General features: G+C 35.6%; 1 long non-coding RNA gene across 1 annotated transcript; it reads right to left on the bottom strand.

Moving 5' to 3' along the window:
• Positions 1-14,692: 14,692 nt before the first annotated feature.
• On the bottom strand, positions 14,693-55,300 carry LOC112610594. The gene is made up of 6 exons (XR_003116435.1): positions 55,171-55,300; positions 51,904-51,959; positions 35,078-35,162; positions 21,250-21,347; positions 17,211-17,255; positions 14,693-15,280 (listed from the first exon to the last, which is right to left on the bottom strand). It is a non-coding gene; the product is annotated as an uncharacterized LOC112610594 (long non-coding RNA).
• Between the last annotated feature and the right edge of the window lie 16,789 nt (positions 55,301-72,089).

The raw sequence follows: 72,089 nt of genomic DNA, 5'->3' as shown, positions 1-72,089 counted from the left end.
AATCTGTTTCACCCTCTGCAGCCATTCTTAGAGCCAAAGTATCTTTTAACTTCAAACCATATTTCTAGATAAGCACAGATTTTATGTCTGTGACTATCAACTCTATTGCCTCAATAGTCCCCTTTCCTTTTTTATTTCTTTTATGTTTTAAAATGTGGGCAATTAGATGCTTTCACTTGTTTCCCACCACCCCATCCCAACCTACATACACAAAAGAACCATGAGTGTTAAATTTGTCTGCAAAACGTTTTTAAAATAAATTTTGAATTTGAAAAGAAAGTTTAATGTCAGAGATTCTCTCATAAAGTCTTCACTACCAACATCTCTTTAGATATCTGTGGACTGGTTACTCTAGGTTTGTCTCCAGATAAGCTGGTAAAATCTGCTGTTGTTTTGCTGGGATGTGTGCTTGTTTGTTGCCTCAGTCTCCATCACTCTATACTTGGCTGCTCTACCCATTTTCTTTGTTAGCTTCTCCCTGGAGGCATTTCATGTTGTATTCTTGTAATGAACACTGTTTTAAATAAGCTGTAAATGGACATATGACTTACTATTCAATGAATAAATACTCTCTGTGGGTGATTGTGGCAGAAATCTAGTTGTTTACAAATACCTGTGAGTTGTCTGCTTTGACAATGATATGATTTGTCTGTGTCCCCACCCAAATCTCAACTTGAATTGTAATAATCCCCATGTGTCAAGGATGGGGCCAGCTGGAAATAAGTGAATCATGGTGGTGGTTCCCCCATACTGTTCTTGTGGTAGCAAATAAATCTCATGAGATCTGAGAGTTTTGTATTTAGGCCTGTTCCCCTGCACAAACTCTCTCTCTTGTTTGTTGCCATGTAAGACATGACTTTGCTCCTCATTCACCTTCTGCCATGATTATGAGGCTTCCCAAGCCATGTGGAACTTTGACTCGATTAACTATCTTTCCTTTATAAACTACCCAGTCTTGGGTATGTCTTCATCAGCAGCATGAGAAAAGACAGTCAACTGTTACCAGTAGAGTGAGGTGTTCTCTAAAAATTCCCAAAAATGTGGAAGTGACTTTGGAACTGTGTAACAGGCGGAGATTGGAACAGTTTGGAGGGCTCAGAAGAAGATAGGAAAATGTGGGAAATTTTGGAGCTTCCTAGAGACTTGGAGGGCCCAGAGGACAAGAAGATGTGGGAAGGGTTGGAACTTCCTAGAAACTTGTTGAGTGGCTTTCCAACATGCTGATAGTGATATGAACAATAAAGTCTAGCCTAAGGTAGTCTCAGATGAAAATGACAAACTGGTTGGGAACTGGAATTAAGGTCACTCTTGCTATACAAAGACTGGTGGAATTTTGCCCCTGACATAGAGATCTATGGAACTTTGAACTTGAGAGAAACGATTAGGCCTATCTGGTGGAAGAAATTTCTAAGTGGCAGAGTTCAAGAGGAAGCAGAGCATAAAAGTTTGAAAAATTTTCAGCCTTATGATGCAGTGGAAAAGAAAAACTCATTTTCTGGGGAGAAATTCAAGCTGACTGCAGAAATTTGTTTAAGTAATGAGGAGCCAAATGCTAATCATTGAGACAATGGAGAAAATGTCTCCAGGGAATGACAGAGACCTTTGTGGCAGCCCCTCCCAGCATAGGCCCAAAGGCCTAGGAGGGAAAAATGGTTTCCTGGGCTGGATCTAGGGCCCACCTGCTGTGTGCAGCCTCAGAACTTGATGCCCTGCATCCCAGCTGCTCTAGCTGTAGCTAAATGGAGCCAATGTACAGCTTGGGCTATTGTTTCAGAGGGTGCAAGCCCCAAGCTTTGGCAGCTTCCATGTGGTGTTGAGCCTGAAGGTGCACAAAAGTCAAGAATTGAGGTTTGGGAACCTCTGCCTAGATGTCAGAAGATGTATGGAAATGCCTGGATATCCAAGCAGAAGTCTGCTGCAGGGGTGGAGTCCTCATGGAGAAGCTCTGCTAGGGCAGTGCAGAAGGAAAATGTGGGGTTGAAGTCCCACATGAGTTCGCACTAGGGCACTGCTCAGTGGTGTTGTGAAAAAAGGGCTGCCATCCTCCAGACCCCAGAATGGTTCATCCAGTCTGCCGATAGCTTCTATCATGCACCTGGAAGAGCTGCAGACACTTAGTGCCAGTCACGGAAGCAGCTGGGGCAGGGGGCTGTATCCTGCAAAGTCACAGGGCAGAGCTGCCCAAGGCTATGGGAACTCACCTCTTGCATCTGCATGACCCGGATATGAGACATGGAGTCAAAAGAGATTCTTTTGGAGCTTTAAGATTTGACTGCCCCACTGGATTTCAGACTTACATGTGGCTTGTAGCCCCTTTGTTTTGTCCAATTTCTCCCATTTGAAATGAATATATTTACCAAATGCCTGTAACCTCATTGTATCTAGGAAGTAACTATCTTGCTTTTGATTTTACAGGTGCAAAATCATAGGTGGAGGGGACTTGCCTTGTCTCAGATGAGACTTTGGACTGTGAACTTTTCAGTTAATGTTGAAATGATTTAAGACTTGGGGGGACTGTGGGAAGGCATGACTGTTTTTGAAATGTGAGGACATGAGATTTGGAGGGGAGGTCAGGTTGAAATTATATAGTTTGGCCGTATCCCCACCCAAATCTCAACTTGAAATGAATAATACACATGGTGAGGGTGGGACCAGGTATAGATAATTCAGTCATGGGGGTAGTTTTTCCCATACTGTTCTCATGGTAGTGAATAAGTCTCAAAAGGTCTGATGGTTTTATAAATTGGAGTTCTCCTGCACAAGCTCTCCCTCTTGCCTAACACCATGTAAAATGTGACTTTCTTCCTCAGTCACCTTCCACCATGATTGTGAGTCCTCCTCAGCCATGTTGAACTTTGAGTCAATTAAACCTCATTTCTTTATAAACTACCCAGTCTCAGGTATGTCTTTATTAGCAGTATGAGAACAGACTATAAAGACAACTTCTAGTCTGCATTTTCAAGTCCCTTTGCAGTTAGGCAGAGCCATGCCTTCAGTTCTGGTCAGTGTTTTCAAGGGAAATTATGGACTTTTTCCTGGCTTGGCCGCTACAAAGTCTCCCCAAGCTCCTTCAAGCTCTTTTTCTTACCTAAATGCCTACAATTAAGTGGAGGATTCTGAGACCCTAAATATTGCAGATGTAGAAGATGGAGTTGACTTGTCTCCCTGACAGCACAAAACACAGGCCACTGCTTACCTGCATTGTAACATTACACAAGAGACACACAAACTTTATTGTGTTAAGCCATGAATATTTGCCTAATATTTGTAATAGAAGTTAGATTATCCTGATTAGTACAACAGATGGGGACAAGCAGCAGAGAAATTCTAGGTATAAAAGGGCAGGTGCCTAGTGAAGACCCACCCTCAAGCTGAAAAGCCTGAAACAGCAGCCCAAAGTGAGAATTTATATCTCTGTTTTTCTGCTCAAATATTGCCTTTTCCTAAACCATCCATGGTCCCACCCCATCCCATCCTGTGCCTGTAAAGACCCCAGACTCAGCTGACAGAGAGGAGAAGCAGCTGGACATGAGGGACTATGGCTGGATATTAGAGAGATGCAGCTTGACTTCAGAAGGACAGCTTCCCTGTGTAATTAACTTCAGAGAAGTATCTGGCCAGAGATAGCTGGACTTCAGGGGAAGATTACCTTCCCACCCAGTTCCCTTTTCAGCTCCCCTTCCTCCTGAGACCCACTTTCATTGGCAATAAAATCCCCCACATTTATTATCTTTCAATTTTGTGCATGACTTCATTTTCCCTGGATGCTGGCCAAGAGCTCAGGAGCCATGAGTGTGGATACAAAAGGCTACCACACTAGCTCTTTGCCCTTGGTGGTGGAAGGCAGGTGCCTCATCAAAGAGGCAGAGGGCCCACTTATCTGTTAACACTTCAGCCATCTGCAGATGGCAGAGCTAAAAGACCACTGTAACATGCTTTCTGGGGCTTCAAGGATTGGGGGCACCCCCAAAATGCTGCTGCAGGGCCTGCACAGAGTTTACTCCTTCCAGTGCCCAAATGCAATCACCTCAGCTCCTGGACCCACTCACCTGTGTGCTCCCTCCCACAAGGGGTGGAGCACAGCAGGTCTGAGTGAGTGGAGTACGCTCCTGCTGGTGCTGAAATAGCGAGTTGGTTTCCAGTGCCTCATGTACTATACAGTTCCTGCCTTGTTCACTCATGTACTGCCTCCTATGAGGAGTTGAGCCTGCAGGCTGGGTAAACAAGTTGCGAGTCCTGCAAAGGGGTCAGGGGAATATCCTGCTTCACAATCCCACTATCTACAAATTGTTACTTGTTAATAATTGCCATAGTGTTAGATAAATAATACTTTCTTATAATTACTGTTTTCTTTTATCAAAAATTACCAGCATGTGTATCTTTAAGAAGATTGTTTGGGAGGCCGAGGCAGGCGGATCACAAGGTCAGGAGATCGAGACCACAGTGAAACCCCGTCTCTACTAAAAATACAAAATATTAGCCGGGCGCGGTGGCGGGGGCCTGTAGTCCCAGCTACTCAGGAGGCTGAGGCAGGAGAATGGCATGAACCCGGGAGGCGGAGCTTGCAGTGAGCCGAGATCGCGCCACTGCACTCCAGCCTGGGCAACAGAGTGAGACTCCGTCTCAAAAAAAAAAAGAAAAACAAGATTCTTTGAGGTCTTTTGGAGACCACATTCTCTCTGATTTCTCTTTTTTCTGAGTCTTTTCAAATTAAAAAATGGAATTTTTATGTGTTGCTACAGCATTTGCTAAATTAAAATGAAAGAGATTTTTATGTGTTAGCAATAAGTTGATTATACAATTTATTGTCTAGACCAGGACACTTTTGAAAGCAAAATATTTTGCTGAAAATAATTGAAATTATATAATTTCTGAAATATTTTACTAACAAATTTGTTTAATAAGTTGAGACATAAAAAATTCTCAAAATAAATTTGTTTTTTAAAATAAAAATTTTCAAAATACGTTTTTAAAAACAATTATTTTCAAAAATGCAACTTAAAATATATTACAGCAAAAATTTAAAAATACTGTTAATTTTTACTTAAACATTAAAATATAAGCCATTTAAATTATTTTTGTGACATTTTATATATTTTAATCAATTTCTCATTATATGTATCACTAATACCAAGTAATTTGTGCATTTATAAAGAAAAATTGTTTTCAACATTCAATATTCAATTTTTATATTTTATCATAAATATGTTCATAATCTTCATCACAGTCTAATTGTGTGCTTAATTAATTAAAATGTTTGATGCTTTCAATTGACTCAATCTTACAGCAGATTTTTAATTGGGGAATGTTCAGAAAAATACACTGGTAGAGAAAGAATAGTATCAATCCTGCTTCTTTTCTGTTTAAATGTGAAAATATCACAGCCCAAATATATTCAGAGCTACTGTTTTTTTACCTGTGGACTTCAGAGTATCTTTCTTTGATAAATATTCATACAAGAAAAACAGAAAATTAGTTTTTACATTTTAAACTTGTTTTATTATTTTTTAATTTTTTTAACATTTATTTTAGGTTCAGGGGTACATGCAGGTTTCTTAGTAGGCAATTTGCATGTCATGGAGATTTGGTGTACAATTTATTTTAGCACTTGGATAATGAGCATAGTACCCAAGAGGTAGTTTTCTATCTTCACCATCCTCCTACCATCCAACCTCAAATAGGCTCCAGTGGCTATAGGTTTTTAATTTGAGTCCAAACTCAATGTTTAGTTCCCACTTAAAGTGAGAATGTCTGAAATTTGGTTTTCTGTTCTTCTGTTAGTCTGCTTGCGGCAAAGGCCATTATCTCATTTTTTAATGGCTGTACAGCATTCCATTGTATATATTTTCCACATTTTTAAAACCCAGTCTACCATTGATGGGCACTTACCTTGATTCCATGTCTTTGCTATTGTGAACAGTGTTGCCATGAACATACATGTGCATGTGTGTTTAGGGTAGAATGATTTATATTCCTTTGGTTATATACCCAACGGTGGGATTGCTGGGTCAAATGGTAACTCTGTTTTGAGTTCCTTGAGAGATCACCAGCTGCGTTCCACAATAACTGAACTAATTTACATCCTCTCCTCACCAGCAGTGTATAAGTGTTCCCTTTTCTCCACAAACTTGCCGGCATCTGTTATTTTTTGACTTTTTGATAATAGTCATTCTGACCTGTGTGAGATGCTATCTCATTGTGATTTTGATTTGCATTTCTCTAATAATTACAGATGTTAAGCATTTTTTTCACATGCTTTTTGGCTGTGTGTATGTCTTCTTTTAAATAGTGTCTGCTTTTGTCATTTGCCCACTTTTTAACTTTTTTGCTGTTTAGGAATACAGCTCGCTGCCAGCACTCATCTAATTTTACATAAACATGCACTTTGAGGCTGAAGCAAATCTGACTGATTTTCAATGTGAAAAGAAAACATAAAAGTTCTTGGAATTATTTCTAAACAGAAGCAAAAACAGAACTGTCTGAATCATCAGAATCATCCATTTTGGAAAAATTGAATTTATCAAATGAATCTTAGGCCAAAAATTGTTCAAGAACAATGTTAACATCACACGCAGGAATGCTACATTTTCTCAGATTGGACATTTTCAGTGATCAAGAATTACTATATTTTGTGAGTGGAAATACATCTACTAAAACCAGAATGCTATAAATACAATGTTGTCTTTTGTTTCCAAAGCTGATACACTAGAGTGATGCAATAATAATAATAAGAGTGAGATATTTTGTGGCAAACTTATTTAGGGTAAATGTCGCAGCCACAAGCACCACTGACAAGTATTCCTGGGTAAAATGGGAAAAGAGTTAATGGGGTTGTTTGTTTTGTGCTTGCAAATTTGTTTAAGTTTCTAATAGGTTTTGGATATTTAATATTTGTTGGATGCATTGTTTGCAAATATTTCTCCCATTCTGTGGGTTATCTGTTTACTCTGTTGATAGTTTCTTTTGTTATGTAGAAGCTCCTTAGTTTAATTAAGTCCTGCTTGTCAATTTTGTTTTTGTTGTAATTGCTTTTGGTATCTTTATCATGAAATCTTTGCCAGGTCCCATGTCCAGAATGGTATTTCCTAGGTTATCTTACAGAGTTTTTATAGTTTTAGGCTTTACAATTTAAGTCTTTAATACATCTTGAGTTAATTTTTTATATGGTATAAGAAAGGGGTTTGGGCTCAATCTTCTGCATATGGCTAGCCAGTTTTCCCAGCACCATATTTTGAATAGGGAGTTCTTTTCCTATTGCTTATGGGAAATTTGTCATTTTCTCTGAAGGTAAGATGATTATAGGTGTACAGCATTATTTCTGGGCTCTCTATTCTGTTCCATTGGTCTATGTGACTGTTTTTGCACCATTACCATGCTGTTTGAGTTACTGTAGCCTCATAGTACAGTTTGAAGTAGGATAATGTGATGCCTCCAGTTTTATTCTTTTTGCTTAGTATTGCCTTGGCAATTCAGTCACTTTTTTGGTTCCATATAAATTTTAAAATAGCTTTTCCTAATTCTGTGAAGAATGTCATTGGTACTTTGATAGGAATAGCATTAAATCAGTAATTGTTTTGGGCAGTTTGGCCATTTTAGCAATATTGATTCATCTTATCCATGAGCATGGAACATTTTTCTATTTGTTGGTGTCATCTCTGATTTTTTTGAGAAGTGTTTTGTAATTCTTATTGTAAAGGTCTTTCACCTCCTTAGTTAGCTGTATTCCTGGGTATTTTATTCTTTTTGTGGCTATTGTGAATGACATTGCATTCTTGATTTGGCTCTCAGCTTGGATGCTCTTTGTGTATAGGAGTGCTGCTAATTTTTTACATTGACTTTATGTTATAAAACTTTGCTGAAGGCCAGGTACGGTGGCTCACTCCTGTATTCCCAGCACTTTGGGAAGCCAAGGTGGGCGGATCATGAGGTCAGGAGATCCAGACCATTCTGGCTAACATTGTGAAACCACGTCTGTACTAAAAATACAAAATATTAGCTGGGCGTGGTGGCCAGCGCCTGTAGTCCCAGCTACCGGGAGACTGAAGCAGGAGAATGGCATGAAGCTGGGAGGCGGAGCCTGCAGTGAGCCGAGATCATGCCACTGCACTCCAGCCTGGTCATCAGAACCAGACTGTGTCTCAAAAACAAACAAAACAAACAAACAAACAAACTTCGCTGAAGTTGTTTATCAGCTCAAAGAGTTTTTGTGGAGAGACTGTGGAGTTTTCTAGGTATATAATCATATCATCTGCAAACAGGGGTAATTTGACTTCTTCTCTTTCTATTTGTATACCTTTTGTTTTTTTTTTTTCCCTTGCCTGATTGCTCTCACTACGAGTTTCAGTACTATGATGAACAGGAGAGGTAAGAGAGGGTATCCTTGTCTTGTGCCAGTTTTACAGGGGAAAGTTTCCAGCTTTTGCCCATTCAGCATTATGTTGGCTATGGGATTTTCATAGGTGGTTCTTGATATTTTGAGGAATATTTGTTCCATGCCTATTTTGTTGAGGGTTTTAACATGAAGGGATGTTGAATTTTATGACAGCCCCTTCTTCATCCATTGAGATGCTCCTGTGGTTTTTGTTTTTCATTCTGTTTATGTGGTGAATCACATTTATTGATTTATGTTTGGTGAACCAACCTTGCGTCTGAAGTTTTCTTTTTCTGTTGTGTCTCTGCCAGGTTTTGGTATTAGGATGATGCTGATCTCATTGAATGAGTTAAGAAAGAGTTCATACTACTTAATTTTGGGGAATAGTTTCTGTAGGAATGGTACCAGCTCTTCTTTATGCATCTGGTAGAATTTGTAAATATGTCTGGTCCTAGGCTTTTTCTGGTTTTTGTAGCCTTTTAATTAATGATTAGATTTTGGGACTAATTATTGATTTGTTCAGGGATTCAATTTCTTCCTGGTTCAATCTTGGGAGGTTGTGTTTGTTTCCAGGAATTTATCCATGTTTTCTAGATTTTCTACAGCTTGTATGCATAGAGGTTTTCCTAGCAGTCTGTGAAGATTTATGTATTTCTACAGGGTCAGTGGTAATGTCCTTTTTCTCATTTCTGATTGTGTTTATTTGGATATTCTCTGTTTTTTTATTAGTCTACCAAATGTTTTATCTATCTTATTCATTCTTTCAAATAACCAGCTCCTGGATTAATTGATATTTTGTATGTTTATTTCACGTCTCAATTTTCTTCAGTTTACCTCTGATTTTGGTTATTTCTTAACTTCTGCTAGCCTTGGGCTTGGTTTGCTCTTGTTTCTCTAGTTCCTCGAATTGTGATGTCAGGTTGTTAATTTGAGAGCTTTCTAACTTTTTGATATGGGCATTTAGTGCTATAAACTTTCCTCTTTACAGGGCCCTGAATATGTCCTAGAGATTCTGTTATGTTGTATCTTTGTTCTCATTAGGTTCCAATAATTCCTTAATCTCTGTCTTAGTTTCATTATTTGCCCAGAGCACATTCAGGAAGAGATTGTTTATTTCCATGTAATTGTATGGTTTTGAGTAATTTTCTTAGTATTGATTTTTTTTTATTGCACTGTGGTCTGGGCAAGGTTGGTCTGATTTCAGGTTTTTTTTTTTTTTTAATTTGCTCCAGATTGCTTTATGCCTGATTGTGTGCTTGATTTTATAGTATGTGCCATATGCAGATAAGAAGACTGTATATTCTGCTCTTTTAAGGTAGAGAGGTCTATAGATGTTTATCAGGTCCATTTCTTCAAATATCCAGTTCAGTTCCTGAATATATTTGTTTAGTTTTCTGCCTCAATGGTCAGTCTATTTCTCTCAGTGTGGTGTTGAAGTCTCCCACTATTATTGGGTGGTTATCTAAGTCCCCTTGTCGGTCTCTAAGAGCTTGCTTTATAAATCTGGGTGCTTGTGTTGAGTGCGTATGTATTTAGGACAATTAGGTCTTTTTGTTTAGAATAACTCTTTGCTATTATGTGACATTATGTGATGCTTCACTTTGTCTTTTTTGATCTTTTGGTTTTGTTTTATTTAAAGTCTGTTTTGTCTGAAATTAGAATAGCCGCCCCTGCCTTTTTATGATTTCCATTAACTTGACAGATTTTTCTCCATCCCTTTACTTTGAGCCTATGGGTGTCATTGCATGTGACATGGATCTCTTGAATACAGTATACCATTGGGTTTTGCTTCTTATATCAACTTGCCATTCTGTGGCCTTAATTTGGGGAGTTTAGCCCATTTATATTCAAAATTACTATTGATATGTCTGGATTTGATCCTGTCATCACTTTGTTAGCTGGTTATTATGCAGACTTGTTTGTGTGGCTGCTTTATGCTGTCACTGTTCTATGTTACTGTGTTTTTGTAGTGGCCAGTAATGGTCTTTACTTTCCATATTTAGCACTCATTTTAGGACTGCTTGTAAGGCAGGTCTGGTGTTAACAATCCTCCTTAGCATTTTCTTGTCTGAGAAGAATTTGATTTCTCCTTTGCTTATGAAGCTTAGTTTGGCTGGATATGAAATTCTTGGTTGAAAATTCTTTCCCTTAGGAATTCTGAATATAGGCCCCCAGTCTCTTCTGGATTGCAGTGTCTGCCATTGGTCTGCTGTTAGCCTGATGGGGTTTTGTTTGTAAGTGACCTGCCTCTTCTCTCTAGTTGTCTTTAACATTTTTTTTTCTTTCATTTCAACATTAAGAATTTGATGATTATGTGTCTTGGGGGTAGTCTTCTTCTGTAGTATCTGACAAGGTTTCTCTGCATTTCCTGAATTTGGGTGTTGGCCTCTCTACCCAAGTTGGGGAAATTTTCATGGCTGATATCTTGAAATATATTTTCCAAGGTGCTTGGTTTTTCTCCCTCTCTTTCAGGGACACCAATGAGTTATAGATTTACCTGAGTACATATTTCTCAGGGGTTTTGTTCATTCTTCTCTGTTGATTTTTAAAACTTTTTTTCTGACAAAGTTATTTCATACAGCCACTCTTCAAGTTCTGAAATTCTTTCCTCTGCTTGGTCAATTCTACTGTCAATACTTGCAATTGGATTAAGATACTCTTCTAGTTTGTTTTTCAGCTCTGTCTGGTCATTTTGCTTCTTTCTTACAATAGCCATTTTGTCTATCAGCTTCTGTATTTTAAAATTTGAATCCTTACATAACACAGAGAGGGTCTGATTATCTCCTGCATCTCAATGATCTTCATTCCTATCAATATTCTGCATTCTATTTCTGTCGTATCAGTCATTTCAGCCTGGGTAAGAAACATTTCTGGTGAGCTTATGCAATTATTTGGAGGTAAGGAGATACTCTTGCTTTTTGAGTTGTCAGAGTTCTTACAGTGGTTCTTTCTCATTTGTGTGGACTGCTGTTCCTTTAATCTTTGAAGTTGCTGTCCTTCGGAAATATTATGCTTTTTTCTTTCTTCATGCCCTTGGGAATTTGATTATGGTATAAGGTGGGTGTGGTTCACTGACTTCTATTCTAGTCTGCTCCTGGGTCTTAGAGAAGCCCCCTCTGATTACTGTCTCCATGCTCATGTTTCTATTGTAGGGTATTCTGGTCAATGAGGCTCCCTCAGGTAGGGGCTGCCGTTGGCATACAAATGGCATCCTTGCCAGGTCAGCCCCAATGTGCTGTTTGTGTTCTTCATAGGGAAACAAGGTCTGTGCCTGCCCACAGAGTTCAGGTTGAAACAGGACTGCTGAGGTAGAAGCCATAGCAGGTATGGCCCATCTGGGTATGAGAGGTGGGATGGCTGGAGTTGCCCCCACACCATCTGGGTATTTTTAGGGAAACAGAAGGTTTCACCCCTTGGCAAATGTAGGCAGAAGTAGCACCACTGGGCTAGAAACTCTAGCAGGTGTAGCTTGCCTGGCTACCAGTGGTGGGATGGGTGGGGAGACCCACGCTACCATCTGGGTGCTTCCTGGGAAAACAGGAAGCTCTAAGTCTTGTTTTAAATAACTACACATACTAAAAGCTACTAAGGATTAAATTTTAGCTTCCTATTCAGTGAATATTTTGAATAAAATTTTCAACTTTAAATAAATTTCAACTGAAATATAGGTGTTGCCTTACATAATGTTAAATACCGCACGTGGTTCTTTAGGTTGATTTATAAAATAGTTTTTCCAAGGACAGACATTTCTAAAATATAACTGATAATGGGCATCAGAGTGCAAAATATCATAATATGCAGAATTTTGTTTTGTTTTGTACAAGAGCCACATAACTAAAATTTTGTATTTTAATTATATTCTGTCTGTATGTGTATGCATAAGTAAACTCAGATAACTACAAGTTCTATTTCAATTGGCAAAATATAACAGCTAATAATAACCTTACGGTAGCATTCAGAGTAATGGCTAGGGTTTAGCCTTTGACAGAATGAATTTTTAATGACTTCACTTTGATTTCACAAATTGGATTTTAAAAATTAACCTATATCAGGATTCCACTGACTTTGTATTTGAAGTTATCTGATGACATAGATATATACTGGGATCATTTTATTATCTATGGAGTTCTGTTAGCATAGCCACACATTCATGGTTATTTCATTTTTTGTAGTGCATAGGAAGTGCATAGGAAAACTTGAAGATGAGTATAGTGAAAACAATTTTGGAAAGAAATCTTTGAATGCAAATTTGGCTTTCATAGGGAGGTGTGTAAACACACTTTCAGCAGTTACTCTTGCTAAATTATTATATTTGGGCACACATTTTTTTCACATATCAACTAGCTTTATACTGATTGTTCAACAAATTCAAGTCCCAGAGTTCTCTTGTGCTTCATTGTGTTACCAATGTGGATGGCAAACGTGCAACATGAACATTTTGTGTGATTACGTTTTTGATATCAACTATCCTAAACAATAGAAACTCAGAACTTATTTTTCCATTGTACATGTACTTGTTTGGGCTTATTGCTGCTGAATGTTGTTGTTTTTTTTTTTTTTTTAAATACAGAGCAACAAAGGCAAAAGCATGACAATATAACAAATATAGAATTGTAGTTTTGAACCACAGATGAATGACAAAAATAATCATTATAACAACACATCTGGACTACTATGTGTTCTACTGCAGGATTACTCTTTGTATAATACATATATTTAAAATATAGCCAATAAAAATTGACAGAATTTCTCATTAACCCTGGTAGCTTTTGGTATCTTCTAACTTCAGCAAGGGTCATGGCACCCTAGCTATTTTAAAGTGGCCAGCAAGGATAGCCACGTAGAAGAGTGTACCTCATTTTATTAGTTAGCGTGCTGTCCTTAAATATGTTGGCTCTTTTGCTTCTGGAAAAGGTCCAGAAATTAAAATTGGGTTTTTGGTTGTCTTTCAGACTGAAATGTGTTAGAATTCAATTCTCTACCCATGAGTGTCTCACACAATACAATAGAGACAATATCAGAAGATGAAAGTAAAAATTAGAGATATGCCAAACCAATCCTAAATCAATCCATCCTAAATTAATGCAACTATTGATAATGATTTTAAACAAAAAAAAAAATCAGGAACAACTGCTAAATGCACCATAAGGGTCTCGGGAACAATAAATACAACCTGGATATCTCCCAGGGAAACCAACATTTGGTCACACACAATATTGGGAAGTTCTTTACCATGGAACCACAACTAAAATGGTCACCTCTTTAGAGTTCTGTTGATTATTCCCATTAGTTTGGGCAAGTTCCTTTATTTCTATAAACTCATAAAGTTGATATGAAGATTGAGTTCTAGGACAGAGAAAAGCTCAAAGTCTGATAGCTAGAAATATTAAGAGTAAGTATCTAGATGGATTTTCAGTGACCATAAAAGTTAAATAATCTCATTTTTAGTCCAGTTACATTTAGGTACTTTGAGTGTATTTTAATAAATTTAATCTGAAATCACAACTAAAATTCTTATATCACAATGAATACACTTAAAAATTTTGAATGTATTTAAAAATAGAAAACACATTGAATTAAAGATTACTTGGATATTCAGTTGCTTGCTTAGTGATTGAGGTGTGAAAATGGAAAACTATGAGCAGTAACAGAGAGGTCCCTTTACCATTAACATCTGTTACAGCCACAATTATTAATATTGTTACCATTTTTCACAGCAGGAATGGTTTCCATCTCCATTTTATATTACAACCAATAATTTGGGAAATGATTAATGAGCTTTTTAATTATAGATTGAGTTTATCTTAAAACAATCTGTGCCACTACAGCTGGAAAGGATCAGCCTTTAAGTACAACCAGGAAAAACTCCACAGTGAAACCAAGCATGTCCATTTTAGGGTACACAGACCTTCTCCATGCCTGCCTCACCTTCACACTTGACTGCTTAGCTCCATTTGTTAACACATGGTGCTAATGAGGCCATGGCCATGTTTTCACTGCCCATATGTGCCAGTTAGCTTCACTGTTCCAGTGCTACAGATTGTTTTCGTAAACTTGGGCTGCCAACTCAACAATTTCTCCACTCATTCATCAGGGGCTCTGGCAAAAAAAAAAAGAAAAACAAAAGCATGGGTTATCTGTTGTAAAGTTCAAACAACAGCTGATTGCTTGGGGATAAGGTTAAGAAGGCTTATCTTGAAAATCATAGTCTTCAAAATGTCATGTTAATTCAGAGGCTTCCTGTGACTTGATTACTTTTAGTTTAACTTTAAGAAATAACTATTTAAGGAAGGCAGCATAAAAATAACACTAGATCAGGAATTTGAAATCTGGATTTTATTCTGATCTCTTTTTCAAAGAGATGCATGACCTTGAAATGCCATCAAATTAGCCTACGCTCATTATCTTTTGGAAAGTGTGAGGGTGGCCTCACATAATTGCCCACCAAGCAAGCTCTAATAGTTTATGATTCTATAATTCAAGATGCCAAGCATTGGAAGCATTGTTTGATGATAAGGCTTCAGGCTGGAAAGGGGAACTGATGCATCTTAAAAACTCGAACTGTGTCTCAGGCAGATGGTTGTTAGTTGTTAGTTGTCAGAATCTCTTGTTGAGCAAAGATGTGCTCCCACGGACTTACAGGTGCTTCTGTTTTGTAGCACTGGTTTTGCAGTTTTATTGCTTACAGGAGGAGTGCAAATCAGCCATCGGGCCAGGGGGAGAAATACATGATATTGGTCTTGATGAATTTGCTCACTAACTATCTTTCTTCTGTTGATCTCAGCAGACTTCTGCCCGGGGTGTGGAATGAGTACATTCTTCCCTGTCAAGTCCTGGCAATTATTTTCCACCATGAGCACAGTGCTCTTTTTAGCTTTGCATCACTGAGTAACAGTAAGGAGACAAACGCTATGACAAGAAATGTCCATCCTTAAAACCATCTATTTATTTGTACCCAAAGATGTGTTGTTGAGGGTAGAGGTTGGTGTAAAATCTTGTGATATGTATGTGCATATACACCCATACACACACACACACACAGACATACAGACACGCACACAATCTAGTAAAGTTCCTGTTTACTAACTTAACGAGAACTATAACTGTATTTACAATAGGGTCTAACATAGGGACTTATTTCTTTTAACAAATATAGGCTGGATAAGAATTAGAACTAAGTTGGTAAAGCAACTCTTCTTGAGGGAATTAAATTATTATACTTAATAAGAGGCACAGGATCCATTTTTACTTTATCCATAGTAACTACAATGGGAGGGATAGAGTGGGAATGTTTTTATTTATGAATGAATAAAGTTGCATGGATTACAAGTTGAGAAATAACTCAAACTTGATGTTAAATATCAATGCAAACAACCATACAGGCTTCAAAAAAAGTGTGCTAGAATTAATGAACGTGAAAAATAATTCAGTTAATCAGCAGTTTGATGGGTTTAGAGCAAAAATTAGAGAAATGGAAGAAAGGGTAAAAGTATTGGAAAAACACAGTAAGGAATGTAAGTAGAGTGTGAAAACTGCTGCGGAACAGATTGCTGTTATAATTAGAGACAACATTTCACTCTCCTTTAAATACAAGTCCCTGGAAATTGCTCTGAGTGAAAGAGGGGGAGGCACAGCTGTTTGAGTGTACAGCTGGTGGGAAAGACAAAGACTAGAGTCAGTTAGACATAAACCAGTTAAAAAGAAACTAGCTAAGTAACAGTAACACCTGGCTTGAGCATAACCACAAATATGCATTATTCTTAAGGAAATAAAACATAGAGGGTTTTTATGGAGAATAAGAAAATTTTCTTGCATATAAGAATCTCTCCAACTAGTGGCTCATGCTTATAATCCCAGCACTTTGGGAGGCCAAGGCGGGTGGATCACCTGAGGTCAGGAGTTTGAGACCAGCCTGGCCAACATGGCAAAACTCTGTCTCTACTAAAAATACAAAAAATTAGCCTGGAGTGGTGGCACGTGCCTGTAATTCCAGCTACTCAGAAGGCTGAGGCAGGAGAATCGCTTGAACCCGGGAGGTGGAGGTTGCAATGAGCAGAGATTGCACCGTTGCACTTCAGGCTGGGCAACAAGAGCGAGACACCATCTCCAAAATATATATATTTGGAGAATCTCTCCAACTATTCATTGTACAAAGAGGTAAAATACCTAAATCTGAAAGAACAATATATATTGAAATATTATGAGACTAATAGCATTAATTGTAACGCTGACATTCAATTGTGTCCTTTGTTTTACATAAATATTGAGAATAAGTGATCAAATACTTAGTGATTAATAAAAACTCTTCTCACTGTAATAGGCAAAAGAACATTCAGTAGGTGTCCTGGAAGGATACTCCACACACCCAATTACTAGTCTCACCCTTCCTCTGTGCGTTCTTCAGAAACGTGCACAGACTCAACCTACTCACTTATTTTGTCTTGCCATAAAAGTGCAAGACAAATGAGAAAAATGAATATGTACACTTTTGGTTTACAGCTGACCAAAATCTCAGAAACACCAGGATTGGACAGCTTGTTCTCTCATCTTTTAATGTTATCAAATATTAACATCTACATCAGATTTTTTTTCATAGTACACAGCAAACAATTCCTACCAGTGCCTTAGCTGTACAACTGTACAAGCAGACCCATCCTGTAGATATTCTTAAAGAGGCTGCTATGATATTTGCCAAGAACACATTATCCTGTGAGTGAGGGTATTGTCTGAGATGAGATAGCAACTTTGTGAACCGACGCATAAGAATTCACAGACCATCTCTGTTTCACCTTCTCCTGATTATATTCACATGAAACTGAAGACATTTGATGATTCTTACCTCTTCAATACAGACAATTTTCCCTTTTCTAGTCTTCACCTCATTCTGCTAGGAAAAAAAAGGGATGTACAGAGGGGCAAATTGTCTGATGAGAGTCCAAATAGCCAAGATATCTTTCGTGTGTACCCCTTCCTCTCTAGTTAGTGCTCCGTGGAATATTTATACCTTATCATCATGAGGAAAGGAGCCAAATCTTTTCTGGTAAGTTAGAGATATTTTTAGTCAGAGTTTACACTGTGTTTTACTAGCTCTGGTTTAATCAGTAGTTGTTGATAAATTTAGTGTGTAAAAGTAAGAGATGTAACAACCCTCATTGCATCACCCCTTTGCTTGTATATAAAACAAGTATTTGTTGTATCTAACTTTATATTTAAATAGTCAATAATTTGTAAGGGTGTCTTGACTACCTATGCCAATCAATAAAGTGATTCTATTTTTATTTTGGAGGATATGGGTCACACGAGAAAGAATGAGACCAAATTTCTGATAACAAAGATTAAGTATAATCTGAATACTGTTATTTGGTCAACAAACAAGGTGACTCAAACAGTGTTTGCAAACAAAAAGCTTTTTGCTCATATTTCTTAGAAATTTTTTTTTTACTCATTCATCAGAACAAAATTTTAGCTCAATTTCGTAGTGGAACTTCTCTGAAGCCCTGGATTTGATATCATTATCTCCTATAATTTCCCATAATATTTCATATTTATTGATGACATTTAAGCATTTATTTAATAGCTATATTTCACATTAGAATATTTATGTATAAACAGAGAAAATATCTAGAATGTCTGAAAGGACATGGCACATATTAAAAGCAAATAAATATTTACAGAGTATTAATTATTTCTTTATCCACCCATCATCTCCACAGATACTGCCTGAGCATCTGCCCTTGCGCAACTTTCATTCTACGAGAAGGAGTGACAATAAAACGTTTAAGTAAAATATCCAGTTTGTAAGAAGAAAAGAAATGTTAAAGAAAAAAGAAAAAAAATAGAACAGGGTGAGAAGGATTAGGAGTGTTGGCATGGAGGGTGGGGTGGCCTAAGATAGGTTTATTGAGAGCATGTGATTAGAATAAGTCTGAAGGAGGTAAAGGAAATTTCCCTTGAATTTCAAACTGAAAACTGCTCCATGCAGAGAAGAGTCAGGAAAATGCCTAGTATGTTCAAGAGACAGAAATTACTTTTGTTGAAACAGTACCAAGGATCCAGGTGCATTCTTATTTTATTTTCCCTTCCTAAGGAGTCATTGTATTTTTATTTTTTCAGAATGGCTTTTTCTGATTACCCATGAATTATTTTCACTGTTCTGAAGACAAGAATCCAAATACTGTCTTTTGACACCACAGATCTGTTTTCCAACAGAGACATCCCTTCCTTCCCTCTGAAATAACCATGGAGAAAATAGAGTTGAGATGTAATAGAGCTTAAAATCAACTTTATTAAATTGAATTTCTCCAGAATTGAGAAGACATCTCACTTTTCCTATAGCCTTCAGGTAAACACTTACAAAGAGGTATTTTAATAACCACTTAGGCACACAAGGACAGCTCTTCAGGTGGTCTCAGAGAGGATAAAAAATTGCATATGTCATCTGCCAGAACAGATACTAAATTACCTTGGCCTACAGAAACTTTCTATTTGCCTAGAAGTTATTTATTTTCCCACTTGAGGTGTTGGGAAAACAATAGCCTAAACTTCCTATGACAGAAAATACATCAGTGAAAACTCAGTATCTCTTTAATCTTTTATTACATACTCTGTTACTGGTGGCCTAAACTTTTTGTGACAGAACATACATCAGTGAAAACTCAGCATCACTTTAATCTTTTACTGTGTTGTCTGCTACTGTGTCTCTGATTACTGTTAGCATATCATGATCATTTGTTCATTTTTCTTTGTACGCATGTTTTTTACATTTCACACAGTATATTCAATCAAAATAATACGTAGATCACATAGGTTTAAATTGAATGCTTTCTGAAGCTTATTTAGTCTGTACATTGAATGCTACCTTTATAAGTACCTTATTTTTGGAAACATTTCAATATAATCAATCTATCAATATTTGTTAATATACTAGAAACTATTTGATTAACTGTATTATTTCACAACCATATCTCCCTTTGACTGTGTTTTTGCCTTAGAAAATGTGTTGTAATTTATGCTAAAATAGGAAAAAATGAGCACAACAGTATAAGCATTATCCAACTCCTTTTGAAATTTAATTCTTATGTATAATTTTATGTAAATTTTATTTTACATAAAAATGTTATCTCCTGTAGTGACTTCTTGAATTAAGAGTGAATACAAAAGATTCAATATGCCTCTAAGATTTATATACATTTTTACTGAATTGTGAATGCATTGAGCAATATTTACCATATCAATGTTGGAAATATCTTAACATTATGTTGAAGAATTGATATTCATACATAAAAAGAAAAATGAGAATATGTATAAATATGGTGTGTATACATGTTTGCATGTGTGTAAATTTGACCAAATATATTGTGAAATTAAAAATTATGAATACATTTGAGAAACAATCTGATAAAGAGAAAAAATACAGTCATAAGCCCCTGAACAATTTAAAATATTATGTTGAAATTTTCTTTTTCAGCGGATATAAAAGAGGCATTAAACAAAATGTCTACTCCTATATTGTGTCAAATAAACCAAAGTTCACTTTGGGAGGAAAGGCAAGTGTGGCCAACATCTTATTTAGTATTCAAACTGTGCATTAAACTGTGGTTTATGGACTTGTTTCATGTGATGACTTGTTTTTTTTTCTTGAAACAAAGTCTCACTCTGTCTCCCAAGATGGAGTGCGGTGGCATGACCTTGGCTTACTGTAATGTCTGCCTCCCAGGTTCAAGCAATTCTCCTACCTCAGTCTCCTGAGTAGCTGGGACTACAGGCGTCCACCACCACGCCTGGCTAATTTTTGTATTTTCAGTAGAGACAGGGTTTTACCATGTTGGCCAGGCTGGTCTCAAACTCCTGACCTCAAATGATCCACCCACCTTGGCCTCCCAAAGTACTGGGATTAGAGGCATGAGCCATGGTGGCCAGCCTCATATATGACTTCTAATTAATTAATATGAACAAAATTTCTGTCTACAATTATTACATAAACATGTAATTTATAAATGGAAAGACCTATAAGGGTGTAGCTATTTAAATGGTTTTTAAAAAGGTTTTTTTTTTTTGTCAATTTATGTTATAAAATCTAGGAACTGACAAATTGTATAATTTAGCCCTACAAATCCTGTTTGACTTCTGTCTTCAGCAAAAGTATGTGACTGTCTTCCTTCAGGGCCCATGTTAATAATAATTGAGGAGTGTTTTGTGCAGATCTGATCTGAGCACCATGTATAGGTTCATTTCTTCTACAACACTTGAATTCAAATTTGAGAATTTTCAGAATTAATCAGGTAATATTTATAGAAATATCACTATAAAACCTCATGCAGACATTTATTATATAAAATATATTTTTTCTAAAAAGAATAAACAAACTGAATTTTGACCAATAATCCAGGTGAGTTGCTTTAAGTTGAATATGAACTGAATAAACACATAAAAGTAATTTTTCATATTTTAGCTTCATTGAATTAATGATGTTTCTTATTTGTTCTTGGAAAAATATATGTGTTTATAAAATTTACATAATTAAAAAATCCATCAATATTTGTTAATATATAGAAGATTATTAAATGAAAATATTATTTCATGAATACATCTAACATTGAATATCTGTTTTTAATTTGGGACATTTATAGTCATGTGTGGCAACATAGGAAAAAATAAAACATGTATAACTTATACCTCCTTTCACCTTTGTGTTTTGTCATCTCAATTTCTAACTTCCATAATAAATCAATAAATATCTGCAGTTGTCATATCAATTAGAATTACTTTCAGTTGAATGAACCAGTAATTTGGCTACATCAGGATATTTTTTCTGTTCCATAAGTAGTACTGAAGAATATTGAGAGGAAGTATGGCAGTTCCATTATGTCCTCAGTTACCTTAACTGTTCTTAACCTTCCATTCCACCTTCCTTAGAATGTAGCACTATTCTCATTCTTACAAAATGGCTTTTACATCTCTAGGCATCATACCTGTGCTCCAATTTGGAAGATGAAGCAAAGGAGAAAGGCAATAGGCAGAAGATACAAATGCATGTAATAGTTCTGCCAACTCTAACAAGCTAGAAGTGAGAGACAAAGCAAATTTTATTATATGAAAAGCATATATAAATACATATTTTAAAGTTTTCTCTCTATATATAGGAAGATATTCTTTATACTATATATACCTTCTAGTTTCCTTTTGTGGTTAGAAACTGGAGATTAAATGTGGGTGATTAACAGCTGTTTAAGAGGAAGTGATAGTTTTTGCCAATAAGAGGATTACTGTAAAAATTTATTTTCCTCTTGGCTGGAGCCTTTTAGATTTACAATATTTTCAGATACTTTGTGGCATTCAAGTATATTCAAGTGCACTTTTTAATTTTAGTACTTGCTGTTTTTAGAGAAGTTGTAGATTCACAGCAAAAATAAGAGAGAGGCACAGAGATTTCTTATGTCTTCTCTGTTTTTACACATGTATACCCTCTCCCATTATCAACATTCTGCACCAGAGTGGTACACATGTTATAACTGATAAACCTATACTGACATACGATAATCACCCAAAGTTCATCGTTTGCATTAGGGTTCACCTTTAGGTATTGTACAGTCTATGCAAGTGTACTTTCAAGAAAGCATGGGCTTGCTTACAGGATTCTATTAACATAATGAAGGGATTCCACTTGTGTAAATACAGCAGAGGGATATTACATTAGTCTCATTAACCATTGAACCTCTTGGTGTTTCAACCCAACTGTAACAAGGCTTTTATTGAGTAGGGTAGACTAGAATGTTTGAGTGAAAATTAATTGGCAACACCAAAACATGCCAAGAGATTCTAAGTACATAAAACTAAATGTGTTTTGAAATGATTGTACATATGTCTAACTTTTTTTTGTTTACATGCAATGGCAAACCTGTGAAGATATTTAACTTGTAATTTTATTGTTAATTTTTAGGAACACATACTAGTTGTAAATATTTATAAGGTACATATGATATTTTGATACGAACCTATAAAGTATAATAATCAAATCTGGGTATTTGGAAGATTCATTTTCTCAAACGTTGATCATTTATTTATGATGGGTCGATTGAAATCTTTTCTAGCTATTTAGAAATATAAATACATTACTGTTAACTATATTTCCCTAATTATGCTACCAAACACTAGATCCATATCCTTCTATAAAACTTATTTAAATTCAATAGCTTATTGAAAATTCTAGAAAAGTATCTGCTTTGTAGTAAACCCTTGATAAAACGTAGTCCATTTATGAAACAAATAAATCATTTCCTTTAAACAACAGAATTCATTTATATACAGATTGTTTCTTTATAGTGTGGGTAGAAGCTGCCATTTTATAATTCACTGGTTTTCAAATTTTGGGAGCTCAAAATCCTTTCAAAATAATAATTTTATGCAGACCTCCAATGTAGTAAATGTTCCAAAAACTGCTTTAATTAAAACAGAATTCTCCAGAGCTCTGCTCCCTCTGCTTCCCAGGCCATCCCTTGAGACTTCTGAGGCAACTCCAAATTGCTGTAGAATTCTTAAAAATGTATTGAATCTAGTAAAACAGGCCCTGCAGATAGTTATACTTCTAGCTTAATATAATCTTTTCAATTCAGAATAAATTCATTTATCTATATTGTTGATTGTCAAATGATAATGAATTATGAACAATAGTTACTTTTTGTTATTTTAAAAAGTAATTTTATTAAAGTTGCTCATTGTAATATGTTAAAACTTAGGAAAACTTTAACCTTGTGAGAAATAAGTTATTGAATGAGGCTATTAGTTTGAACCCCTCTGTCTTCTAATTTATTACACTGTGCCACTCCCGACATTCTTTCTTTTGTGGAGTTACCTCTGTTTTCCTCATATACTAATCTGGGAATCAAAATGTCTTTATTTAATTATTTTAATTTGGATTTTTGTCCAACATTTAAAATCTAGATTAAGTGATAGAAACACGTAACTTTGGATAATTTGGAATTTATGTCTGTGGCAATTTCAGCTATCAGAGTGCCAAAACAGCAGTAGTGACTTCATTTGATCATAGTTCCTCTGGTATGCCCTTAGTTCTTATACACTGTCCAAGTTTGGCTTAATATTCCTCCCATTCTATAGGATCCCATTCTATTTTATCCCATTCTATAGGTTGTCTGTTGACTCTGTTGATAATTTCTTTTGTTGTGCAGAAACTCTTTAGTTTAATTAGGCCCTATTTGTCAACTTTGTTTTTGTTGCAATTGCTTTGGGTGTCTTTGTCATTAAATCTTTGTTAGGTCCTATGTCCAGGATTATAGTTCTTAGGTTATTTTTCAGGGTTTACACTTGATCTTAGCCAAAAGGCCAAGAAGCAATCTCCAGGGTTTTTGTAGTTTTAGGTTTTACATTAGTCTTTAATCCATCTTGAGTTGATTTTTTTTAATATGGTATAAGGAGGGGGTCCAGTTGCAATGTTCTGCATATGGCTAGTTGGTTATTCCAGCACCATTTTTAAATAGAGAATCCTTTCCTCTTTGCTTGTTTTTCTTGACTTCATTGAATATTAGATGATTATAGGTGTACAGAATTATTTTTGGGCTCTCTATTCTGTCCCAGTGGTCTATGTGTCTTTTTTTTGTACCACTTCCATGCTGTTTTGGTTACTGCAACCTTGTAACATAGTCTGAAGTTAGGTAATGTGATGTCTCCAGCTTTGTTGGTTTTGCTTAGATTTCTCTTGGCTATTTATGCTCTCTTTTGGTTCCGTATGAATTTTAAAATAGTTTTTTTCTAATTCTGTGAAGAATGTCATTGGTAGTTTGATAAGAGTAGCACTGAATTTGTACATTGCTTTGGGCAGTATGGCCATTTTAACAATATTGATTCTTCCTGTTATTGAGCATGAAATGGTTTACCATTTGTTTGTGTCATCTCTGATTTCTTTGAATAGTGTTTCATAATTCTGAATGTAGAAGACTTTCACCTCGTTGGGTTAGTTGTATTCCTAGGTATTTTATTCCTATTATGGCTATTGTGAATGGCATTGCATTCTTGATTTGGCCATCGGCTTGTAGATTGTTGGTGTATAAAGGTGTTACTAATTTTTGTACATTGATTTTGTGTCCTGAAACTTTGCTGAAATTGTTTACCTGCTTAAGGAACTTTTGGGCAGAGACTGTGACTTTTTCTAGGTATAGAATCATATTGTCTGTAAACAGGGATACTTTGACTTCCTCTCTTCCTGTTTGGATGCCTGTTATTTCTTTCCCTTGCCAGATAGATCTATCAAGAACTTACAGTACTATGATGAATAGGAATGGTGAGAGGTCATTCTTGTCTTGATCTGGTTTTTAAAGAGAATACTTCTTGCTTTTGCCTATTCAGTATGATGGTTATGGGATTGTCATAGATGGTTCTCATTGTTTTGAAATATGTTTCTTCCATGCCTATTTTGTTGTAGGTTTTTAATATGAAGGGATGTCGAATTTTATCAAAAGCCTTTTCTTCATCTATTGAAATAATTATATGGCTCTTGTTTTTAGTTCTCTTTATGTGATGAATCACATTTATTTATTTGTATATGTTGAATCAACTTTGCGTCCCAGGGATAAAGCATACTTGATCATAAGAGATTGTATTTTTGATGTGCAGGTAGATTCAGCTTGCTAGTATTCCGTTGAGGATTTTGCATCTATGTTCATCAAGGATATTGGTCTGACATTTTCTTTTTCTGCCATGTCTTTCCCAGGTTTTGTTATCAGTATGACGTTGATCTCATAGAATGAGGTAGGGATTTTTTGGGATAGTTTCAGAATGGTACCAGCTCTTCTTTATACATCTGGTAGAATTCGGCTATCTGATCCTGGGTTTTTCTGGTTGGTAGGCTTATTATTACTGATTCAATTTCAGGACTCATTTTTAATTTGTTCAGGGATTTAATTTCTTCCAGTTTAATCTTGGTGGTTGCATGTTTCCAGGAATTTATCCATTTCTTCTAGGTTTTGTAACTTGCATGCACTGAAGTGTTCCTAGTAATCTCTGAGGACTTTTTGTATTTCTGTGTGGTCAGTGTTAGTATCCCCTTTGTAATGTCCGATTGTGTTTATTTGAATCTTCTCTCTTTTTTTCTTTATTAGCCTAAATAAATTTTCTTTATTTAGATTCTTTCAAAGAACCAGCTCCTGGATTTGTTAATCTTTTGTGTGGTTTTTCACATCTCAGTTTCCTCCAATTCAGCTCTGATTTTGTTTTTGTTTTTGTTTTCCTTGTCTTCTCCTGGCTTTGGGATTGATTTGCTCTTGTATCTCCAGTTCCTCTCAGTATGAGGTTAGATTGCTGATTTGAGATCTTACTTTTCAATGTGAGTGTTTAGCACTATAAATTTTCCTCTTAACACTGTTTTTGCTGTGTCCCAGAGATTCTAGTATGTTGTATCTTTGTTCTCATTAATTTCAATACATTTCTTGATTTTGGTCTTAATTTTATTGCTTACCCAAAGGTCATTCAGGAGCAGGTTAGTTAATTTCTATGTAATGGTATGGTTTTGTGTGGCTTTCTTAGTATTGATTAGTATTTTTATTATGCTGTGTTCTGAGAGTGTGTTTGGTAAACAAAACTCTGAGAGTTATTTTGCTTTTGCTGAGGATTGTTTTATGTATGATTATGTGATCAATTTTAGAGTATGTGTCATGTGCAGATGAGAAGAATGTATATTTTGTTGTTTTGGGGTGGAGAGTTGTGTAGATGTCTACTAGGTCCATGTGGTCAAATGTCAAGTTCGGATTCTGAATGTCTTTGTTTAGTTTTCTGCCTCAGTGGTCTGTCTAATACTGTCAGTGGGGTGTTGAAGTTTCCTATTATTGTGTGGAAGTCTAAGCTTCTTCATAGGTCTCTAAGAGCTTGTTGTATGAATTGAATGCTCCTATGTTGTGTGTGTGTATATATATATATTCTGGTTTGTTGTCTTCTTGTTGAATCGAACTCTACCATTTTGTAATGCTCAACTTTTTTTTTTTTTTAATATTCATTTAAAGTTTGTTGTGTCTGAAATTAGAATAGTAACCACTTTTTAAAATATTTTCCATTTGGTTGGTAGCTCTTTCTCCATTCTCATACTTTGAGTCTATGGGTATCATTGCAAGTGAGATGGGTCTCCTGAAGACAGCATACCATCAGGTCTTGCTTCTTTATCCAGTCTGCCACTGTTTGCCTTTTAATTGGGGCATTAATTTTGTTTACAGTCAAGGCTAATGTTGATATGTGCATATTTGATCCTGTCATTATATTATCAGCTGGTTATTTTGCAGACATGTTTGATTGTTTTATAGTATGAATGATCTATGTACTTAAGTTTGTTTTTGTAGTGGTTGGTTGTAGTCTATCCATATTTAGCACTTCTTTCAGTGCCTCTCTTATGACAGGTCTGGTAGTAACAAATTCCTCTAACATTTGGTTGTCTAAAATAATATTATTTCTCCTTTGCTTATGAAACTTAGTTTAGTTGTATATGAAATTCTTGCTTGGAGATTCTTTTCTTTAAGAATGCTGAATATAGGCCTTCAATCTCTTCTGGCTTGTCAGGTTTCTTTTGAAACATTTCTTACATGCCATTTCTCTCTAGCTGTCTTTAACATTTCTTCTTTCACTTCAGCCTTGGAGAATCTGATGAGTATGTATTTTGGGGATGGTCTTGTGTAGTATCTCATAGGGATTTTCTGCTATTCCCGAATTTGAATGTTGGCCTCTTCAGTGAGGTTGGGGAAATTTTCATGAACCATAACCTAAAATGTGTTTTCCAAATTTCTTTCTTTCTCCCCCTCTCTTTCAGGGATGCCAATGAGTTGGAGACATGGTCTCTGTATATAATTCCATGTTTCTTGTAGATTTTGTTCTATTCTTTCTTAAAAATTTTTTGCCTGACTGAGTTAGTTTAGATACCCAGTCTTCAAATTCTGAGATTCTTTCTTCAACTTGGTCTATTTTGCTGTTAATGTTTGTGATTGCATCATGAAATTTGTGTAGTGTGTTTTTCAGCTCTATCAGATCAGTTTGTTTGTTTGTTTTTTAAATAATGGTCATTTTGTTTACCAGTTCCCACATTGTTTTGTGTGAACCTTAATTTCCTTGAATTGGGTTTCAATTTACTCCTGAATCTAGATGATCTTTATTCCTGTCCATATTCTGAATTCAATTTCTGTCATTTTTAGCTACTTCACTCTGGTTAAGAACTCTTGCTGGTGAAGTAGTGTGGTCATTTGGAGGTAAGAAGAAACTCTGGCTTTTTGAGTTATGAGAGTTCTTGTGCTGGTTCTTTCTCATCTGTATAGCTTGGTGCTCCTTTAACTGTGGTGTAGTTTGAGTACCATCAGTTGACTTTTTTCCTATATGTTTCCAGAGGGCCAAGGCTTTGTGCAAGTCTTTATCTGTAGCTGAATTCTCGTCCATGGTTTCACAAGAGAGTATGTTAGCATTTTTGGTATTGAAATTTGAACTTTGAGCCAACAGATGGCATGTAAGCAAAGGATGTGTAGATAGACTTTTGCTCAGACACATGACTCCTCTGTATTTCCTCATGATTGCAGCCATGCTACTGCTCAATGCTCTGAAAGTGTATGCTCCTCTCCCATTTAAGTGCTGGCTGCAGTTCTCAGCTTGGCACTCCTGGGCCTCACACTGCAGCACTGGGGCAAGCTGAGGCTTTATGTTCCCTTTCCAGCTAGGAGGCAGCAGGAGAAGGGACCATGGCAGTGCCTGAGGCAGAGGACCTTTTACTTGTCTCTTGGGGCTCCACCCCAGAGAGAGATGCAAAGTGGCTTTCCATTAGTGTGATTGGCCTGTGGTGGGGCAGCTGTGTTCTGGACCAAAACCAGGGCACCTTACCTGATGATGAGCAGCAGCAGGAGCAGACAGACTTTCAGTTGCCTCTGGGATCTCCACCTCAGAAAAACACAGAGCCACTGCTACTGGAAATGGTCAGCAAGAGTCTGGGGCTGGTGCACTGCTGGCTCAGCTGTTGGCCCCACTTGATGAAAAGCTTGTGGTTGAGGGCTCACAGTTAGGAGAGAGTGGGCAACTTTCCAGATGGTGACTGTGTTGTGTTGGAAATGAGTAAAGCCCACAGGCTCTTTGTTTCTTCTCCAGTCTTGGAGCAGCAGGGACAGAACTGCTGCAGGGACAGAGAACCTTTTCTTGCTTCTGGAAGTCACTCTCAGGGAAACACAGAGCCACTGGCAGTGGAAATGCTTGGCTGTGGGTAGGAGACAGCTGTTCTGTGTTCCCAAGCTGGGGGCCCTGACCAGTGAAGAGTGAGGGGTGGGGGCTCACAGGGAAGAGAGACTGAACTCCTTTCTGTATAGTAGCTGTGGTGTCCTGGTGATCTAGTGTAGTGATCAGGCCCTTTGTTCCTGTCCAGTTCTGAGGGCAGTAAGTTCATTACCACTGTAGTTGCAATGGGAGAGGGGCTGTAGGCTGTTTCTAGGATTCCCTCCTCAGAAAAATGCAGAGTTGTCACAGATTGAAGTGTCCAGATGGGGGAAATGTGGTTGCACTGGGGGTCAAGGTGGAGAAACACTGCCCAGTGAAGAGTAGTGGAGGTGAGGACCTGTGTGGAAGACAGTCTGGCCACTTTCCCATAAGGCTGCTGCACTATGTCCAGGATGTTCATCAGTTGCCAATCACTGTGTTCCCTCCCATATCTGAGGGCAACAGGAGCAAGGGCTGCAAAGCAACAAAAACGCTGGCCTGCCTACTTCTTTGGGAGCTCCATCCTAGGGAAATGCAGGGCTGCTGCTGGCCTGAGAGCCAAGGCAGGGGGTGACTGGAGTCCTGGGTCTGGAGGCCGTTCCTAGAGTGGAGTAGCGGGGGTGTGGGCCCACATGGCAAACAGCTGCACTGTGCTGGGGGTCTTGCAGCAGTAGTGGGAGGTGTGGAGCAGCAAAAATGGCCACCTGTCTCTCCTTCTGGGAGCCTCATCCCAGGGAAGTGCAGAGCTGCTATTGGCCTGAGAACTTAGGCAGGTGGTAGCAGTTCACTTTTTACAAATAATGAACTGGCATTGAGACATCATTATCACTAAAAGTCCATCATTTACATTAGAGTCACTCTTGGTGTTGCATGCTTTATGGCTTTTGAGAAATGAATAAGAATATGTATCTACTATTGTAATACCGTACAGAATACCCTCACTGCCCTAAAAATGATCTGTTCCCCACATATTTATTCTTCCCTCCTCCCTTACCCCCTGTTAACTACTGATCTTTTTACTGTTTCCATAGTTATGCCTTTTCCAGAATGCCGAAGTTGGAATCATACAGTGATATTATACTCTTCAGATTTGCTTTGTTCATTTAGTAACATGCATTTAAGGATTTCCCATATCTTTTCTTGGCATGAGAGCTCATTTTTCTTTGGAGTGAATAATAATTAATTCATTGCATGGATGTACCATTGTTTACTTATTCAGTAACCTACTGAAAGATTTCTTGGTTGCTTCTAGGTTTTGGCAATCTTGAATAAAACTGTGAACATCGATGTGCAGGTATTTGTGTGGACATACATTTTTAGCAGATTTGGGTAAATACCAATAAGATCAAGATAAGATTGCTGAGTCATATGGTAAGAGTATGTTTGGTTTTGTACGAAACTGAAAATATCTTCCAAATTAGCTGTTCTGTTTTGCATTCTCAGCAGTAATGAATGAGAGATGCTGATGCAGCATTTGGTATTATTAGTGCTTTGGATTTTAGCCATTCTACTCTTGTCATGTATATTTAATTACGTTGCTTTTCAGATGTCTTGCTGTTATTTTTCTTGATATTTTCATTTGTGCTTCATAAATGTGTGTCCACAGATAATATCTAATCATAAAATAGGTGATATTTTATGAACACATCAAATATTACAGTGATTTGCCCAAAGAATTTCATAGTGATTTATTTTCTTTGGATATTCTGAATCTCCTTATTGCTGCTTCCCCTGAACAGAGCAATAATTATGCTTTTCCTCACATTGTGTTCAATTGCATTATCTTCTTTATTGAAAATACACTCCCATTCCTCCTTTGGGTAATTAGATTTTATCTTTTTCTAAACACTTTAACAATTTTCTTCTTAGCATATATATTTTCCTTATTGCGGCAGACACTGTGTGTCACTTTCCTGTCATTCTCATTTCTTCACCAGTGGATTCCTGATTTTTCTTAGATGTAAAAGTGGTCCCAGAGTAAGAATTTATGTAATTGCAACAATCTGTTTCCATTTTTTCCTCTGACAGGCATAGTAGAACTTGGGCTACTCCGTTCTACTCAACTAGACAGAAAAGATGTCATCTGTGATATCATGGAACAATGTTTAGTTTCTTGACAATAGTAGAGAGAAGTGAAAGGAAATCTCCTTGGCTCTCTTCTTCTCTTCTTAATAAATGTGGGAAGATATAATCACTGCAATTATGGCAGCTATCTTATGATTATAAAGGAAGAAGTACCATGATGAAAATGCAGATGGAAAAACGAAAAGAGCCAATGATTGGGTCTGTGTGATAATTTTCACTCATAAAACCACCTACAGTACCACCTCCCTTAATAAGACACTCAGCTGATATTTCCTTACTTCGGCCAAATGTATCTTGATACCCTCCTAGAAATAGATTTAGTGTCAATGACCATGCCCACATCTTTGAAACATTATCAACAGTATTTATATCGGAAAAAGGTGTCAGCTATTTGTATTTCAGCCTGATTTAGGCCTAAAGATCTCAGGTGCAGGGTATTAATCAGATATTTTGTCTGTTCTCAAAATTCATATTTGAAATATAAGAAATTTAAGGCAATGTTTTAATTGCTTATGTGTGTCTTCACCATATTTCATGACACTTTGGAAAGAAAAATCAATAAATGCGTTGTATTACATATGCCATCTGTCAATATGTAGAAAATATGACCACTAACCTTTATAACAGTTCTGGGTAAAATTTTTAGTATCATTTTTTTTTTCCTTTTTCTTTGTCTTACAATTTTTTTTTTTTTTTTCTTTTGAGACTGGAGTGGAGCTGAATGGGCTGCACAACCCCTTCTTGATGACAAGCAATTTTCTTCCAATTCTACCAAATAACTCTCACACTAAACTTACATTTTACATAATAAAGTTTTCCTGTATTTTGTGTTTCTTTGTTTTTTATTTGATTTTTGGAGATTTGAGAGCATTAACTAACAGTTAAGCCACTCTTTTGATTAAAATTCTCATTTTCTTCCATTAGTACTTGAAATAAAATCCAAACTTATCACTGGAAATGCTGTTAATGCTCTTTCTAGCTGTATCTTTATAAATCTCCCCACCAACAGTGACACAGTTGCTAAAGTTTGCCAAAAGTTTTCCAGACACAGGCCCTAGACCTTTCCAAGCAAGGGCCTGGGATCCTTTTCTAGAGAGCTTTACTTCCCATCATTTAACCTTCACTGTAAATATTACCAACTCAGACAGACTAGCTCTGTTCACCTCTCTTAAGGTTCTGCATTTAGCTGCTCAACTCATGGTTACTTTTATTGATTATTTTATATTGTCTTTCTCATCCTGAGTATATATTTTAATCTATTTTTCTACTTCTTAATCACTGTCAAGCCTTCTCCCCCACCACCATCACAAGTTACAACCGTGACAGTGTGGATCTTTAAAATTTCACCTTTATGCATCGTCATGTTTGGCAAACAATTACTTTGAAACATAATTTGAAATAAATAGGTAGATAAATAAATACATAATTATCTGTAATAATGATAAATAAAAGATGTTTTTAAGACTCATTTTCCTTCCTTCATTCCCTTCCAATAACTTGAGCTTTAGTCCACTCAACAAGTGGGTTCACCTTTTCTCTTCTCTTTCTACTGCCCCTTCTGTAACTTCCTTTGAATTTCTTTTTATTCTGCTGAGAAATTAACTTAGGACATGAGTATCTTCTTCCATCCACAGCGTTGACATGAAAGCTTCTATTCCCCAAAAAGCCTATTTGGTTATTTTTCTAAACAAATACAAACTTTCTTGAAAGCCTACTGGTTAAAATAATATTTTAATGCCACACCAAATCAGGTAACCAGTGTCTCTACTTCATTTAAACAGAGACAAAAGCAATTTTTGCCATTCATCCCATTGAGTTATTATTGTTTTTGTGATATTTTAAAAATTAAAAGTCTAGACATTTTATACTTTTGCATCAAATATTATATTTTTCATATTCTTAATAAATTACCTGTAACGCTGATTGTACTTTTTCTGAAAAAAATCTATTCTTCTTTCATGACCATTAAATTAACAAATAAAATTTGTTTACTAGATTCCGTTTTTCAGAAAGTTTGTATCATTGAGCATAGTCGATTTTAAGAAATATGACAAATACAGAAGTAATACTGTAATAATGTAGAGTCACCCTTTAGTTTTAGAAAAAAGTAGAGTGAACTTTTTTTATGTTCACATATTTCCTTGTTTCCATAAATCTATCATAGATATGGACAGACATACAATCTCATTAGATATGCATTTAAGATAATTCTACATACTTTTTAACATTATGGTCTAAATATTTTAGCTATTTTGGATACTTAACTGAAATAACTGATTAATTTTATTGAACTGATCTACATGGCTAATTAAAATAATTAATTTCCCAGTATTGGAATTAGACCAATATATATATGCAAACATCATTTCTGCAGAATACTAATGTGCTTGTGGAAAAGCTATTTGTTTCTTAGAGCTACAAATTTCTTATTTAAACAAAGAAAATGTCTAAATTTAGGGAAGTCACAGAGATGAAATTAGATAAGCAATATATTACATACACTATATATCATATATGTAATTATTTGTGATGATATATATTATATATTAGTACAATGTAGTCATTTTCAGTTTTTCACGTTGCCTATTACAAAATACCCAATTTATATTCCTGACTGAATTTTATTTAATTATTTTAATGTATTTTATTAAACTATTTTCATATTTTAGGCTACTTGCCTTTTTCTGATTACAAATAAGTGCTTTAGAACCTATTTCTATTAATACATAGTTGTAATATTAAAATCGATTTATAAATGAATGGAGATTAGGACAGAAACTTTCTTCTTAGTTCTCTAATATTAGCCCTGCTTATATTGAGGCACTTTTACATAATGGCTCCCCTTTCTAAGATAGAAAATAGCTTTAGAATGCATGTACTTTAAACTCCTGACCTCGTGATCCACTCGCCTCGGCCTCCCAAAGTGCTGGGATTACAGGCATGAGCCACCGCGCCCGGCCCAAGACCAGCCTGGCCAAGATGGTGTAACCCCGTCTCTACTAAAAATACAAAAATTAGCCGGGCTTAGTGGCGAGCGCCTGTAATCCCAGCTACTCAGGAGACTGAGGCTGAGAATTGCTTGAACCCAGGAGGCAGAGGTTGCAGGGAGTCGGGAGACGGTGAGATTCCGTCTCCAAAAATAAAAATAAAAATAAAAAAGAAGAAGAATGCATGTACTTTAGAAGGCATTTATTGGAGCCACTTAAAACTTTTTGTGAATACAAGATGCATATTATATATTAAAATAATTGTATCATAAAGACGTATGCTCCCTCTGGATCGCTGTTTATCAACAGAGCACGGTAGATCTGTTTTCCTGCCTTCTCCCTCTCCAGTCTGCACAGAAGGTTTGGAAATAGGCAGCAGCTTTCATGAAAGTCTCAGTGATTGAGGGTGGCACGTGCACTTAATTTTGAGTAGGGCAGAACTGATAAACATCCTGAAGTGTTCATGATGTTCTACACAAAGGGAGTTATCCTTTTAAAAATACCAAAAACAACCTTATTTTAAATACTGGAACACAAATTCATGATATCTACATGGTACTAATATTTATGAATTTGGAGTGCTAAATGCTACCACATGCCTTAAAAACAATAGTATCAGCATCCTCTACTTTTAATTAAAAGAAAATTTATCTAACAGGTATATTTAATTTGTTTTCTTAGATTTTCTTGTTATGTCATACTGTCTTATGTAACCATATATAAGTCACAAGACATGATAAATTGATCTAACCCATTCCAAAAATTCTTTTTACCTCTTTCTAATTTTCACATGGCTTGGCTTTAGCCAGAAATTTCAAAACAAAATGACAAACAGAAAATTTTATAGTGATTATTCTCATTTGTCACTTCTGGTAATACTTGTAAAAATTAGAAGTTCTTTATGATAATTTCCGACATTTTTATAAGATTTTACGTGTGTTATGATTTTATTTAAGACTTTATCTTAAAGTCTTTTAAAATTGTTAGCTATAATCTGATTTTTTTTCATAGTTTTAACTAATTTTTATGGTAATTAAAATAGAATACCTTCAGTGTCATATTCCTCAGTTTTGTAAAAATTCAAATAATACATATGACTACATAGATATTATTTTTCAGGTTTTTTAAAGGGAATTATGCTTCTCTTAAAAATTTATCTGGCAATACAAAACCATTTCTTTAAATTATGGTAAACTATCATGATATACATATATTATATATATATATAAAGTATGTTTTATCATTTTTATACATCTTAAATTTCAGTTAAATTGTAGCTGACAGATTCTTTAATTATCTAATCCTCCAATAAGAGAAATTATTGCTGTTCTTATAGGTCTTTTCCCTCTTTTGTTTAGTTAAGCTGCCTTGGTGATCTCTGGTAACTTGTTGGTCTATGTCCTCAAATCTGTATTACTTTCTTTCTCACACTATTTCGAATTTGTTCTCTAATTCCATCTGGTCAATTTAATCAAGTTGAACATTTACCATCTGCATATGCTCTGTTTAATACAACTGAAGGAAGACACGACCCTCCTTAGACATCCCAAACCTCTGACTTCAACCACCCCTATACTAGACAAGTCAAACTCCATATTCTAGAAACACTCACTGGCCGCAAGTTTACTTTCATTTTCATTTCAATCTTCCTCCATAAACATCAATTCTTCATCTTTGTATTTCTTCTTTTTAATATCTAAATTTGGATGATTGCATTTCCAGCCCTTGTGCTGTATTACCTAATTCTCTCAACCTCTGGTCAAATGAGGAAAACTACTTACCTGATGTGATTTAGGAGGATATTAAATAAAACAATTTAAATGAAATCCATAGCACTGTGCCTGTTAAGCAAAGTGTGATCAGTAAATATTAGCAATTCTTATTGTTTAATTATTATAATTACCAAACTTTCTCGAAATGATTTTTCTGTTTTATCAATGACCACTAGTGGTATTGGAAAATCATTTCTATCAAAATATTATTGATACATGAGTAGATTTTTTTTTAAGGAAATATATTCTAATCCCTTAAAACTAAGGTCTAAATAAAATATTTATTACATGTTAAAAATCAAAATCATAGAAGTCAAGATTTGGAAAAGATTTAAGATTTTCTTCATTTTAAGGTCATCATTTAATTGTGAAGCCAGAAAATATATGACTTGCCCAAGGGACTCTCATCAATACCTTCTCAGAAGTAATTAATCTCAGGGGAAATCAATTTTGGTACTTGTTAAAAATCTGTTTTCTTATTTTCAAATAGTAATTATTAATCATGAGATTATCAGAAACAAGACTATCAAACAGTCTTTTATTATTTTCAGTTATCATTTTTAATATTGTCTTAGTATATATTTTAAACTATAACTTCAGTTCTGGATTCACCATCATTGATTTATTAATTTTATTTATATATAAAAGAGTATCTAATGTATATAATCACTATGCTAAGTATTTTACAAGTAATATGTAATGTAAGCCTCATATAACTATGGTGCTTCTATTATTCTCATTATATATAGAAAGATTTGACAGAGTAAATTGTTTCTTTCAGACAAACATTGGTCCCAACATCTTGTATGCTGAGTTTGTTCCTATCTTACAGTTTCCTAGTCAGAGTGTGTTTATTGGGTTGATCAGACCCTCTCCTTCTAAGAGTAATCTGGTGCAATGCGATCAAATGATGTACGTGAGTTGAAAGCTAGTTACCTAACTTTTATCTTTAGGTCTTCCAAAATGATTATCTAAATGTATATATACAAGGTATTTGTCAAGTAATTCTTTTCAAAGTTCCACATCTCTTTTATTTCCAGGTGACATCCTTGAAGGAAACCTCATATACGTCTAATAATTGTAAAAATACATTCAAGAATTCATGAGTCATGGTACATTAAACAGGGATTTCTTGATTAGTCGGATATATTAACGTAATGCAGGTATTGTAGTATCTGCAAACATAATCCTTTCAGTCTCCTGCTAATCTTTTAAGTATTTAAAACTGCCTAATAGCATAGCAGAGTTGAGATATTAATAGCATATGTTTCTAATTCAGACTTTTGGTTCTCTTTCCTAAATTTTTTGTCTCCCTTTCTATTTATTTTCCTTACTAGAAAGTGTGTGCTCAGCTTTTAAAATAGGCAAGAGATTAAATTGGCTCATTCACTGATTCCCATTTTATTGCAGGATATACGAAACATGTATCTTCTTGTTATATACATCCCATATGATAGCTCTGTGCAATACCTAAGTTTTAGATTTGCATTTCAAAAAGAGAATTACAAGCTTTCTTAAGAGTAATGTTACCTATCTGATGCCTTCATTGAAAACAAAGTTTAAATTTCATCTCATTGGCAAGGTCAACTCTAAAGCTTACTACACAAATTTGGAATTTAGAGTGGTTGTATTCAGAGGCTTTTATTTAGTTTATGCTTATCTCTTTTTATCTTACTGATATTATAGAAGTAAGTCGTTAAAATGGTGTATTCAGCAAAGGTTTTGGAAATAGATATCATGAAAAGCATTGTCCTATCTGGGTACATGAATCATATTAGAATTAGTGCAGAACTAAGATATTTAGAAAAGATTGTAAGTAGTAACAAGTTTTTTCTTCCTAGGAATACATGTCATTTACTTTATTGAATTTAGATCATTTAAACCTCTTTTGTATCCTCAGATCTATGATAAGTTCTAAAAATCTGATTTCCAGCTAATTCAGCTTGTTCTAATTTTAGGATAGACCTGTAAGAATATAATGACCAGTTTAACCATAGTGATATATTCATTTCCAAATAATCCTTAATAATATAAATATTTCTAAAGTTTGCAATATAAATATAAATAACATTTTCTGTTCCTATTTAGAGGGAGGGCTATACACGTATTTGTAGTTTAATGTAAGGGTCATAGTGGATATTCCTCATGCAGTAGAATAGTTGATAACAGGGAATCTATCCTATTTAGAAGAAAAAAAATAGCTTTCATAGGAAGTAATGAGCAAGCTGAGAGATAATGAGGAGATTGAGAGTTCCTCACTGGGGCTGGGGCTGGTGAAGAGGGCCTTCCATGGTATGGACATACCGCAGTGTTCTCATCTATTTACTAATTAATGGACATTTGAGTTATTGCTAGTTTTGAGTAATAACAAATAAAGCTATTATGAACATTCATGTACAAGTCATTGTAGAAACATAAATTTCATTTATCTTAAATACATAATAGTGTATCCAGTCAGTATAGTCCATGTATGTTTAAGTTTTTAGGAAACTGCCAACCTGTGACCCAAAATGGTTATGTCATTTTACATTCCCACCATTAGTGTATGAGAATTCCTGTTCTTCCACATGCTTGCCAAAATTTGGTATGGTTAGTCTTTTTGCTTTTAGCCATTCTAATATGTATGCAGTAACAATGAGTTGTGCTTTTAACTTGTATTTTATGAATGACTAATCATAGTGAGCATCTTTTCATGTGCATATTTCACATGCTTATTGGCTATGTCATTCTTGATGAATTACCAGTTCTAATCACCTCTCATTTTGTGAATTGGATTGCTGGTTTCTAAGTTATGGGCCTTGAAAGTTATTTTATATTTTGGATTCAAGTATTTTATCATGTATATGATTTGTAAATGTTTATTTCATACAGTACATATTTTGCATTTGGTCTTAGCAATATATGTCAAAGACTAGAAGCTTTCATTTTGATGAAAGAAGTTTATCATTTTTTTTCTTTGATAGATTTTGGCTTTGGTGTTGTATCTAAGAAATTGTTTCATTTGAAGTGATGAAGGTTTTATCTTACGTTTTCTTCTAGGAGTTTTATAGTTTTATGTTTCACATTCGTGCCTATGATCAATGTTGGGTTAATATTCTAATATGGTATGAAGGATAAAAAATATTCTTAAAAAACGAAAGTGGAAAACAACATATGGATATACAATTGTTCCAACGTAATTTCTGAAAATACTATACTTTCTCCCCTGAATTGCTTTTGCTCCTTTGTCAAAAATCTGTTGTTTATGTAGGTCAACTCTAGTTTCTAATCTAAATTCTATTTTGTTCCAAGGACCTATTTTTATGCCAAAACTTGAAATCAAGTATTGTTAGTTCTTCAACTACAATCATTTTCAAGATTGTTTTGAATGTTGTTTTGAATATTTCTAGGTCATTTGCATTTCCATATGAATTTTATGATCATCTTACAAGTTTCTGAAACATGCTAGGTGGGATTTTGATAGGAATTGTATCCATCTGTAGATAAATTTGAGGAGTATTGCCATTTTAACAGTATTAATTCTCTGATTAATGTTCATGGGATGCTTTTCATTTAGATGGAGCTCCTTTAATTTCTTAGCAAAGTACAGGTCTTTCACGTGTTTCAGATTTATCCTTAAGTATTTCATATATTGATCCTGTGGTAAACATTTTCATTTCAATTTTTAATTGCTCATTGCTAGTGTTCAAAATGCAATTGATTTTGTCCATTGCTCTTTTATTCTGCAACCTTGCTGAACTCATTTATTAGTTCTAGTAGCTCTCTTTATGGATTTCATTAGAATTTCTTTATGAATGATCATGTCATCTGTACATAATGACAGTTTTACTTCCTTGCTTTTCATTTTAGATATCTTTTATTTCTCATGTTTTAGTTTGTTGATATGGCGAATTATACTGACTGCATTTCAAATGTTTAACCAAACTTGCATTTGTAGGATAAGCTGCATTTAGTACAAGAATTATTAATATAGATAGATAGATTGGTTGCACAGATAGATTCAATTTTTATTTAAAACAAATTTCATCTAGATTTATGAGGAATACTTGTTTTTTTTTTTTTTTTTTTTTCAGTGTCTTCGTCTTGCATTGATAGTGCAGTAATGCTAACCTACTATTCTATTCACTCTGTTTTTGTTTTTGTTTTGTTTTCTGATGAGTTTGTGTAGAATTGGTATTGTTTCTTCCTTAAATATTTGGCTGATTCTAGCTGTAAAGCCATGAGAACTGGGAAAATTCCTTGGGGTAACTGTCTTAACTAGTAACTTAATTTCCTTAATATCCTATATTTTTCCTGATGCTTATATCTTTTGTTCTCCCTTTTTTCTTTCTGATGTATCTGGATAGAGGTTTATCAATTTTATTGATCTTCTCAAGGAACTAGCTCTTGGCTTCATTGATTTTTCTATTGTTTTCCAGTTGACTGATTTTCACTCTAATTCTTTTTTTTCTTCTTCTCCTCCTTACATTGAGTTTTGTTTTTCCTTCTTTCTTTAAGGTTTTCTTTTTTTCTGGTGATTGCTGAGGTGAAGATTTTAACAAGACATTTCTGCCTTTCTAAGGTGGAAATTCACCACTATAAGTTAATTACTCCCTAATGTCCATACTGCTTCTGCAGTATCCTACGTATTTTGAAGTGTTTTCACTTCCAAATGTTCCAGTTAAAACTGCTTAACTTATATTTATATTTTCCCTTTTTATTTCTTCTTTGGATAATGGGTTATTTAGAAGTGAATTATTTGGCTGCTAGATATTTTGTGATTTGGTAGATTGTTATTGATGCCATTATTAGTAGAAAAGATATTTTTAAATTGATTGGTATTTGTTTTATGGCTCAGAGTAATTCTATGTCCAAAAGTACTCCACGTATACCTAAATAGTATGGGTTTTCTATTTTTGTTGGATGCAGGCTTCTATAGATATTACTGCAGTCCAGTTGGTCAGTGTATTCTCACTGATCTTTGTATACTTGTTCTATCAATTACTGTGAGTTCCTTTGAAATCTCAAACTGCAATTATGGCATTATCTATATCTCTTGCAGTTTTATTAGTGGTTGCTTCATTTATTTTAAATGTGCAAATATAATTGTTTACATATAAGCATAATTGTAACCATATGTTGCTCTTATGATAAATTAACCCTTTTATTATTTTGATAATATTGGGGTTTTTTGTTTTAAAATTTACTTTGCATTATTGTAATATATTCATATCAGCTTTTTTTTGGTTAGCTTGATATATTTCTCATTTATTCACTTTTAACCGATTTGTTTCTTTATTCAAAGTACATTTCTTTGAGACAGCATATAGTCGGATCTTTTCAAAATCCCTGTCTTTTAATTTGAGTGTCTAAACTATTTACATTTTATATGGTAATTGCTATAACAAAGTTTAGCTCTATTATATTCCTGTTTGCTTTTTTATATAGCCTATTTGTCTCTTTTCCCTGTCTTTCTTTTTTATTTTAGAGTAGTTATATCATTTTATGATTTCATTTTCTCTTAAGTTGCTTATTATTATGTATAATGCTTTGATTTATGATTTCAGTGGTTGCATTAGGTTTAATAGTGTACATCTTTAATGTACATAATTGTATTCCTTATCTTTTACTTAGACTTTCTTTTTATGGTAAATAAGAATAAAACTTCACAGAAAAATTAAGTAAAACATATGAAGTTCTTACACACCTCCTCCCCCTACACACACGTAGCCTCCACCATTGATGTTCCCCTCTATAATAGTACATTTGTTGCAATCAATGGACAAACATTAACCCATCATTATCAACCAAAGTCCATAGTTACTACAGGGTTGACTCTTTATTCTTGCTTCTGTACATTTTGTGGGTTTGGGCAAATGTATAATGACATGTATAATGACTATTCATATACATATTATATGTCTACTATGATGGTATCACATGGAAGCGTTTCCTTGTCCTAAAAATACCCTGTGCTTCACCTATTCATCATCCTCTCCCCCATTACCCCAGCAATCACTGATCATTTTCTTTTTTTCATCATTTTGACTTCTCTAGGATGTCATATACTTGGAATCATATAGTATGTATTTTATTTTAGATTGGCTTATTTCATCTAGTAGTGTGCATTTAAGTTTTCTCTATATGTTTTAATTGCTTGGTAGCTCAGTTCTTTTTAGTAGTGAATAATATTCAATTGTCAGAATGTACCACAGTTTACTTATCAATTCAAATAGTAAAGGGCATCATGGTTTTGTCAATTACGAAGAAAACTGTTGTAAACATCCATGTGCATTTGTGTGTGTGTGGACATAAGTTTCCAGTGAACTTAAGTAAATGGCAAGAAGATTAATTTGTGGGTCATATAGTTGGAGAGTGTTTGGTTTTGTAAGAAACTGCTAGAATGTTTTCCAAAGTGGCAGTGCCATTTTTCATTTTTACCAAAATCTCATTGCCTCAAAATCCTCATCAGAATTTGTTGTTGCTAGTGTTTGAGACTTTAGTCATTCTATTAAATAGCTAGTGGTATCTTATTGCTTCAATTTGCAATTCCTAAATGACATATGATGCTGATCATCTTTGTGTATGCTTATTTACCATATGTATATCTTCTTTGGTGAAGTGTCTGTTCAGATATGTTGACCATTTTTAATTAAGTTTTTATTTTCTTGTTTTATTTACCTTATTTTATTTATTTATTTATTTAATTTTTGGAGGTAGAGTTGTCCAGGCTGGACTTGAATTCCTGGGCTTAAGTAATCCTCCTACCTCAGCTTGCCGAGTAGCTGGGACTGCAGCCACAGCCTGTTCGTTCATTTCCTTATTGTTGAGTTTTAAGAGTTGTTTGAATATTGAAGACAACAGTATTTTATTAAATATTTCTTTCCAAATATTCTTTCTCCATTTGTGGCTTGTCTTATTCTCTAGACAGTGTCTTTCGGAGAGCAAATGTTTTTAATTTGAATGGAATCCAACTTATCATATATCCCAATATACTCCCGAGAAAAACATCAAACAAATTCCTGTAAAGCAAATCCTACAATAGTACTTCTCAAAATGTCAAGATCATCAAAAACAAGGTAAGTCTTAATGACTATCATTGCCAAGAGGAACCTAAAAGGCACGGCAACAAATGTGATTGCATCCTGGGACAGGAAAAGGATATCAGATTAAAACCAAGAGAATATAAATATTCTATGGACTTTAATAACATGAAAGGTATTGGTATGCTCTGAATGTTTGTGTCCCCTAACAATTCACAAATTGAAACCTAACCAACAACATAATGGTATTAGGGGAGGTGATTAGGTCATAGGGCTCAAGCCTCATGAATGCAATAAATGCCCTTAGAAACAAGGCCCCAGAAATACACCTTCCCCTTCTGCTATATGAAAATGCAGCAAGAAGGCACCATCTATGAGGAAGGGCCCTCCCCAGACACCAAATCTGCTGGTGCCTTGATCTTGGACTTTGAAGTTTTCAGAACTGTGAATAATAAATTTCTGTTGTTTATGAATTATCCAGTCTATGGTATTTTGTTACAGAAACCCTGACGAACTAAGATAGGTATCAGTATTCTTTCATTCATTGCAGCAATGGGTCATGCAAATATAAGATAATAATAAGGGAAGGTGGGTGCAGAATGTATGGAGATTTTCTGTACTATCTCAGCAAATTTTCTGTTAAATCTAAACTATTTAAAATTTGTCTATTTTAAAAATGAGGTTTGACCCAAACAGAAAATGTCAGGCACCCTCCAAGTTTTCTGTATTAGTGAGAGTTTAGACTTAGTTGTGCATACAAAGAAATTCCAGTACTATGTGATTTACTTTTCTCTTATGTAAGTTAGAGTCCCACAGATAGGCAGCCAGTCAAATAAATCTGGCAGCTTTTCTTGGGGCCCTCCAGGAACCTAGTCAGATGCTCAATACTAATAGTAACCTAGAAAATGCAAGTTAAAACTCCAGGGTAGAACCACATTGCAAACACAGTATGTTGGCAAAATGTTTAAATGTTTGACAGTATGAAAGTGGCAAAATTTGTAGCAAAGGGGACATTCATACATTATCACTGAGTATAATATTTGGTACAACTACTATATTCTACTAGATCACATCAGGTACAATTTTACTAAAATTGCGTGTTCTACTAGATCACATTAAATACAATTTATATTTGCAAAACAATTTTACTAAAATTGATAATAAATACTAAATACCAAACATTAATCACTAAAATTGGACATATATGGATACAAAGACCAAATCTTAGCCATTGGCATATCTGTTTAAACAAATCATAAATATATGTACCCAGAAAAAATGTTCACAGTAAAATTATTTGTAATAATTTAAACCCCTACACAATCAAAATGTCAATAATGGCATGGAAGATTTTACCTATGAAATTAAATACGATGATAATTTTTTAAAAACTCAAAATGAGTTTTGGAGTAATAGTCATCATAGTATCAGGCTTTACAATTTCAAGAGTCTTGAAACCTTTTAAAATTAAAAATAAAGGACCACACAGAGCTAAATTAACTTTGAAAAAATAAGGGTCACAATGAAGTCCTTTCCCTATTAGGCTTTAGCATGTGTGTTATAAAGACATTATGATAAGGGCAGTATGATAATGGATTAGGAACAGATAATCAGACAAAGACATACACAATTTGGAGACATAAGTGTTTTATGTAGAAAATATATGGTCTCACAAGTCAAAGGGTAAAGAGTTTAACTATTTATAATGTAGTGTTAGGAAAATGGGTTTGTTACATGAAAGAGAGTAAAACTAAAATTATGCTGTTTAAAATGTCTGACCTAGGATTAATGTAAAACTTGTATAAAAGCAAATTTAAAAACATGATGTATAGAAATATGCAAAATATTTTTATGTCTTAGGAATGGTTAAGCACTACACTGAACATGCCAAAATAAATCACAAATCATACGGGAATAAATAATAAGTTTGAATTGATCATACTAAGGTTTCACTGTCTAAGTCTAGAGTTTCTGTTCAATAAAATCCAACTTGTGCAAATTTAACAGAGATTTAACATATTAGAATATATTTGCAAAACATAAAATCAACGGTGAAAGAGTATCTGTGATACAAAAGAAGTCCTAATTAAAATGGACCAAAAAGCAAAAAAAAAAAAATAGAAAAATGGACAAAGTCAATTTGTAGAAAAGCAAAAGTAAATCATTAACAATTAAAGAGACAGTCAACTTCTTTAGTGTGTAGAATAAGTAAAACATTCGTAAGGTGCTGCTCTACATATATCAGTGTGGCAAAAAGTGAGTAAGGTTGAAATTGAGAAGTTTTCTGAAAACAGAAAACTATCTTGCCCTTCCTGCAGGAATGTACACAGGTGCAACCCTACTGGCAGTATTAGATAGTTTAAGTATTAGCATTCATGGCTCAAAAATCTTAGAAAGATTCTTATAAATTTCCCAAACAAGCCAAGAGTGAGATTTTAATTGCAATGGTACGTGGTGGTAAGGAGTAGAAGGCAGTGTAGGGGCACATTATTGAGGGATAGATGAAATACAAACAGTGAAATACTTTCAGGAGTCAAAAGCCAAAAAGGCTACTTGTATGGCAAGCAATGTGAATAGGTCTTTAAACAATGCTGAGTAAAAAATCACGACAGGAAATATCTATAGCAACATGTCATTTACATTAGTCAAATACACGATCTACGTATTTTAAAAGAATAAATACAATTTAAAGATACATTCTATTGGGTACGAGGCTTAATACCTGGGTGACAAAATAATCTGTATAACAAGCCCCCATGACACAAAGTTTACCTATACAACAAACCTGCACAAAAACAAAAGTTATATTAAAATATATGTGTGTGCGTGTATATATATATTCTAAGCACTCAGGACAGCAGGGAACAAAACTAGGGAATAGGCATAAGAGAAAATGAATAGATACATAAATAATTTAATCTGGAAAGTGAAATTAAATCATTTACTGCTATAATGCAAACATTTTAAAAATACAAAAGTTAAAATTTATAAAATCTAAAATTGCACAGAACCAAGCATACATAATATTTTTAAAAAATTTACTGCATTCTATCCGGGAAACAAACCTTTCTTGAACCTGGTATTTGTAAGCCAACATGTGTACCTGTGAGGTTATTGTTTATTGCCTTCTAGAATACACTCATATTAATTAGCACAAACATCAGCTCAGTAAAAATTAATAAAGAAATATGTTTAACTGCCATATGTTTCTATTAATTAATGCATGCCATTGCAATTATCCGTAATTGCTAAGCAAAGATCAGACAATTACTGACCCTAATCAATATCACAAAGTTAGTCTTTCCAATTAATTGAAGTTTATGAGGATTTTGAGCTTGGATTCCAGTCATGTCCACAGAGTTTATAAAATAACCTATGCTAATCATTCACACCCAATACCTCTGAGAAGAAATAAAACTCTGGTAGTAAATCCAAGACTCAAATGCAATGTTGCCTGAACTTGAATTGAACTCTGATAACTATTTGTTGGGTGGATTTGGACATCAAAAACTCAACTAAAGCTTTGTTTGAGGAGCCAAGCAGCCGGAACCACTGACTGTAACTTGGGGATGCCATTCCCATCACAGTCTCGTAGACTTGAGTATTTATTATGACAGTTCTTGGCTAATGGTAGTAAATTATTCATAAAATGGGGTGACATTCTGATTATTTTAGAGGGTGACATTCGGGTCAGCTGAGGTTTTAAGAACAGCATCACTAGTTTCAAAGAGGTGTGAAGGTGATTTCCTCTTTTGCTACTATCTTCCTCAATTCAGCTCATCTTCCTCTATTATTTTATTCGTGATAAAAGAGAGACCTTTTGCCCTGTCTCCTGCTAATCCAATGCCTATGTCATACAGGTTATCTATTACTACTCTTTAAAAGATAGGCTCTACCTCCTCATGCTTAGCCTTTTCTTCATACAACAAAATATTTCGAGTGGGAGTCACCTAGAACCAAATATGAAAACAAGCCCATAAATCATAAATACCAAAAATATAGGAACAATTATGTAAGTAAAATAATTTGTATGCAGTTTACATTGAATTTTATGAATTTTATCTCTTGTTTACCGCAAGCCCTCCAGCACAGAGTCCTAGTTTTGTCTGTGTGTGTGCGTATGCATGTGTAGTGTATTGTTGTATTCTGAATACACTGAGTTATCTCATTGGTTTTGCCAAAAACACTCATGATACATATTTCTGTCACTATGGAGGAACAGTTAGCTTTTTGAGTAATTGTGTCAGGGATGCCCAGGACCATTGTCGGGTTCAGAGATTCACCACAGCGACTCACTGAAATCAGCAAAGCTGTTACATTCATGGTAATCGTTTATTACAGTTAAAAGATACAGCTTAAAAATAGCAAGAGAAAAGACACTTATGGCAGATGGTCCAAGAGAGAACAGGAACAAGCTTCTAGTTGTCCTTTCTCACTGGAATCACTGAAACAGTGCTTAATTCTCCAAGCAACGATGTGTGACAGCACATGTAAAATGGTGACAATCAGAGAAGTTCACCTGAACCATGGTTCCCAGGGTTTTTGACTTATATGACTTACAGGTTTTTTACCTATATGACTTAAAGGTAAATCTATAGGCATGTGGCTCTCATTTGATTCACCTTAGCTACTCCGACCCAGAACCCCCAGAATTCAAACTGGTACAGTGTGACCCAAAGTCTAGGAACAGAAAACAAGCATCTACCATTAATCACATTGTTAGCATAAACTGGCATTCCCAAGGTCTCAAATCTACAAAAGCACTCTTTGTATTTCAAAAGATTCCAGGAGTTCAGAGGTTATCTTTCAGGAACTGATCAAAGGCTGGTCCTGAAGACCTTTGGAATCTGCAGTTTGGGCAAGCTAGACCTGCTGAGTTAACCCTTTGCTGCACAATAATATTGAAGAGTATAGGCATCTGGAATAGCTACTTTTTCTCCATTTTTCTCAGTGGCACCTGTATGAAAGGGTAAAGTAGTGGTAATTGGTAAAAAGGGCTCTCAAGGAAGCTTTCTTTAAAACTACTATTTTTCTTAAGTTGCACATATACTTAGAAGGATGACAACTGCAATCAATCACACTCTATCCAGCTGCCCTTTAGCTACCTCTCTTACCGTAATAACTTCTGAAAAATTCAGTGGAAACTTCCAGAAGAACAGGCACTCTAGAGTATGCTCCTTGCTTTCTCATTGGCCCACTTAGTCTTGAATCTCACGTTACCCAGTGGTCTACATGGCATCATTTTCTCACTGAGTGCCTACTCTTGGCACGATAACTGTGTTTGCTGAATCTGCTTTCACTCCCTGGCACCCCTCCACTAACAATTTGGATGTAATGGTGTAGTGTGCTTTGCTCAATTTGATGGCAAGTTTACAAGTGAGGCTGCTGATTATTGCATCACAGTTCAACAACTCTGGGTGATAGTGCACAAAAGCATAGCCTTTCCATCATGGCCATGGCATCTGGTGGGATACACAGGCACAGACAAGCCATTGACTTATTATTAGTCATGGCTGATCCTGATAATCTAGAGCCCAGAGTGTGGGCAAAGCATTTCTTTCCTTTGCCTTCCTGTCACCTTTCAGTCTACACACAGCCTCCTTTTAGTGGGTTCCTTAAATTCCCTTATTCTTGGACCTCCCCTCCGTTCTTTTACCCTTCTGGGTTCTGCAGAGATCCCAGGCTTCACCCTTATAACTATTTCAGTTGAGATTACTGAGCTAGGTTTGCTCCTTATATCTGAGACCAGGGATATCAAGTGATTGTTCATTGGCTAGATTAGAGACCGATTTATGACTTTATTATTATTTTTTAACCTAATGAAGATCTTTACCTTCAAGAAATTACAAGGAAAGAAACATCTTCAGCTAATGTTGATGATCTCTTAGTGAAGGAGAAAGATAATAGTGCTCTGTTTTGTATGTTTTGTTTCTACTCTTTTATTTGTAAACAAGTATCATGCCAGTGTTTACATATGCACAAATTTGTATGGCTATATATTATACACATAAATTAGAAACTCTGGATGTGGCTCCCAACAATTTGTGTTTTGACATGTCCTTCAGGTGCTTCTGAAGCACACTCAAATTTAAGAACCACTACACATATGAGTTTAAAAATTAGGCATTGTAGATTAATATTATTGTGATGTTTTATGCTTGAGAAATAGATACACAAGTAATAGAGATAACTTGTGATTCTGATACAAGAGATAACTTGTGATTTCTGAATATCTAGAAATCAATGAGTGATAGCTACAGATAATATTGTCCCCGTCTTTCAGTTTAAGCAGAGGAATGTTTCTTGCTCTCACCAAAATTTCTTCCTTGTGTCAAATAAAGCAGTTGATCCATGAATAGTTGGTTTTGATTGGGGAGGGTGACGTTTTCCTTCAGCAGACCTGACGACAGAGCAGCTCTGTCCCCACATTTTTTCTAGATGCAAATTATGTGTAAAAATGTCAATGAAAACATGTTTCTGCTTCAGATATAATAGATTCGATTCTCTAGATAGATGGAAACTAGGCAAGGTCAATGTATCTACTGTTTTATCCCTGCACCAAGTACTAAAAATAACTGGACTCAATATCAAGAGAACATGTATGAGCACAACAGAATATTTTTCAATAAATATCTTTCTAGTCTTAAAAAGTATCAGACAGTAAGCTAAAATTGCTCTTATATATATATTATATCTGATCTGTACATATCCAGTCTATCAACCTGCCTATCTCATCGTCAGTTTATGGGATAGAATGAAAAATATGATCCCCAAGGAAATTCAGGTTTTAATCCTCAAAACCTGTGAATATGTTATGTTACGCCAAAAAGGGGAGAGAAGACTTGGCAAATGTGATTAAGGTTATGAACCTTGAGAGTGGGAGATTATTTTGGATTATCTGTGTGAGCCCAGTCTGATCACATGGCTCCTTTAAAGTGGAGTAACTGTCCTGGCTGTAGTCAGAGAGATCTGTGACTGTGGAAGCAGCCCCAAGAGATGTGATATGAGAACCACATGATGTCAGTTTCTGGTTCTGCCATGTCGGGGCTATGCTCAAGGGCTAGAGAAAGTCCTCTAGAAGTTAAGAGTGTCTCTGAACTGATAACTAGAGCCAACAAGAAAATACAGACCTCAGTCTCTGCATTTGTGTTACTGGACAATTTTCACCAGTGTTACAATATATAATTCTATAGTAAGCCACAATGTTTATTATGTGGAATTTTCACGTCTTTCTTCTTCAAAATTGACACCTTTGTTCTTGGCTTTTCATTTTAATAAACATGATAATATTAATTGTTTACTCATACCGAATGGGTTAAAAATAAAACAGGGGCATTTTGATTGAAAATACATTGCCTTAGCAGGGCATGGTGGCTCACACCTGTAATCCCAGCACTTTGGAAGGCCTAGGCAGATGGATCATGAGGTCAGGAGATCAAGACCATCTTGGCCAACATGGTAAAACCCCATCTCTACTAAAAATACGAAAATCAGTTGGACGTGGTGGTGTACGGCTATACTCCCAGCTACTCGGGAGGCTGAGGCAGGAGAATCCCTTGAACCCGGGAGGCGGAGGTTGCAGTGAGCCAAGCTCGTGTCACCTCACTCCAGCCTGGCAATGGAGCAAGACTCCGTCTCAAAAAAAAAGAAAAAAAAAAAAAAAAGAGAATGCATTGCCTTTGTAGGTTGATGTAGGTATAACTGGCATGCACCTTTTCACAGTGTATCATCCTCAAGAGAAACATGGTGAACTTACTCATTTACCTAGGCCTTTCAAAGATCTTTCAATCAATTTTATATTTTTCTTCATGAATTTTTTTACACATTATTTTTGTTGGATCATGCATTTCTTGAACATTGTTTTTGTAAAATATGAAATTATTATTCATTTTGTTTTATAAAAGCAAGTAAAGCATAAATTTCCTTCTGCATACCATTAAGCTTCCATCGAAATTCAGTATCTGCACCCATTAATTACCCTTGCTTCCCTCTATGGTTGAACATTATCAAAATATTTAAAAAACAATTTAAAAATTATGTAAAAATTATGTGAAATTTGTATTGCAGAGAATTCTTGCCTTGTGATTGTTTGGCTTGGGGGTTTCTGACTTTATGATAGTTTTATCAAGGTGTTAAATGTGTTTTCAGCTTATATTTTTGACTTAAAATGGGTTTATCAGGTCACAACCCCATCATAAGTTGAGGAGCATCTGTATTTTATTATTTTAACTTAACTTCCTTTTTAAATGTGTATTTATAAATTTTAAGTGTATTGAATCTTTTGGTATTTAAAGCGATGAAGTACACTTAAATTTTAAATTAAAAACTGTAAATAGCATAACTGGGAAAATATTCCAACACAACTTATTATTGACATGTAAGAAACATGAGACACCTGAATTTAATAAAAATTGGCAAAGATATGTATGATTACCTATCAAAAGAAGAATTAGTGATCCATATTATTCAATTGGTAATATCAATGCTAAATGAGTATGTATTAATTTGGTTCATTGGAAAGTTTCAGGGAGATACTGGCCAAACAACTTGAAACATCTAATGTTAAATTTTCATTTCAAGTACAAGAAAACTCCTAAAATACTCCATAGAAATATTCTACTGTAGTAAATCAGATGATCTGAATTGATGGAAATGGCAAACTATTGACTAAAATCTATTTCAGGAAAAAACAGCTGTTGAAGTCAGCTGTTCTGGTATAAATAAAACAAGTTAAACCATAAGGGCAGAATCTTAGAAATTTGGAAACATAATTATGCCATCTGGAAATAAATAGACTAACCAGAGAATAGAGATTTGGAGAAAATAAAATTAAAAATAACTTGAAAAACAATAACAAATATGTGTTATCTATACTCGAAGTCCAATTTGCTTACCACTTATAAGATCACTATGTTTCTGTAACTGTATTGTACTGTATCCCCGTTATCTGTTATTTGTCAGTTTATTTATAGTATATATATAGTGGTTTTCTAAGCTATATTTTCCATGCATAAACTAAGTTACATTTTATTACATGACCCAGGTTTATTGTTCATAAATCAAGTCATAGAAATGAAAGATCTCAGAAATTTTTTATGTGGCGATCAGAATGTTGATGTGTGTGTGTGTGTGTAGAGAGAGACATACAGGGAGGGTGAGAGTGTGTGTGTGAGAGAGAGAGAGAGAGAAAAAGAGGGAAAGAGAGGGAGAGAGAGAACAATCTACATTGTTCTCTTACTCCATGCTAAAGTGTTTTTGAAAACATACTTGATCTTCAGGATCAACATTACTAAGCAAGAAAACGACCAAGAAATGATGAAGACAATTATTCCTACTGTGACAAACAAGCATGTCATACAAAAATGAGACTGTGCCTTTAAATTATTTATATATTTCTGTGTGTGTATATTATGTCGTCTTCTCAGAATGGACTGCCCTGATTATCTTACCTAGAGCAGCTGCTGCTATACTGTCCAAACTCCTCAACAACGAATACATTCTATACCTAGGGCACAATTTTGTGTTGTAAGATAAATAATCATAGAATCATATTAGAAGTTGTATAATTGCCTATGTAATAAAATTAATTTGAATGTCATTTATATTTCAGTAACCTATTATTTTTCATTATAAGGTCGGAAAAACATTTCACTTGTAAAAAACATAAGAGATATGAACATAAGAGATATGAGTACAAATCTAAAATTTCTCTGTGTCATACATTTACTTTAATGAATAATCGAATTTCTGTTATATTAATAAGGACAATATTAAATACAACATGCTAAAAAATGTGTGGCAATATTAAACATGATTTCAGTGAATCTAACAGAATTGAAAATGCATAAATTGACATTCTTATGAATACTGATTACACACACACATGACTAGAAATGGGCATGATTTTCAGATCACATAAAAACTTTGAAGTTTCAAATTATATTCTGTGTATATCTAATGATGTTTTCCATTTGCAAGACAGAGAAAGCCAGACAAAGAGAGAGGAAGAAAGAGAAACAGAAGAGAGATAATTTGGTTCAAGTCTCTAACTCATTGATCAAAAATAGGACTGCCATAAACATTCAGAGAGAATTTCTAGTCAGAATTAAACCAATAATGACAGTATTCTATAGTCATTTCAGCTCCTAATAAATCCCTTCTCCATGAATGCTCATAATTCAAGTCTGTTGGTATTAAAATACAGAGCTAAATTTTTTCAAAGAATATTACCATTATTTTTGTTACATTTGAAAAAATGCTGTATTTCAATTTGAAGAATGCAGAAAATAAAGCTCTTAAATGTTGTCTGTCAGATATGTAGCAGATCTGACACAGTCCAGCATTACTAATATTGCTTCACAACTATATTTTAATAATTTCTAAAAGCAATAATTATAAATATATTTTCCCCCAGAAAGGATCTATGTCTGAATATTTTACCCATCTTATAACGTTGAAATACTTTGCTAAATCTAATTCAAGTAAATATTGCTTTAGTAGGCACCAAATTGATACATTTCCTCTTTCTAGCCTAAGTAGATCATACATATTTGAACAACAGCATCCAAAATAAGTTGAAAAGAAAAATCTTTGATCAAGATTGTGAAAGCACTGTTTGTTGTCTAGTGAAGTTACGGAGATTAGCCCACAATTTTACTTTCTATTCTTTAACCATTTTTTTGCCCTTATTGTTCTAGGATAATTTATGTTCAGCTGTTGGGTTAAATTATATACATTTTTTTCCTTTTAAATTTATGATTTGAGATCCCTTGTGCTGTGTTGTCTAATTTTTTATTGTGATTATCAATATACTGTTCAGAAAGGTGACTCCAAAAATAGCAAAATGATGGTATAACAATGTATGTACTTAGGTTACTTCATGCCATGAGAGTAAAAGCTGAGAAATTAACAAGGCCTGATATTTGAAGAAGTTTGCTTCATTACTAGTAGAAAATGTTAGAATTTTATTTATGAAAGTGAGCTACACAAAAAATTAAATTCTAATTAATTATTTATTGAACATTTACTAAATATTATGTGTTGTGTAAAATGCTTTTCATGCTTACTTTAATTTCATTCTCACAATGACCAGCAAAATATGATGGAATGGCATAGAAGAGAAAACTGCAGTTTTACAGAATAAGTAGCCCGACAAAGATGGCTGGACTTTGGCCCAAGTATTCCAGGCAAGGTATTAACTATAACTCTAGAATTTATGCTAAGAAAGTAACTTTGCATCAGTCTGAATATTTTTTCTTTATAAGAAAATAGACCTTAGTCTTCAGAGATTTACTTGGTCCTTTGTATCAACAATAAACACTAGTGAAATAACCATCAATTTCCTCCCAAAAAGTACATGTAGAACATACCTTTAGTACAGCAGTGATATGATCAGAGAAGTGCCTCATGCCACAACAATATTTTCTTCTAGGAAGTCCAGTAAGCTTCTCTTGCCTGTAGGAGGGCTTTGACGCAAAATGGTCCTTAGGAAGTGCTTTTGGTGGAGGGACTACTTGAGGTTTTACTTCTGATCCCACAGAGCTTCTTATGAAATACTTATACAAAGATAGATGTTTCAGGATAAATAAAACCTTTATCTCTTCTACAAAACTGACATTCTATTTAAAAACAATCCTTTATCACGTCAATGATTGCAAAGACTAACAAAGGCACTGTTATATTTTGAAGAGTGGCCATGCATTATAATTCAGTATTGTTTCTTATTCTAACATCAATAAAATAATTTATAATGAAAATTTAGAAGATGAAAACAGTTCAGCAGTCTCAGCTACCAAAGGTAGATCTTAGTAGTGATGTCAGCAAGATAGTCAAACAGGAAATCTCAGGCTCTACTTGGCCCACAGAAAGTTTAACTAGCAACTATCCACGAACTAGAACATCCTTTGAAAACCCCTACACCTGGAAACCAGCCGGAGATACCAGCATGGGATGTAGAATTGAATGAAATCTGAATCTGAAGGGTAAGAAGAATGGTCTAACTCTACCTGGGCCTCCCCATTCCTTTTCCCCAAATTGGCACAGCAAATGGAGATGGTTTCCCTGCACTCACAATTTCTCCCAGGAAGAAAGAGAATAAGAGGCAATCATTCAGTTTTCCTAATGTTCTAAGATGCTACTCAGGAAGTCCACTCTGGTTTCACCTCATGGAGAATACTAGGGGAAATGGCATGGCTTGACTGCCCTAAGGTCAGGTAGAAACAAAAAAGTTACTGGTGCACAGATCCTCTGTTTCCCTGACAGCTGTGCTTCCCGGTCAGGGATATCAGCCAACCTCACAGCACAACCACAAAGTTAATCTGGTTCAGGTTCCCTTCAGAGGCACAGTGGGAATACAGTTTAACTTGAGCCCCTAGACTGCTAGTCTCTGGGCTCAGCCTTAGAACCCACGCGAACAACTCTGCCCAGTCAGGGAAACACAGCTTCACCTATTTGTGAGAAGAGAAGAGGCAGACTGGGCCTGACCAGGGAAAACAAGTAGCAGCTTCACACAGCCAAAAAACCCACACAATGACTCCAACCAGGAAAGAATATGTCCACCTTTCTATATTTTGGAGAAACACAAGGGCTAGTCTTACATTATCCGGGAAGTCAATGAGACAGTAAACTCAGCTGGAAGCCCACTTCATGGCTCCACCCAGTTAGGGAGAAAAATCTTCAGTTTTATATAAGTAGTATATTGTAGCCTCAGGTCTTACCTGTCCAGGGTTGTGACCCTGCCTAACTTCAGAGTCTAACTTGCAATCTTGCCTAACTATAGATTTCAAATAGCAGAATTTTCCGGCCAGGAATACATCTTATGACTGAATTGAACAGAAGCCATTGTATTATCCAGGCAGTAGTTTCATCTGACAGAAAAGCCCAGACAGTGGTCTCGTTGGTCAGTAAAGCCAATCAATAGCCCATTCTGACATCACAGCAAAGACAGTGGATCAGCCAACTAGAGAACTCAGCAATTTCTACCTGCCTGGGATTTTCACTATCTAACCTTCCAGAATCACAGGCTAGACCAAGTATGTGAAGCTCTGGGCTGGGAGTGGTGGATCATGCCTATAATCCTTGCCCTTTTGGAGGCAGAGGAGGGAGAATTGCTTGAAGCCAGGAGTTTAAGACAAGCCTGGGCAATAAGATAAGACTCTGTGTCTACAAAAAAGAAAAAGTAAAAACAAAATTAGCCAGACACAGTGGTGTGCACTTGCAGTCCCAGCTACTCAGGAGGCTTAGGAGAGTAGATTGCTTGAGCCCCAGAAGTTTGAGGCTGTGAGATATGATTGCCACTGTACTCCAGCGTGGATGTCACAGCAAGACCCTGTCTCAAAAATGAAATAACAAAATAGTGATGCTTTGTTCCTGCCAAAGAACTCCTGTAAAGGCTAGAAAACAAAGCTATCTCCTAAAATGTGCAGATAACAACATAAAAACACAAGGATTACAAAGCATCAGGGAATCATGACACCTCAATAAAAAATAGGCTCTATTCATGAACCCCAAAGAAATGAAAATTTGTGAAATAACTGAAAAGAATCAGAATAATACTCATAAAATAGTTCAGTGAATGACAAGAATATGCAGATATACAATTTAGTAAAATTTGGCAAACAATACAAGAAAGAAGATAGAAGATCAACAGAAAGGAGAAACAATAAAAAGAGCCAGATAGGAATTCTAGAGATGAAAAACACAATGACTGAACTAAAAATTTCAACACAAAACTTCAAGAGAAGACTTGGTTGATCAGTCAGAAGAAACAGTGAGCTGGACAGAACATCCAGTCACTGGAGAAAAAAGACAAAGTAGAGAAAAAGAATGAAAAAAGCCTATGGGAATTATGGGACACAATCAAGAGACTAAACCTTTGCATAATAGAATTTGTAGAATGAGAACAAAGAGAAAAAGGGCCAGAAAGCACATGTGAAGGAATAATGGCCAAATAGTTCCTTAATCAGAGAGTAGGTGCCAACATTAAAGTATAGGAAGCACAATGATCTCCAGTAAAATCCACCAGAAAGAGAAGTACACCAAGACATAATAATCAAACTACTAGAAATCAAAGAGAAATAAAAAATTCTGAATGCAGCAAGAGACAAGAAACATACCAGATACAAGAAAGTCCCAACATGACTGTCAGCAGAATTCTCAGCAGAAATCTTATAGGCTAGGAGTGGCATGATATATATGAAGCGCTGAAGGAAACCTCTCAACTAAGAATACTTTATCCAACAAATTTTTTTAAAAAGAAAGCAAACAAAGATTTTTACAGAAAAACAAAATTTAAGGGAGTTTAGTTGATTATCATTAGACCTGTGTTACAAGAAATGATAAAGACAGTTCTTCAAGCTGAAATTAAAAAATCCTATTGATTTAAAAAAATTAAAAAGTATAAAACTTACTTGTAACAGTAAGTACTCAGATTCAGAATAATACTGTAACAATTATGTGTTAACTGTGTATATCTTTAGCTATGTTGGAAAACAGTAGGGAGGCTTATCAAAAAACTAAAAATAGAATTACCATATGTTCTAGCAATGTCACTACTGGGTATATATTCAAAGGAGTTAAAATCAATATGGCCAAGAGATGTCTGTGCTTTCATCTTGCTTGCAGCATTATTCACAATTGCAGATATTTGAAAATAATCTAAGTGTCTATCCATGGGTGAATATATTTTTTAAATGTATATAGACACAATAAAATATTATATAGTCTTAAAAACACAGGAAATTCTGCCATTTGTGACAACAATAATAAACCTGGAGGACCTTGTGTTAAATGAAACGAGCTAGGCACAGAAAGACAAATACTATATGATCTCACTCATATGTGAAATCTAAACAAAACTGAACTCATCCAAGTAGAGAGTAGAATGATGGTTACCAGAAGCTGGGAAGCTGGGTGGAGGGGCAAAGGGTAGATGATAGTCAATGAGTACAAAGTTATAATTAAATAGGAGGAATAAATCTGGAATTCTCATGGCAAAGAAGAGTGACAGATAAAAATCATGAATTGTATATTTCAGAATAGCTATAGGAGGGGATTTTGAATGTTCTCACCACAAAGAAATGATAAATGTTTGAAGTGACAGATATGCTAATTGCCATGATTTGATGATTACAAAATATATACATGTATGAAAACATCATATTGTATTCCAAATATGTACAATCAGTATTTTTCCATCAAAAATAAAATAAAATAAAAAAGTTTGAAGTAAAACATTAAGATTTGATTTATTTTTTTTTTTAATTTTATTTTTCATGGATGAATACTAATTGTATATATTATACTCTACATGAAGGACATGCAGTGGGCAGAAAAACTATGCCAGAGAGCAATTTTCTATAAATTAGAACCCAGTGATAACTTGCATAGTTGTGTATGTTTTATTATATGCATTCTCCACACAGCTGAAGCAACAGACTGAAATTCAGTTTTTGAATAATACATGCTTTTCAAAGAACTTCCAAACAATGCAGCAAAAAGGCATGAAATTAAAGTTGTTTACCAAATGAGAACATACAGTTTGCATCTATTTTGTATTCCTTGAGTATTTTGATTTTGAAGCTATACATATACAATAGTTAATTACACGTGGTAAAACCTAATCAATCAGCCAGCTGTTTTGATTGTACTGTGCCAGGTAGCTGCTTTCACTGATTTGTGTTCCACTTAATTTAAAAGGCTTATGTAAACAGATATAAATATATGCTTTGTGAATGTATGTGGGTGGATATGTGCTTTTTTTTTATTATTTCTTTTTTTTTTTAGACGGAGTCTCCGTCTGTCGCCCAGGCTGGAGTGCGGTGGTGCCATCTCGGCTCACTGCAAGCTCCGCCTCCCGGGTTCACTCCATTCTCCTGCCTCAACCTCCTGCGTAGCTGAGACCACAGGTGCCCACCACCACGCCCGGCTAATTTTTTGTATTTTTTAGTAGAGACGGGGTTACCGTGTTAGCCAGGATGGTCTCGATCTTCTGACCTCGAGATCCGCCCGCCTCGGCCTCCCAAAGTCCTGGGATTACAGCCGTGAGCCACGGCGCCGGGCCTGGATATGTGCTTTAACTTGACAAGGGACTAAAGGTGTTTTCACAGCCTTAGACTAAACAATGTGTTTCAAAAACGAAAAATTTAGAAACGTTTCTTAACTTGTATAATTAAAAATAACCACTCTGATTGAATTATTATGATTCTCCTAGAACTGTTGATTAACTTAGCTATTGTTCGGTAATATTGCTAAATATTGTTCAGATGACTGGGTCTGAGGCTGTGCTGATGACATAAGAAGTAGGGGCCGGGCGCGGTGGCTTACGCTTGTAATCCCAGGTTGAGGCGGGTGGATCATGAGGTCAGGAGATCGAGACCATCCTGGCTAACACGGTGAAACCTCATCTCTACTAAAAATACAAAAAATTAGCCGGGCATGATGGTGGGTGCCTGTAGTCCCAGCTACTCCGGAGGCTGAGGCAGGAGAATGGTGTAAACCCCGGAGGTGGAGGTTGCAGTGAGCCGAGATTGCTCCACTGCACTCCAGCCTGGGCAACAGAGGGAGACTCTATCTCAAAAAAAAAAAAAAAAAAAAAAAGTGGGAAGAAACAACTTATTTGTTTTCATTTTCACTTCATTTTACAAAGGATTTTTAACTATTATACATTAAACATATATTAACTGAAGCAATAAATTATTATAAATATATATGCATTATATATTTTTACATAAACTATATTAAACAGTTTTATAAAACATATTAAACAAAATAATGAATCAAGACAGAAAAATCCAGTGGAAATTATAGAGTTGTAAGAGGGGTGAATAAAGGGTGAATGCGATTAAATCACATTGGCTTCTAAATATTGCATTCAAAATTTTTCACTGTTTCATGGTTTTATTTTAAAAACTGTGGCCATGTTTTCCGATGTATGTTACAAGAAACATATTTTTGGGAGGGCTCTATATTCTGAAAGAAATTTTTCACATTGCACTTTATACAGAGGCATGAGCAATTTATTTCATGGGGCTCTTTCTAGATCTATTACATGACAAAAATCTGATTGGAAAATGTTGGAATTGATTATTTTAATTGACCAGTCCTTCTTAAAAATTAAAGCAAATACACCAGCACTTCAAGGAATTAGCAGAGTCCTACACCTGTTCAGTGGTTTACTTGAAACAGCAAGATACCTAGTGGATGAACAATAAATAGAACCCAGATTTGGTAATCCACATTCTGTGCTTTCCTTGATTTAGTGTATGAGTCAGTATAGAATCTTAGAACAAACATAGACTCTGGATGCACAGGAAAGAAATAAAACCCCTTACTTGTATAATATCTTGCCCTATTTTTTGTTTTTTTTTGGATGTGATGGGGTTTTGCTCTTGTTTCCCAGGCTGGAGTGCAATGGCACGATCTCACCTCACCACAACCTCGGCCTCCTGGGTTCAAGCGATTCTCCTGCCTCAGCCTCCCAAGTAGCTGGGATTATAGGCATGCACCACCATGCCCAGCTAATTTTGTATTTTTAGTAGAGATGGGTTTCTCCATGTTGATGAGGTTGGTCTCAGACTCCTGACCTCAGGAGATCTGCCTGCCATGGCTTCCCAAAGTGTTGGGATTATAGCTGTGAGCCACCATGCCCGGCCCCGTCTTGCCTGATTTTTTTAAGTTTTGGGTTTTTCTTTAAAAAGTTTTTATAATATCTATTTCTGTATTAGTCTATTTTCACACCACTACAGATATACCACCTGAGACTAGGTAAGTTATAGACAAAGGAAGTTTAATTGACTCATAGTTCCACATGGCTGAGGTGGCCTCAGGAAACTTACAATCATGGTGGAAGGGGAAGCAGGCACCCTCTTCACAAGGCAGCAGGAGAGCAAGACCAAGTGAAGGAGGAACTGTCAAGTGGTTATAAAACCATCCGATCTTGTGAGAACTCACTATCACAAGAACAGCATGGGGAAACCACTCCCATGATCCAGTCACCTCCTTCCGTCAACACATGGGGATTACAAGTCCTTTCCTCCACAAGCAGGGATTACCATTTGAGATGAGATTTGGGTGTGGATAGAGAGCCAAACTATATCAATCTCATAGGAGTTTTTATAATGAGTAAATAATATAGTTTGCACTAAAGAACTAGCATGTGCCTGACAAGAGGAACTGCCATTATTTTTTTAAAAGAATGTGAATATTTAATAGATTGAGAGAGATGGACAGGTTATAAACACATTTTTGTAGAACTTAATATTATGTTTTGAAACGCAGTATCATAGATGGTTGTTGTAGACGGTGTTCATCCTAGCAACATGCCTCTATTACTAAAAATGATTACCTCAATCACATGCTTGACTTTTGTTTCTATTCAATCAAATGCTTCCTGTTTGTGTCATGGAGATAAATGGAGGTCTGCTCTCCAAGATGTGATTGTGGTCACTTAGTTTATGTGACAGGCTTCTGGAAGGAAATGAAGGAAGAAAATGGCAGAAGGAAGGAGAGAAGTTTCTTCAGTCTGTGCTTTCTGTCTTCTTCTTTCTTCCCAGATTGTTCAGCAGGTCAGTGCCTAGATTCCCAGTGATATATTCATATAATTAAAATTGTTTGCCTTGGAATGGGTCATTAATGATCTTGTATAGCTCTGTAAAAGATTAGTAAAGTAAAGGTAAAAAATAATTTGAAATGAAGTATATGCATTGAGAGCAGTCATGTAAAACCAAGTTTTTAAATATGTTTAGATTGACTTTTTTCCCTTGTTTTGCTCCCGTTATTGAAATATTTGCTTTCAACCCTGATGGCCTAACTAAATATGTGTTTTTTTTAAAAAAAAAAAGAGAGAGAGAGAGAGACTAAAGCAAGCTATTCATTTTACTGGCTACCACTCTGATATCATTCTCCTACTTAAAATTGGGTCAGCCGTCAGTGTCCAGCAAATTAAAACAGCCCTTTAAAATCCAAAAGCCTCTTCAATTTTCTTAAATGAAAATCAGGTAAACTCTTCCGTTGCTTAATGTGAAAATTAAGAATATTTTATCACTGTCTTTGGTGTTTTTGTTTTTGTTTTTGAGACGGAGTCTCGCTCTGTCACCAGGCTCGAGTGCAGTGGCATGATCTCAGCTCACGGCAACCTCTGCCTGTGGGGTTCAAGCAATTCTCCTGCCTCAGCCTCCCGAGTTGCTGGGATTACAGGCATGCACCACCCCACCCAGCTAATTTTTGTATTTTTAGTAGAGACGGGGTTTCACCATGTTGGCCAGGATTGTCTCGATCTCCTGACCTCGTGATCCACCCACCTCAGCCTCCCAAAGTGCTGGGATTACAGGCGTGAGCCACCACACCTGGCCTTATCACTGTCTTTGAATTTTTTTCCTCCTTATTCACATAGGTATAGTCTTTGGAAATTCTAAAAATATGCATATATATGCAGTATTAGTTTAAACTAATTGCATTTTGTATACACATAAATTACCTATTCCTGCATAGCAAATGACTTGAAATCAGTGGCTTAAAATAGCACATGTTTATTACTCATAGTTTCTGGGGATCAGGTATTCAAGAGCAGTTAAATTGGGAAGTTCTTGCTCATGGGCTCTCACGAACTTCAAATCAAACTGTTGGTCAGAGCTGCAATCTTTTCATGGCTTGAGTGGGGCAAGACCCGCTTCCAAGGTCACACAAATCCTGATAAGCCCCAGTTCCTTGCCTTGCTTCTCTGTAAGCTGCCTGAGGATCCTCACACGATGGCAACTGGCTTCCCCCAGAGCGAGACATTGAGACAGGAAGAGAGAGAGAGAAATCAACATGAGAAGCTATAGTATTTTTAGAATCCCATCATTAGAATATTCTCTTCACTAGAGTAAGTCACTGAAATCAGTCTACCCTCAAGTGGAAGCGAGTTAAGTTTGATGTCTTGAGGAAAGAAGTATCTGAGAGTCTGTGGACATATCTTTAAAACTACCATGATGTATTGATCTGAAGAATTTATTCACCTGTATATTCTATATATTTATAAAAAGATAATAAAATTATGTAAGCACTGTTACTAAAACCTACAGAATGAGAGATTTGTTATAGAATGCAAAGTTAAAGCTAGATGGAAGGAATAAGTTTCAGTGTTCTATAGCACTGTAAGATGACTATAGTTCATAGTAATATATAGTTTCCAGTAGCTATAGGATGACAATGAACATTCCCAACACAGACAAATATTATAAGTTTGAGATGATTGATATGCTAATTACTCTCATCTGATCTCTATACGTTATACATTTGGAAATATCACTATGTACTCCATGAATATGTACAATTATAATTTGTGTCAATTTAAGAAGGATAATTTTTTTTTTTTTTTTTTTTTGAGACAGAGTCTCGCTCTGTCACCCAGGCTGGAGCGCAGTGGCCGGATCTCAGCTCACTACAAGCTCCGCCTCCCGGGTTTACGCCATTCTCCTGCCTCAGCCTCCCGAGTAGCTGGGACCACAGGCGCCCGCCACCTCGGCCGGCTAGTTTTTTGTATTTTTTAGTAGAGACGGGGTTTCACCAGGTTAGCCAGGATGGTCTCGATCTCCTGACCTTGTGATCCGCCCGTCTCGGCCTCCCAAAGTGCTGGGATTACAGGCTTGAGCCACCGCGCCCGGCCCAGAAGTGTAATTTTTTAACAAGTCAAAATAAAATGAAACCAAAACCAGTACATTGCTTTCAATATAGTACTGTAAGAATTAAAACAGCCTGAATTCAGCAATGTCCTGATTATCTAACAAACTTTGTGCTAGCTCATTTATTAGCACTATCTGTCCAATGACCCATAGATATAAATAACTCAGATGTTATGTTAACTATGTTCATATATGCACCGAATCAAGAAGTATCTGAGCCAAAACTTCTCCCTTCCCACCTCAATTTTTGAGAACATTGTTCTTTAAAGTAATAGATAATTTCCCCTAGTTTTCTGGTACCAATGTTTTCATTAATTATCTGTATAATTGGATAACTCATTTACTATCCATTCCTGCCTTAAGTATCTGTGAAACATTCATTTTAGAAGTACAAGTAGTGGAGGTATGAGAGGTCACTTCTCCTTATCTTCCATATTGGAGCAAATATTCAGGACTGATAGGGATACAGACACTCATAGTAGCCAAATGCACCAACACCCTTTTCTGCCTTTTGTTCTCAACTTCTTTTTATTCTATGTGAAGGAGCCTGATGTTTACATTTTTGTGTTACATTCAAATGTTTATGGGGAAAAAAACTTTAATATTCTTGGATCTCCTCTATTTGCAACTTCTTAGTCTTTCTCTCTTTGAGTAGCTATACTGTGTTTGACACAAAAGCCTGGCTAATTCTCTTTATAATGGTTGAATAAAGCTCAAAGTATTCACATCAATTTCCTATTGCCACAGAGTGATCTAGGTCATGACAAACCACAAGCCAAGTTACTAGACCATTACTAAACTACCATCACATAAGGATAAGTTAGCAAGTTTGACCTTTTAAATCAAACTGCAAAATGTTCTTTCGATTAAAGTCTACAACAGTCCCCTGAGATCTCCAGTGCTGAATGTTAGGGATTTAACACAACACTGAGATTTTGGCAGATAAATGTACCTTTTCCTCATAAGCTTTCCAACTCACACACAGTTTTAAATTCTCTTGTTCTATAGAATTACCATTCTATGCTTAGTTTTATTTTGAAGGCAGTTGCATTTCTTTCTGCGGACTCATGACCAGGAAGCCAATTTATATAGGCGAAAGTAATAGTTTTATTCTTTCTGAGAAAATTAGCTATTTAAGGATAAATACTCTAATTTGTCCTTTCAACCTAGGTTTATGGGTAATTCTCAGTTTCTTTTAAACACCTTTCTAATTTCTCCCTTGGATACTCCTCTTTTTATTTCAGTTTTTTTTTTTTTCCTATTCAATAGTGCAATAAACCTTTCATCATTCTAATTTTTTGTACAACTGCTGTACCCAGTATTTACTTCTAATTTGGTCCATATATTTTTGCCCACTTTTTCTATAATGCTGGCTTTAACACAAATCTAAATCACACACTGAAAATTATAAGTTTGATGTACATACATGTGAATATTTTTGTTCACATTTTTATTTCTGGCCTGAAAAATATATTATAGCACTAGAAAGTACACATGAGTAGCCTTTTAATTATTTTATACTCATTGAAAAGAGTATAAAAGTGCAAATAAATTCCTTAACTCTTCCTAACTTGGGAGACTGAGTCCTCCCAGTTCCTTTTCAGACTTTAATAGCACTAGTTCTTCAGAAATAATGAAAAACTTTAGGGAACCTTGGTTAATATGTAGGCAAAATCACGTTATGGATTTTACCCCTGGGATTTTTCCCCCATGTGACGTTTTCTTTAATGCATTTATATCAGAGAAAATTATCTAAACACAAAATAATTTTTATTGATATATGAAACACAAATTAGAAGATATTTATTGAATTTTCATTTAATGTTTACTGATAATATTTTAATTTTCTTTCAAATTCTAGTAGTCTTTTGTGATTTATGTTTCTGCCAAAATTACCTATATTAGTTTTTATACTGAGTTTATTTTATCTCAGGAGTCTTCCTGATTCACTGGAATTACATACTTTACAAACTGTGCTATTCCATGTGTCAGGAGATCCTCAGAAGTCCTTAGGAGGTACTTAATTAAACATACAAATTCTAGGATCATAGCCTAACATTAAGCTTAGTATTTCTTCTTTTGTCAGATTTGTGTGTATGTCATCAGTATAGGTTTTCATTTGAAAGAGTTATGTTCAAACGTATTTTATAACCGTTGCCCTAATGCATCAGGGAAAGTTTCTCTTGGATATTAAATATTCAATATGTAAATATCTGGTTCATGTTTTTCCCACTGCTCACTTCAGATTTTCTCTAAAACTAACCATGTTCATCTTGGTTCTCCATCTTTCCATAGTTCACAAGATTTTCTCATCTGTAATATTAGCACTTTGGGAGGCTGAGGTGGATGGATCACTTGAGGTCAGGAGTTCTAGACCAGCCTGGCCAAAATGGCAAAAATACCATCTCTACTAAAAAAGCAATAATTAGCTGGGAATGGTGGTGGGTGCCTGTAATCACAGCTACTTGGGAGGTTGAGGCAGGAGAGTTGCTTGAACCAAGGAGGAGGAGGCTGTACTAAGCTGAAATCACACAAAAGATTTGTATTTTGATTTAGTTGGTCAATTTATTCCTGATTACCTTGGTAGGTATATTCACCAGAGAAAAATGAATAAGAAAAGTTTTGCTAATTCTGAAATTATTTTTAAAAAGGTGAAAAATATATGTATTTTTGCAAAGGCAGCATTTAGAAGACCACCTAAAGGGGTTATTACAAGCTGAGATGGTTCTAATGCTTTGGTTGCTCTCCTGAAAGCATCACAGAAAAAGCATCGCTGTTAATTGTGTTTTAAAATTTGAGTGGGTTTCTATAATTATTAAATAATATGATTTGACAAATCTTGCAGCAGCTAGTGTTAATTAGTAACATATTGCAGAGTTATCTATGAATAAATGTTTCCTATTGTACATTTCTTTGATGTTTCTATATTTAAAATAAGCCTTTTTTTTTTCTAGAGTAGTATGACTTTTAGATAGCTTCTTCTCAGGTATCCATTTATCCTCTTCAATTCAGTTTACTTTGTTCATGTTAAAACCTTAAGCTTCTGAAATGTCAGTGAAACATGGAAAAGTAATTTTAAAGCATAAAATAAATGTAAATAAAACACCCCTTAATTCAATCAATTAATTAGTGCATTTGCTTTTTTATTTTTCTGTATGGAATATTATCTTAGGTTGAAAGAGAATTAGTAAGAAAAATCAGACATTGTTTTCAGAGAGCTCATATCTATTTTGAGAGGCAGTATGTGCATATTAAATTAAAACTAAAATTACAATGCATGATGAATTAACCTTCATATAAGTAGTATAGATTATTACTTTTCAGAGTTCTCAGGTAGAGAGGTTTTCATACAGCCATGTGTGTTTGTTTGAAATAAAATTTTGATTAATGGAAAGGAGAGTGAGGCATTGTTGTTTGCCAGCTCAGTGTCCATTCTCCCCAACTGTTTATCCAAAATAAACCCCAGTGCTGTCCAAGTGTCCACTGTCATCCAAGGAAACCCAGTCCAAATCATAAGATATGAGTCTTGGTTATTCAAAGCCAATCAAAGTGTTCCATTTCTTTTGCTATAACTTGATTTAATGTTGGCCATGTGATTTAAATCTGACCAGCAACATGCTAGAAGAATGTAATCTTTGAGGCCTCTTCACACTTAATTAAGAAAAAAGGAGTGCTATGGTTTGGCTGTGCCCCTACTTAAATCCTATCTTGAGCTGTAGGTCCTATAATCCCCAGGTGTTGTGGGAGGGACCCAGTGCAAAGTAATTGAGTCATGGGAGTGATTACTCTCATGCTGTTCTCGTCATAGTGAATGAGTTCTCACAAGATCTGATGGTTTTATAAGAGGACTCCCCACCCCCCAACCACTTTGCTCCGCACTTCTCTCTCCTGCCACCATGAAAAGAAGGATGTGTTTGCTTCCCTTTCTGCCATAATTGTAAGTTTCCTGAGACCTCCCCAGCCTTGTGAGACCATGAGTTAATTAAACCTCTTTCTTTTTAAAATTACCCAGTCTCAAGTATGTCTTTATTAGCAGCATGAGAATGGACTAATACAGTATATTGGTACCAGGAGTATGGCATTGCAATAAAGATGCCTAAAAATGTGGAAGCGACTTTGAAACTGGATAACAGGCAGAGGTTGGAGGGCTCAGAAGAAGACAAGAAAATGTTGAAAAGTTTGGGACTTCCTAGAGAGCTGGAGGGCTCAGAAGACGGGAAGATGTGGAAAAGTTTGGAACTTCCTAGAGACTTGTTGAATGACTTTGACCAAAATGCTGATAGTTATATGGACAATAAAATCCAGGCTAAGGTGGTCTCAGATGGAGATGAGGAATTTGTTGGGAACTGGAACAAAGGTGACTCTCGTTATGCTTTAGTAAAGAGACTGGGAACATTTTGCCCCTGTCTAGAGATCTGTGGAACTTTGAACTTGTGAGAGATGATTTAGGGTATCAGGTGGAAGAAATTTCTAAGCAGCAAACTGTTCAAGAGGAAGCAGAGCATAAAAGTTTAGAAAATTTGTAGCCTGACAATGAGATAGAAAACAAACCCCCATTTTCTGGGGAGAAATTCAAGCCTGCTACAGAAATTTGCTTAAGTAACAAGGCAGCAAATGTTAATCACAAAGATAATGGGGAAAATATTTCCAGAACTTATCAGAGACCTTCACAGCAGCCCTTTCCATCACAGACATGGAGGCCTAGGAGGTAAAAATGGTTTCCAGGTCTGGGTCCAGCCTTGGGACTTGGTGCCCTGTGTCTCAGCCACTTCAGTCATGGTTAACAGTGTCCAAGGTACAGCTCACGCTATTGCTTCAGAGGGTGCAAGCCCCAAGCCTTGGCAGCTTCCAAGTAATGTTGGTCCTGGAGGTACACAGAAGACAAGAATTTAGGTTTGGGAACCTCCACCTGGATTTCAAAGGATGTAGGGAAATGCCTAGATGTCCAGGCAGAAATATGCTGCAGGGCGGAGCCCTAATGGAAAACCTCTGCTATGGCAGTGAGGAAGGAAAATGTGGTGTTGGAGCCCACACACAGAGTCCCCACTGGGGCACTGCCTAGTGTAGCTGTGAGAAAAGGGCCACCATCCCCCAGACCCCAGAGTGTTAGATCCACCTACTGCTTGCACCATGCACCTGGAAAAGCCACAGAAACTCAATGCCAGCCATGAAAACAGTCAAGAGGGGTACTGTACCCTGCAAAGATACAAGGGTGGAACTGCCCAAGGCCATGGGAGCCCACCTCTTGCAACAGCGAGGCCTGAGTGTGAGACATGGAGTCAAAGGAGATCATTTTGGAGATTTGAGATTTGACTGCCCTGCTGGATTTTGGACGTGCATGGAGCCTATATCCCCCTTGTTGTGGCCAATTTCTCCCATTTGGAATGGGTGTATAGACTTTGGATTTGGACTTGGACTTTTGAGTTAATGCTGAAATGAGTTAAGACTTTCCAGGACACTTGGGAAGGCATGAGTGTGTTTTAAAGTGTGAGGACATGAGATTTGGGAGGGGCCAAGATGAAATGATATGGTTTGCCTGTGTTCCTATCCAAATTTCATTTTGCATGGTAGTTTCCATAATCCCCATTTGTCATGGGAGGAACCCAGTGGGTCGCTCCATGATGGCAGTTACCTCCATACTGTTTTCTTGATGGTGAGTTAATTCTCATAATATCTGATGGTTTTATAAGGGGTTCCCCCAACCTACACTCTGTATTTCTCTCTCCTGCCACCATGTGAATAAGGATTTGTTTGCTTCCCTTTGCCATAATTGTAAGTTTCCTGGGCCTCCCCAGCCCTGTGGAACTGTGAGTCAATTAAACCTCTTTCCATTATAAATTTCTCAGCCTCAGGTATGTCTTTACTAGTAGCATGAGAATGGACTAATACAAGGAGATATGAGGAATAGGTGAAATCATTTACTATGTTCATCTCCTGGAACTGTTATAGGCATTTTGTGAACCTACTCTATCACTGGAGGAAAAAACTCTTATACCAAGTATAGTATAGTTGAAAAATAAGAAGGAAAACCTTGAGATTGCAAATATTTTGAGCAACTGAATATCTCTTCTAAAGAGCTCCTATATTTGTACTAGTGATTAAGAAAGCCAACAATGGCTGAGCACGGTGGCTAACACCTCTAATCCCAGCGCTTTGGGAGGCTGAGGTGGGTGGATCACCTGAGGTCAGGAGTTCAAGACAAACCTAACATGGAGAAACCCAGTCTCTACTAAATACAAAATATTAACTGGAAATGGTGGCATATGCGTGTAATCCCAGCTACTTAGAAAGCTGAGGCAGGAGAATTGTTTGAAACTGGGAGGTAGAGCCGAGATCACACAATTGCACTCCAGCCTGGCAAAAAGAGTAAAACTCAGTCTCAAAAAAGAAAAGAAAAAGAAAGCCAACAGTTACCCTCGTTGTCATAACTATTGAGCCAGGCTTTTCCACTACCTGCATTTCCTAATATAAAGTATATTTTATACTAAGAAGAATGGGGAGCATGAATCATGCTAGAGAGACAGTGAAGGTAATGTTGGCTCATTTATAAGCTACAGCTTTTAACTTAGCTTAGGCAAAGTACATTCAAGAGGTGTAGGCTAGTACAAGTTTTAAAATTTAGGCAAGAGGTAAAACCACCTTAAAATCAGCAAGAGCCAATGTAAATGGATGTAATTTACATATTTTTAATGACTACTGTTATTAAAGTATTGTTTTAGAAATGCTTGGCATATTGTTAGCTTTCTATATTTTCAGAGGTAAAATAGAAGACAACACAGGTGTTTGGATAATGGGGGAGGGGCTAAAATTTAGCAAGTAACACAACCAAGGGCCTATGGGCAGCGGTTGTGTTACCTAAAGAGGCCTATGGCCAAAGCATATTAAATATTACATTTAAAAAATTGACAATTGGGAAAAGGCATGATAAATGTGATATGTTGAGGATTTAATTCTTGCTTGTGCTTTGTTATTGGTCTTGTTTGATATGTACTCTGGTGTTGGTAGGAGATCAGATTTTCAAAGTTCAGAAAGGTTTATGACCTAATTTCATCTTACAGCAGGCAATCACTGTAGCTAGGCCTGGATGTTTTCTTGCAGAGTTAATGCTAATTTTCTGTTATTCTGACCAAAAGGCCAGAAAATACAAACATACAATAACACACTGAGACAGGTTAAAATGCCCACTATGCGCATTGCCGCAGGCTTTCTTTCATTTCTAGTTAATATCCTCTAGGCCTCTCAAACAGAGGCAGGGAAAACAAGGGTCATATGTTATCTCTCCACCTTCTTGCAAATTAGCAGAATTTTTCTGTTTCAGCGGTCGAAGTATACACTAGCCATCAAAACTGATTGAGCTTCATCTATCACATTTTCAGTGGAAATATTTCCATATTTCAGAAATGGCTTGACTATCAGACTTAGTTTCCAAAGGTATTGCAGTTTTCTATTTTTGTTTTCTGTAAAAAAGTATAGATCTAAAACTTATTCGGAGGCTACTTTAAATTAGAACTTCTAGGACCTATTTCCTTAAGTTGAGGTGATGTAAATCTAACTTTATATGAGTAAAACAGCTAAGGGAGAAAGAATTGTGGTGGATATTAGAAAAAGTGAGGTCAAAAGAGGAATATTTAGGCTTGAATAGTAACAAAGACATTTCATATGAGACACAAATAATATTGTAGTTGATAAGTTTAAAGGGACAGACTTATGGTTAGAAAATATGGCAGATTGAATAGTTCTTGCTTAAGGCCCTTACTCTCAAAGGTGGAAATTAAGGTACTCTATCTTCATCAAAAGGAGGATAGAATGTTGAGCTGGGAGAAAATGTGAAAATTTGTCCTATGTGAAGTTATTCATGAAATCAGCAGGATGAAAACACAAAGTTTACAAAAAATGAATGAAAAGGCAGATGAAGTTTGTCAGGAAAAACCTGTTTTGGGTCAGGCAAAAAATGCTCACTAATCATTTTTAGTTAATTAAAATATAGAGTGGAGATATGAGAGGATTTGATGCTGTGTATTGTCGAGACAAAGGACAGGAAAGGTGATTTGTGTTTGGAAAAAAAGTACGGTGGTTATTGTCTTTATTGTCTGGTGTATTGTTGGCTCTATTTTAATGACTTTAATAATGGCTGGATAGTGACTTTTCTATTTAGCTTTTTGAGAACGTAATGTGGATGCAATAGCAAACTAGCAGTAGATCTCATAGGGAATAATGACAAAAGCAAAAAAGCATTTTATAGTTGTAACTTTTTATCACTTGCTATTGCTAATTCTCTTTTATCATATTATTATGATGCCCATTTATAAGTCATTACTTGTTTCATCTACTGAGTTTCTCAGGAATCATAACCTTTAACAGGATTGGTCACTTTTTTATTGAACTTTCAGAACATAAAACTTTTAGTACTTAGTTTTCTGTGATTTCAAATTGGAAATAACAACTAGATATATTTAAGTATCATACAGGCAATTATATGTTACAGAGTAAATTGTACTTTATGAATTTTCAGATTTTTGTGACACTGTATCTTCCAGAAAGGACTTTAGTGATAATGTACTGTAGAGAGCTACTGGAAGCGAAAAATTAGGGTTACAATTCCAATTAAAGGAGATAAGTGATTTCTATAATTCTGAATCTATCTGGGGGGAGGAAAACACCAGTATGCCGAATGTCTAATTTGATGATAACAATTTTTTGCACTTATATAGTGTTTTATACTGCTTAAAATATTTTAATTTACACAATTTTATTTCAACATCACTAAATTCGTAGACAGTAGTAAAGGTAGCTCATATAAATCCAACTTGGTCACTATTTTATCCCAGCACCTTTTGACTAACAAAAGCCAAGACCAAATCTATGTATTTATTGCCTTGAATCCATTTAGTAACAATGCCTCTACCTCAGTTCAGTTCCTTTTATTCTGTGATGATTTCCTCAGAATGAATCACAATATGTTCAGCATATATTAC

The sequence above is a fragment of the Theropithecus gelada genome, chromosome 17 (genome assembly GCF_003255815.1).
Source record: "Theropithecus gelada isolate Dixy chromosome 17, Tgel_1.0, whole genome shotgun sequence".
Lineage (NCBI taxonomy): Eukaryota > Metazoa > Chordata > Mammalia > Primates > Cercopithecidae > Theropithecus > Theropithecus gelada.
The sequence above is the reverse complement of the archived record's forward strand: the minus strand, read 5'-3'. Positions and strand labels throughout refer to the sequence as shown.